General features: G+C 47.7%; 2 protein-coding genes across 3 annotated transcripts; both read left to right on the top strand.

The window, feature by feature from the left end:
- Positions 1 to 1,506: 1,506 nt before the first annotated feature.
- Grid2ip (Grid2 interacting protein) lies at positions 1,507 to 29,873 on the top strand. 2 transcript variants are annotated; one of them, XM_031338633.1, is made up of 21 exons: positions 1,507 to 1,568; positions 10,133 to 10,381; positions 10,572 to 10,657; positions 11,783 to 11,852; positions 12,600 to 12,694; positions 12,895 to 13,078; positions 14,877 to 15,031; positions 17,807 to 17,947; positions 18,657 to 18,754; positions 18,944 to 19,061; positions 20,207 to 20,562; positions 21,087 to 21,503; positions 24,388 to 24,475; positions 25,116 to 25,193; positions 25,705 to 25,901; positions 26,202 to 26,357; positions 26,502 to 26,588; positions 27,038 to 27,167; positions 27,262 to 27,380; positions 29,115 to 29,279; positions 29,472 to 29,873. In XM_031338633.1, the coding sequence occupies exons 1-21, from the start codon at positions 1,555 to 1,557 to the stop codon at positions 29,541 to 29,543; spliced, it is 3,075 nt and encodes a 1,024-aa protein (XP_031194493.1). In that variant the 5' UTR covers positions 1,507 to 1,554; the 3' UTR covers positions 29,544 to 29,873. The 2 variants fall into 2 exon arrangements, with proteins under 2 accessions (XP_031194493.1, XP_031194494.1); XM_031338634.1 differs by lacking the exons at positions 1,507 to 1,568; positions 10,133 to 10,381; positions 10,572 to 10,657; positions 11,783 to 11,852; positions 12,600 to 12,694 and having other exon boundaries at positions 12,716 to 13,078; positions 14,935 to 15,031; positions 29,472 to 29,854.
- A 12,316-nt stretch (positions 29,874 to 42,189) lies between these two features.
- On the top strand, positions 42,190 to 61,054 carry Kdelr2 (KDEL endoplasmic reticulum protein retention receptor 2). Its single transcript, XM_031338635.1, has 5 exons — positions 42,190 to 42,435; positions 51,411 to 51,511; positions 55,709 to 55,867; positions 56,980 to 57,232; positions 59,539 to 61,054. Exons 1-5 carry the CDS (start codon positions 42,345 to 42,347, stop codon positions 59,571 to 59,573), a joined length of 639 nt encoding a protein of 212 aa, XP_031194495.1. The 5' UTR covers positions 42,190 to 42,344; the 3' UTR covers positions 59,574 to 61,054.
- Positions 61,055 to 70,742: the final 9,688 nt, after the last annotated feature.

A 70,742-nucleotide genomic window follows, 5' to 3' on the forward strand; every position in this document is an offset into this window, starting at 1 on the left:
TTACCTGGGACCCTCTCCTTGCAGGTAGATGACATCTTGGGGAATCAGCCAACAGCCAAGGAGCAGGTGTTTACTGCACTGAAGCAGTTTGCTGCGGAGCAACGGGTGGATGAACTGGTGTGGACCCTCACTCTCGTACTGCCCAGCGAGGCTCAGGGGCCTGTCCTGGACAACCTCAGGTACCTTTGTGGATGGCAAGATGGGAAGACCCGGTGGGTTTCAGTCAAGGTGGAACATGGGGCCCTGCTCTTGAGCTGGTAAACAGAGGCAAGCCTGCCAGGGCAGTTGTGTGGTGATGGTGGAAGGGACAGCTAATGCTGGCCTGTGAATGACCACATCTTGAGGTAAAGCCACAGCTTCCTGACTCTGTCCCAAACCAAGATGGCAGGAGCCACTCAGAACATCAGGATAGTATCAGCTCCATACTGTGACTGAGCTCAGGGCACAATATGAAGGAGTCAGCTCTGTGTGGGTCCTGACATCCACACAATCCTACAGACAATGCCTGCTCTCTGCCTCTTGTTACCCCACTTCTTTCTTCCCTTCTCTCTCTTTCTCTCTCTCTCCCTCCCACCCTCCCTCCCTCCCTCCCTCTCTCTCTCTCTTTTGCATAGGGTTTCCTTATGTCTTTCAGGCTGACCTTGAACTCAAGATTCTCCTGTTCTAGCCTCCTGAATGATATAATTCAGGTGTGAACCACCATGTCACCAGGCTCTTTTTATTTTTAGTGTGTGTGTGCATGTGCGCGCGCGCGAGCGTGTGTGTGTGTGTGTGTGTGTGTGTGTGTGTGTGTGTGTGTGTACGGGATATTAACTGTTTAGCCCTGGATAGCCTGAACCTTGCTATATAATTCAGGCTGGTCTCCAATTCATGAAGATCTAACCTGACTCAGCCTCCTGAGTTCTGGAATTAAAGCTGTCTGACACTCTAACTGCTGAGCCATCTCCCCAGCCCCTATACTAGGGCTCTTAGATATCACTTTGATGATGATGATGATGATGGTGATGATGATGGTGGTGATGGTGATGATGGTGATGATGGTAACAGTGTGCCAAGGACTTCATTAGGTCCTTGAAGGACACTATGTCACCAAATTAACTCTATTCAGATAGTCAAGTGGAGGTACTGAGAGAATCACAGAGCAAATCGATGGCTATCACAGGCTCTTGGACCCAGTTAGCTGTGTATTTGAGGAAATTCCTGGTGGGTCGTGGCTTGGAGAGACTCCAGGTGAGCCTGGAATACCCCCATCCCTGGCCTCCTTCACTGAGGGCCTCCTCTGCACACAGCTTCGACCTGACAGCCTCTGGGATTTTTCATACTCTGCTTGTGGGTCTTGCTTGGCTTTCTCTCCAGGCTTTTGCCCAAACCCTCCCCCTTTCCGGGCTCAGTCTGCCCCCTCCCCTCGCTGCCATTCACCCCGCGGTCTGCCCCTCCCTCTGGGCCTGGCCAATGTCAGGGACTGGGCTGGCCAGCCCCCCCGCCCCCACCAGCCCGGGCTCAGCATCTCGACTCTGCAGCGAAACGCATAGGAGGCCACCGAAAGAGGCCACCATGAGCTGCTTGGGGTGAGTGAGGGGACTGACTCTTGCTGAGAAGAAAAAAAAAAAGCTTTGAATAGGGAAAAAAAAAAGTTATTTCTAGAGCGGAATTTGTCGCGGAGCTGATGCAGGGGGCTGAGGACTTCCTGGGGAGGTGACAGATAGGCAGAGCTCGGTTTCGCCCAGTTCCATGAGGGTTGGGCTTGTAGGGGGGACGCGGCTATCCCCGGGGAACTTGGTGCGTTTGTCTCCAGGCCAGACTCAGCGGGAGGATCGCTCAGATTTCCCGGTTTCATCTCGGTGCTGCGGGGCTTCTGTCTCCGCCCGCCACCTCTCTCGGGACAGCGGCGGCGTCTGCCTCTCTGCTTTTCGTCCCCAAGAGCCTGACAGGCCCCTGTCAGCTGAGGATCGGAACCGGAGGGGGTGGTCTAGATTTAGATCCGGAAAAAAGCGGGAACCCCTGGACACTCCCGGATGCCCCAGTGGCCCGCTGCTTCCCTGGGGCGCTGCTAGGAGGATGAATGGGAAGCCTGTGTCGCCAGCGGGTGTCAACTGCGACAGGAAAATTGGGGAGGTTGTTGGAGGAGGGGGCGGCGCCCAGCTGGGCTCCGAGGGGAGGGCAACATGGCAGCGGGACTTCAGGCAACGCCTCCCCATCACTAAGGTCCCTCCAACATTTCTGAATTTCCGAACACCTCCCTCCCTCCTCGGAGCTGACCTGTTCCCACTGTGTGCTGGGCTCTTGGAATGCCGAGGATTTGGGTGCAGAGCTTCTTAGAGAAGTCTCTGAAGGGACAAGAAAGCATCCCAGAGGCAGCAAGCGAATTCTGAGTTCCGAGTCCAAGTTCAGGGGCAAGCCACTTGCTAAGCCAGACTCCTGCATCCAGGGCAGCGACTCAGCAGGTGTCAGCACTATACCTCAGAAAATTGGGCCTCAGAGGGTTCCGGAAGTGTGCCCTGGAAACCGGAAGGTTAGTCCCTGGAGAAGAGTTCAGGGCCAAGCATCTGGGCTGGGGGCAGAAGGCAAGAACAGAGGGGCATCCTGGCCGGCCATTGAATAAAGGGAGAGTCACTGCCCTGACCCAGGGACTGCAAGGGCAGACAGACAAGGCTTAAATAAGAGGTTAAATAGACAAAGGGTGGTAGGCAATGATGATGATGATGATGATGATGATGATGATGATGATGATGTGTGTGTGTGTGTGTGTGTGTGTGTGTGCATAAAGCTTTCTTTAGAATCATGCCTAAAATCTCACCTCCTTGGGAGGTTACAGCTGGAGGATCACAAGTTCAAAGCCTGCCTGAGTAGTTTATCAAGACCCTGGCTATAAATAAATAATAAATAACTAATCTTCCCATGGAGGTTAGAATCCGCTCAGAACACACCAGCCCTTCGGAGGCAAGAAGGCTGCAAGTTCATGGCCAACTTGGGTCACAGAGCAAGGCCCTGGGCTCAGCTCTCAACATTGGTGTATGCCTGTCATCTCAGCATTAGGGAGGTGTAGGTAAAAGGCCCAGAAATTCAAGGTCATCCTAGGCAACATACCAAATTTAAGGCCAGCCTCAGCTACATGCCACAGTATCCGATGTATATGTCTATACACACATATATATGTCTATACAAACTATATATACACATAGACAAACTATATATATATACATATATATATATATATATACATATATATATATATATAGTTTGTCTGGCTTCCCTTACTCACCCTTTAAGTACTCAATATACATATACAGGGAGTAGCTACCATCTGGGACAATGCAGACCTTGAATGTGTCCGGATTTGTGGCCACAGTGCGCAAAGGCTCTGTGCTCCTTTACAAGAGCATTTCCTGCTGCCACTTGGAACCTAATTTGGGTCTGTCCCCCAAGGACTCTCAGTCTGATTAAGTGCTGAAATGGCTTTCTAATTAGGACAGGACAGGCAGTTTGGAAAGTGTGATGTGTCCAGGAGGGAAGAGAACGCACAGTGGGGGTCAGGGGTGGGGGCAGCGGTGGCTTGTCTTTCAGGAGAGGAAAGGGGGTAGGGAGAGAACACAGCCACTGGCATGGCTGAGGTGGTGGGCTGGCATGGCTGAGGTGGTGGGCTGGCATGGCTGAGGTGGTGGACTGGCATGGCTGAGGTGGTGGGCTGGCATGGGTGAGGTGGTGGGCTGGTATGGCTGAGGTGGTGGGCTGGCATGGCTGAGGTGGTGGGACTTGGAATTTCCAGCTGGAACCCTGTGGTCTCTTCGGTGACCGTACAACCTTGAGCAAGTCGTAGACTGTTTTATCCTATGCACTCCCAACAGGGGTCTGGGTAGGAAACCTTGTGTGTTGCACTGGAGGCAGGACCACGTGTACTCCTTCCAGTGTCCTTTCAGCCACACCATGATGTAGTTCTTGGAGCCAAAGGTGGGGGCACACACTTTTAGTAAACCCAGCACTCAGGCACTGGAGTTAGGATTGCAAGTTTGAGTCTATATGTGAGGTTCAGGGCCAGACTGAGCTACGTCAGGAGACCTTATCACAAAGAAACAAACAGACAAAATCAAGTGAGTGTGGTCACTCCTGTATCACCCACAAAAATTATTTACATGGCATAATAAGGTGGGAGAGAGAGAGCTTAATGGGCAAAATGCTTGCAATGAAAATGAGAAGACCTGAATTTGGCTCCCCAGCACCCGTGTAAAACAGGCACAGTGGCCCAGTGATCCCGGTGTTGAGGAGATAGAGACAGAATCCCTGGGGCTCACAGGTCATTCTGTCTAGTCTAACCAGTTCACTTCAGGTTCAGTGAGAGAGTCTGTCTGCAAGAATATAAGGCAGACAGCAACCAAGGAAGACCTGTAATGTTGACCTCTGACCTCCACATGCACACTCAGGCATGAGTACCACACACACACACACACAAACACACACATTCACTCTCTCTCTCTCCCCCCCCTCTCTCTATATATACATATATATCATATTATAATACAGTATATATCATATTATAATATATTATAGTAGTATAGTATATATAGTATAGTATAATAATATATAAAATAGTATACATTATATAGTAATTATAGTAATATTATATGTATGTATGTATGTACGTATGTATGTATGTATTAGACAGAGCCAGGCATGATGGAACATGCCTTTCATCCCAGCATTTGGCAAGCAGAGGCAGGCAGATCTACATAATGAATTACAGCCCAGCCAGAGCTACCTAGTGAGACCCTTTCTCAAATAAGTAAAATAAACACAAAAATACCCACGGATGATAACACACTCCTTTAATCCCAGGACTCAGGAGGCAGATGCAGGTGGTTCTCTGTGAGTTTGAGACCAGCCGTACACCTTGTCTCCAAAAATAAAAATATTTACATATGAGGGCTGGGGAAATGACTCGTTGGCTCCAGTGCTTTTGGTGTGAGCGTGAGGACCAGAGTTCAGATCCCCAGGTCTGTCCATTGCTAATCGTCCAGCTGTGATTTCAGCCTTGGCAAAGACATGGGTCCCCAGAGCAAGCTGGCTAGCAGCACTCACATGTATATGTACCCACATTCATGCAAGCATACATAAGGCACACATGCACAGCGTATACAAAACAACAAAAACCTGTGTATAATACAGCTATGGTGTGTGTGTGAGCTGACGTTGAGGAAGGGCCCAGCATTTCATGTGATCAGGTAGTGTTCATTTCCCATATGGAGAGTCTCTTTTTTCTCCAGGACAGCTTTGGGGTCCTTCCCTTTCTCTGTGTGGGAGCTACCCTGTGCACACGGGCTGCTTAGAAGCAGCATCCTTGGCCTCTCCCCACTAGATGCCAGCACCACACCCCTCTCCCAGCTGTCATTGTGTGGCAGCCAAAAAGACATCTTGAGATTGTGCCAAATGTCCCCAGGGTGTAGAGGTGGGCACAAAACTGCCTCTGCTTGAGAATGATTGCTCTTGAATGATCTTCAATAATGTTCTTTCATGGAGGCAGGCACGGTAGACAAGTCTACAAATCGCCTGTTCCCTGGCCTCTACTCGGTGCTGTCTTGAGTCATCTGGCCAAATGCCCTCGCCTCTGTTCCCACCCCCGTGTGGGGACTTCTCTATGCCTGAGGTGGCCTGGCCCTGAAGCAGTATGTCCAGACTGCAGCATGAGCATCCATCCAATGCTTTCCTCCTCTCTGTTGTCAGCACAGTGGACGGATTTTATAGCCTTTGGGCGTGGCTGGTTCTAGGGCACCGATGCTGGCAAGCAAGACCTCGAATGCCTCTGTCAACATGGGACAGTCATGGCCCTGCTGTCAGCTGTTCTCAGGATGAGAGATGTGCTCCCAGGCATAGGATAGAGTGGGGGGGGCAAGGTGTGAGTGGGCATGGCTGAGGCTGCTGCTGCTTCTGCCAGAGAGAAAGAGCTCTGAGAGATAACTACAGAGCAGCGGGGGCAAGGATGAAGGGAGGGGGCCTGGGGCACGTTCAAGCAGCATGCCCCCTTAGTATTTTTGTTTTGTCTTCAGAGCTAGGATGGAACGTAGTACTTTGTTCTTGCCAGGGAAGCCCCTTACCATGGGAATAGGCACTAGCCCCTCACTGGTAGATTCTAGTCCAAGGACTCTGGCCTGAGTCACATCCCCAGCCACTCACTGAGGAAATGTGTACATGTGCTCTACCACTGAACTACATCCTCAGCCCACTTCTGTATTTCAAAATGTAATCACTCAGCCAGTGTGGTGGAACAAGCCTATAATCCCATCTGCTCAAGAAGCTGAGGCAGGAATACCGGATCTTCAAGGTCTGGGTTGGGAGGGTTGGCAGTGCTGTATCAGTGCAGACAAGGCCTTGACTTTGATTCCCTTAATGGAATAAAACCCGGCCTGGAGGTACACGCTTGCAGCCCTGGTACCTAGGAGATGGAGGCAGGAGACTCACAAGGTTATCCTTGGTTGCATAGCAACTTTGGGACTATCCTGGGCTACATAAGACCTTATTGGAAGGCAGGAAGGAAAGAAAGAAGGAAGGAAGATGGCAGGAAGGGAGAGAGGGAAGGGGGAAGGAGGAGGGGGAAGACAAAGGGAGAGGAAAAGAGAATTCAAGGCCAGCCTGGATTAGAGTGAGTTCAAGACCAGCCTGGAGAACTTAATGGGATCCATTCTCAAAGTCAGAAGTAAAAAGGCATAGAGATGTATGTATCTCTGCAGTGGAGAGCATGGGCAGTACATGAGACACTTTTATTCAAGCCCCAGAACTGAAAAACAAACAAAACCCCCCTAGCCTCTCCTCATGTCCTGTGCTTTTTTCTGGGCTGGCTCCCAGCATCACCCCTCCCTTGGCTACCAAGACCTCAAAATCTCTGGGGTTCTTCCATCTCTCCTAGAATCCATAAACCCTAGCAAGGCCATCCACTTGCTCTGGAGTGCGGTCTCTGACCCTGCCCGCGGCTTTCAAAGGTTTCCTTCTTCCTTGCTTTCCCTGGATATGAAGGGAGGGCATTTTCAGCACTGGCCAGCTCCTGGGAAGTCCTGTGCAAAATGCCTTCCCAAGCACTGCAAAAGAGAGTTCTTCAAAAAGGTGTTGGCTGTAGCGAAGGGAGTGTTGCAGCCACTGTAAGGGGATCAGGGCGCTGGGCCAGAGAGATCCCAGACAAGACTCCTGGAGAGGAAATACACTGGAGAGCCAAAGGAAGGATCTTGACAGGCTTGAATCACTCGGGTCTTCACTCCTCCGGTTGCCCCAGCGAATTGAAGGGTCCCCGAGCAGGGAGAGAAGAGGCGGGGCGGGGCGGGGAGGAGCTACCAAGAATGGGCGGGCATGGGGCCACGGTGCGGGACTGGCCGGGAGGGGCCGCTCACGCTCGTCCAGCAAAGGCGCGTGGAATAGCAGGCGCCCTCTCTGTCATCGCGGGCTCCGCCACCCGCTGCCCGGTGCGCACCTGCCGCGCCGCCCTCGCGGATCCAGATGGGGAAGGACCAGGGCTTCTCTCGGCACTTTAGGTAGCTTCCCCATCGCGTTCTGCGCCCCTGGGAACCTCGCGCCCCGCATCCGGCCAGCTTGAGGTGGGGGAGGGAGCTGGGATATCAAGAGGGGTTCCCTGTTCTGGGTGGGCAACCTATTGAAACTGGGCGGAGCCCAGAAACTGGGGACAGTGGGAATAAACTGGTGGGTATGTGGGCGGTGAGGTTTCGATGTTGGGTACCCAGGACCTGCGCTGCCAGAGTCCTAGGATGAAGTGAAAGGTTAGGATAAAAAGTCACCTTCCTGCATTGGCTCATAAGATAGGACAAGGGACCAAGAACGAGGGTGTCTCGTGCTCTGAGTGAGAATCTAACGCATCGCATCGTGTTTTGAATTTGGAAGGCAGGATCTTTCTACTGTGAGGAACTGTAGGTTGCTGCCTCTGAGGATCCCATTCCTGTCTTTACCATTTCACTGGCTGGAAATCAAGGGCTAGGTGAAGAAAGCTGGGCTTGGGTAGAATACACACAGGCAAGGGAGGATCCTAGGAGAGGTTCCGGCAGCAGAAGTAACCCAATGGAAGGTTATAGACTTGTGACTCCCAGGAAGAATCCTTGGAACTTGGGAAGGCCTGTTGGTCTTTAGTAAGGGCATAAGAGCCTTGGAGACCTATTGCTGGTCTGTCACAGTCAAAAAGGCAATGATACGTCCCTATAATGAACTTACCCCTACTGCATCTGACTGTGCCAGCTTTAATTAACAGACAGCAGTGCCAGAACTGGGGTGTCTGGGCCAGACAGTGATGGAGCCGCAGGGAAGGCTCATGCCAGCCAGGAAGGGTGTCTGCCTCAGCAGGCAGTCTTGGCCTCAGGCCCAAGCTCCAGGATGCCAAGCAGAGAACTAGCCACCAGACTGTCCACCTCCCCAGTTTGTACCTCAGTCTGGTGCCCAACTGGCAAGTAGGACTTTGACTTCTTGGTGTTGGATGTCTAACTGTACTGGGCATCTGACCCCTGCCCAGGTTAGCATATAGGTCTGACGGTTTCGGTATAAGGTGGACAGTCTCAGTATCCTTTGCCTGGACATGAGGCAGGAGGATAAGGAGAGGCCCAAGACCAGGCAGGCAGATGGAAGTGTCAGGCTCAGGAGACCTCCTGGTTACCTGGAGTATCCAGTCTGAAGCCGAGCCCACCCTGGGGGATGGGGCTAATATGAGCCCTCTGGAAGGATCTGCATCCCTTCTGTCTCACCAGGGAGCTCATTCTGCTTCATAAGGCTTCATTAACCTTATCTGCGGATGCTGGGAGAGCTACAGATCTAGTTCAGGGGAGGATGTATTTCAGTTGCAAACCAAGCCTTCACTACCCTCCTCTTTTCTCTCCTGCTCCCCACCATGCCCTTGCCTCTGGCTACTGATATAAAGAACAGAGGAGGGAGCCTTGGAGCTACAACCAGGAAGCTCTTACTAGTGTCATGAGCCCTGATTCTAGCTGTCAGAGGCCAGCTGTGTCACCCTGGAAAGTTACAGGTTTCCCTGTGCCTTAGTATCTCCTTCAGTGGGTCAGTAAGCTTACAGGGGTGTTAGCTGAAGCTGTTATGCGGAGATGGGGTTGCATCACACACACACACACACTCGCGCGCGCACACACACGCGCAAACACACACACACACACTTTCTTCTCAAGGTGCCAAGTTACTTTCCATCACTGTGGCCCACAGCGTCACTACAAATTCTGGCTTTGGAGAGCTTGTAGACGCACAGGCACCCGGCACTCATCCCAGGCTACGGACCTTGCGTAGAGGCTAAGTCTCCTCCCACCACCTACAGGCTGACACCTTGGAGAGCACCACAGGCCCTCCATAGCTAAGCTCACTATCTAGCAGGGACAAGTGGTCAGAGGTTTACTGAACACATTCAGGGGACTAGGAACACATGCACACACTTACAAAAGTAATAAAAATTATTCTTTTAAAAAACATTAAAAGGGGAAAAATAAGAATGCATTAGGCAGAGTCATAAACTTGGAGGTGGTAATTGCCCTCACTTTTGTAAGGAAGCGGCTGTGGACCGGGCTGGCAGAGAAAGCAAGCAGGAGAACTGGAAGTATGAGGACCCTCGGAGGGAAGGCAGATGCCTCGCGGATGGCTGTGGTAGTTTTCTCTAGAAATCACCTGGAAATAAGAAGGGAGAGAGAAGGAGAGCATTAACTGGGGCTTGGCCTGGTACACACAAGAACATGAGAGGATGGAGACAAAGAACAGACAGATGAAAGACAGGCAGGTACTGGAACGCCTCTGTAGACTGCTTTGGGAGCAGGAAGGCCCTGCAAAGGCTAGGGTAAAGCAAACGGTCCATGCGGACTTCGCAAGGTAGGGCTAACAGGATGCCGCACCCATGGTGTAGTCTAGGATAGTCAATTCTCTTCTTCCATTATGTGGGTCCCGGAAAATCGAACTCAGGCCTTTAAGCTTGACAGCAAGTACTTCTACCTGCTGAGCCATCACGGGACCAGGTCTAGGAAAGCTGGGAATGCAAGCCTGTTCGCCGAAGGGGAGAATGAAAATGTCCCTGGTCACCCCTGGGAATGGGCAGACGAGCCACTAGGAGGTGCCTTTGGAATGCAGTCAGGGACGGCGCCTGAGTTGATGGTCCTTGCAGGATCTTCATCCCCAAGAAGCACCGGGCGCGCTTCGACGAGGTGGTGTCCCAGGGTCTGCTGGGCAAGCTGTGCCGCGCTCGGAGGGCGCAGGGCGCGCAGCGCTTGCGCCGGAGTCGCAGCGAGGAGCGTCCGGAGCGCCTCCTAGTGTCCACGCGCGCTAGCGCTGCACCCCGCCGTCCGGATGAGCCGCCCCCGCGGAAGGCGGCCTCGCTGCTGGGCGGCCGCACTGGCCCCGGGGGTCCTCGCAGGTACGCATGGCTTGCAGGTGACAGCTGGGGACATCCCCTGCTGTTGCCCAAGCTTGGGTGGGAGTCATGGGCAGTGAGTATTTGTGAGGACAAGGACACGAGACATGTCCATCCCATGAGTCCTGGTTCTCTGTTCTCTGAGACAGGGAAGCTCACCCACTTCCAATCCGTTCCATCTTCCCTCCCACAGGACTGTTCGAGTCTATAAAGGCAACAAGAGTTTCGGTTTCACTCTGCGCGGCCATGGACCGGTCTGGATCGAATCTGTCCTGCCTGGTGAGTCCCTAAGATTGGGAATGAGGTGACAAACCCTGATGAAGTCCTCTCTGGTAATGCTACCCATGTCTGCTAGTCACAGAGCATCCATTGTTAAGAAGCAGAGAGTAAGAAGCAGATTTCCCAATGGTTAGAGCCAGAGTTGAGTAGACATAAGGGCTGGACTTTGGATCCCTAGAACACATATAAAATGCTAGGTGGTATGCTAACTTCTGGTAATTCTAGCCTTGGAAGGAAGAGCTGGGACTCCCAGAGCAAGCTGGCTAGCAAGCTAGCTGTATGGGTGAACTCCAGGTTTGACTGAGAGACCCTGCCCCAGTGAACAAGGTAGAAGAGCGATGGAGGATGGTATCAGTCTCTGGCCTCTACATATGCAGCCGCTATGCACACACACACACACCTACACAAATGAAAACATCCATACACATACATGAATGTCACATGTACACACATGAAATGAAATAAAAATTTTTAAAGAAACAGAATGGTAAAGGCCAATACTTAGCCTGCCTTCACTCTTTTATGCAATCCTGCCTCAATCCAGGCTCCCTGTTCAGAGTGTGTCTATGCCCACATTTAAAATGGGTCTCCCCACGTCAGTTAACATGATGAGGACATTCCCTCACATCCTCAGAAGTTAACCTTAATTTAGATAACCCTTCATGGCTGTGCCTGGAGGCCTGCCTCCTAAGTGATTCTAGATCCTGTCCAGTTGACTATGTTAACCATCACAGCAATTTTAGATAAAATCAGAAGGGTAGGAAGAGATTGCCCCGGCTCTGTGGCTCCCTAGAGGAGATGTTCAGGGTGTGGGTAGTGGATCAGCTGGTTTGCATGTGAAATGCATGCTTACAACCTGAGTCCTTTCCCGTGCTTCTTTTAAAATTACACTTAATTATTTTGAGGAGGAAGAAGGGGACCACACATGTGGCAGCAGGGGTGTGTGTGTATGTGTGAAGGTAGGAGTCCGTTTTCTCTGCCACATAGTTCTCAGCATCAGTTCTCACCTGTAAAGCTGAAGAACGGTTATCTGGTTTGCATAGAGGAGTTGAGTTGGGGAGACTCCCACCCAAGTCCACCACATGGGAGTAGGCTGACCGCATACCCTCTGTTTCTCTTCTCCAGGCAGCCCGGCTGAAAATGCCTCCCTCAAGTCAGGTGACCGGATCCTCTTCCTCAATGGATTGGACATGAGGTCAGAACCCCCTGAGGTGTCTTGTGATCTTGGTGATGAGCCATCTCCCAAGACTTTTACCTCTTGGGACACTAACTGTGGCCCTGAACCCCTTCTGATCTATGTTCTATGACCTGTGCCTCCTGCATCTATCCCTCTTCCACTGAAATCTATTTTTTCCCTGTCATACTGGGAATCAAACACAAGGTGCTTGTGCTAGGCAAACCCAATCTTAGAGCTACATCCTCAGTATTTAATTTTGTTTTATTTTATTTTGAGACAGTGCCTCACTCTGTATTCCAGGCTGACTTGGAATTCACTACATAGCCCAGACTTGCCTTGAATTCATGACAATCCACCTGCATCCCCCAAGTGCTGGTTTGCAGTGTTAGTTACCATGCCTGGCTCCCAGCCCTGTTTAATCTTTTTGTTTTGAGACAAGGTCTTCATTAGTTGCCCAGGCAACTTGGACTTGCTATATAGTTCAGACTGACTTTAAATTCTGCAAATCCTCCTGTCTCGGCATCCCAAGTGCTGGGATTACCATTGTATGTTACCACAGGGTGACATAGGAATCATTCCTTCTATGCCCAGGAATGCCAATCCAAGGCATCTGCAGGCAAAGGCTTCCAAAACCTGGGGCTTCTACCACATAAGACCTTAACTTGTGTGAAAGTTGGGATTCTGGCTAGTCCTGATTTGCTGGGTGGCTTTTACATGAAGGGCAGAGCTCACTTGGCAGGCCCTCCTGGGCCATCTCCTTTTCAGGAACTGCTCCCACGACAAGGTGGTGTCCATGTTGCAGGGCAGTGGCGCTATGCCCACGCTGGTGGTAGAGGAAGGACCGGTCCCTTTCGCCAGTGGTGAGACTGTCAAGCCTTAGAGTTCCCAGGACTGTTTTGGTAGCTTCCCAAGGACGCCGCCAGGGGGTGCGATAGAGCCCAACGCGCAGCGTTCAATGCTGTTGAATGCATTGCCCGCCCCAGCTCAGAAGGCTGCTGACCCCAGCTGTCTGGGTGACTCCGGGTCACCCGTGCCTCCCCATGCCTGTGGTCCCCCGCAGATTCAGATTCTTTGGATTCCCCGACCCGGGCGTCAGCTCTCACCTCGCTGCAGTGGGTGGCGGACATCCTGCCTTCCAGTATCCGAGTCCAGGGGAGGACCTTCAGCCAGCAGCTGGACCACCTCCTCACTCCTCCCGAGCGCTATGGAGTCTGCCGGGCTCTCGAGAGCTTCTTCCAACACAGGTGCCCTGGGAAGAGCGGTGGTAGGGATCTAACCTGTTTGCGCCACACCCAAATTTCAGCTAAACTCTGGCAATCCTGTTCTCCCTGCTGGGAGCTCCTCAGCCTCCTTAGGTGGAGAGAGGGAAGACAACAGCTAGTATTGAAGGAGGAAAAATTGACAAGCCCTAGAACAAACTTCGACTTTTACATTTATTCCTTTATTTATTTTTAAGACCCAGTCTTGCTACATAGTACCGGCTGTGCTGGAACTCAGAGAGATCAGCCAACCTCTACCTCCACAGTGCTGAGATTAAAGGACAGAGCCACCATGACCAGCTAAATCCGAACTCTAACACCTTGGGCAATTACAGACGTATTTAAACTGCATTGAACGAATTGAGGCAGGAATGGAAAGTTTATGGGACATCAAGAACCCTCACTGGGCTCTTGGAATCTTAAAAATAAATAAATAAATAACATAGCTACAGCTATCATGGCTTGTGGCAAGCCTTCCTCTTTTCCATTCATGTAAGTTTGGATTAAATGATCTTGTTACAGTCTAATTCATATGCTGTACAATTCAGTCATTTATTTTTAACTTAAAAAAGTATATGTATGGATATTTTGCCTGCATGTAAGTGTACCACATGTGTGTAGTGTCCATGGTGGCCAGTAGAGGGCAGCACATCTCCTGGAACTAGAGATAAAGGTGTTTGTGAGCTGCAAGGTAGGTAGGTGCTGGAAAGTGAACATGGGTCCTCTGCAGGAGAAACACTAATGCTTTTAATCACGGAACCTTCCCTCTCTTGCCACAGTTCACACATTGACTTGTACAATTCAGAGGTTTTAGGGGTTGTGTATACTTGCAAATATATGTAACCATTCCTAGAGTGAATTTTGGAACTTTAAAAGGGATACCAACAATGTTCTATGACATGCTCCTTCATCTCCATCCTCTGACCTTTCTTTAAAAACATTTTTAAATTTATTGCATATGGGGGGGAGGGACAGTGTGCATGCCACAGTGCCTACACGAGTCAGTGAGTTTGACAGCAAACATCTTTACCTGCTGAGCCATCTTACCATCCCCTGATCTTGAGCAGGTCACATACAGCCTTATTCTGTACTTTTTGTATTTATTTGTGTGTAGATGTATGCTCATTGACCTGCTTGTGGAAGTCAGAGGTCAAGCTTTCAGTGTAGGTCCTCACCTTCCCACCTTGTTTGAGACAGGGTCTTATGGCTGTAAATGCCAGGCCAATTGGCCCAGGGGATGCTGGAGATTTTCCTGTGTCATCTTCCAGGGGTATTGTGGGATTAGAGTTGCTTGAACTGCTGTATGAGGCCTTTACAGGGGTTCTGGGGTTCGGAAGTCAGTTCTTCACACTTCCATGACAAGCATTTGACCCACTTTATATCTCCCAAGACCAGTATATGTTATTTTTATCTTTGGTTTTACAGTTCAGAAAAAGAAAAAAAAAAAAAAAGCTAAGTAGCTTGAGAGAGCTCAATTAATTGGTCAGTGGCCAGACCAGGATTTGACAATTACATTTTCTTGGTGGAGGTGCTGGGACTTGAACTCAGAACCTCAGGGAATGTTGGGTACATGTTCTGCCAATGTACTAACACCCTCAGCCCAGACTGCGATTTGAATCAGAGCAGACTGTCTCTGGAGAATGCTTTCCTGTCTCTCTGCTCTGTCTTTGAAGGGTGGGGGCCAAGTATGGGCTGAATTCTGGGGGGGGGGGTGGGCATGGAACCACCACCTCACCCACACCCCTGAGTGATGAGCTCCCCGCTCCTGCACCCCCGCCTGCAGGAACATCGACACCCTCATCGTGGATGTCTACCCTGTTCTGGACACACCTGCCAAGCAGGTGCTCTGGCAGTTCCTCTACCAGTTGTTGACCTATGAGGAGCAGGAGCTCTGTCAGGAGAAGATTGCCTGCTTCCTTGGCTACACAGCCATGACAGGTAAGCAGTGCCTGGGAGTGGCTGACAGATCGCCTGCCAGCCAGGTAGGTAACAAGAAGACACCTGTTCTTGTCTCCCAGAAGCCTGGAGGCCACTCTACGCTTCTCCCTCACATATGTATGTCTACTGTCAGGTGCCTGACAACACTTGGGTGCTTGGCTGGGAGAAGAACCCCCATCTGGTTCATCCTTCATACAGCAAACACAGCATAACAGGGAACTGCTCATTCATTTGTCCCTTTCTCTTCCTCTCTTTCATCTCTCCAACATGGTCTCATGCAGCCAAGCTGACCTCAGACTCTCAGGTAGCGTCTGGCCTTGAACTCCTGATCCTCCTGCCTCCATCTCCCAAGTGCTGGGATTATAAGTGTGTTGTCACCACAGCCCTGTTTTCATTTTCCATCGATGGGGATGGAGCCCAGGCCTCGCTTGTGCTAAGCAAGTGCTCCCTCACTGAGATATAGCTCCTGCCTTGTTTGGAGAATTCACAGCCAGGTAACTTGCCCTCAGCACTTGGGGAGGCTGGGACAGGAAGACTGTAAGTTTGGGGCCAGCCTTAGACTCACTATGTAGCCCATAGTGAGACTGGGTCTCAGAATGAAAACAAGCAGCAGCTGGGCAGTGGTGGTGCACGCCTTTAATCTCAGCACTTAGGAGGCAGAGCCAGGCGGATTTCTGAGTTCAAGGCCAGCCTGGTCTACAGAGTGAGTTCTAGGACAGCCACAGCTACACAGAGAAACCCTGTCTTGAAAAACCAAGAAAAAAAAGTGAAACAAGGGGCTGGGGATGGCTCCATAGATAAAGCATTTGTGGAGCAAGCAGGAGGTCTAGAGTTCAGATTCCCAGTTCCCAAGTAAATGCCAGGTGGGTGAGGCAGCCCACCTGTAAATCAGGAAGTTGGTCGGTGGGAACAAGGGACCTGTAGCGTGTAGTTTTTGCTACCCAGCTTTAAGGTCCGGGCAGATCATGCTACCAGCCCTGCCCAGGTTCCCTTGGATCTTCAGATGAAGCATGTGTGTGTGTGTGTGTGTGCGCACACACACACACACACACACACACACACACACACACAGTAGCTTATTATTTTCAACCTGTCTTATTGGCTCAATTTCGGGACTCTTTTAACCAGCTCAGCACCCTAAATCTGCCCTCAACTTTAGCTGCTCAGTTACCTTCTCTTTGTTCAGCAACCCAAAACTGCCCTCCGCTTAGTTGCATTTCTAATCTCCTGCCTTGGGAAGCAGCCTATGGTCACTCTGCCCTCTGCCCGATATCTCACTTGGCTAGTCAGTCACGTTTTCTCCCTCTGAAGCATGTTGACATCTCCCTTTCTCTTCCTGTGCCTCTTAGCTGGCCTTCGGGGACTAGGAAGTCCCGCCTTTTTCCTTCCACCCAGTGTTAACCATGGACATCTTTATTGATACATCAAGAACCAACTGGGGAACAGGACCTTAGCATCAGCACCACCCGCTACAGGAACCCTGAAGCAAACTGACTAGCTAGATTAGTAAACTGGATGGCACACTCTGGGCTTAAGTGAGAGACCCTTACTCAATATATAAGGTGGAAAGTGAAGATCAATTTCTGGCCTTCACATGCTTACACATGTGAGTGTGTGGGACATACACACATGCAAATATGCATATACATATACATGTACAAAGAAATTTTAGTTCATTTGCCCTATTCCTTGTTTACAAATTTGTCAGTACATGTTACCTGGGTCACAGAGCCATGGCCAGATCATCCTGGCTGGTGGGCTCCAGTGCACAAGCACACATGTGAGGGTCTGCTGGGCCATGCAATCTCATTTTTCCCCTGCCACCTACCCTATTAGAGTATGTCTCCCATGTGCCTAAAAACCCCTGCACTTGGGACTGGAGAGAAGAGTTAGTGGTTTAAGTACTTGCTGTGCAAGTGTGAGGATCAACCTAAGTTCGAGTCCCCAGAACCCATGTAAGTACTGGATGAGCATCGATCGCATCCTGTGACCTTAGCTGCTACAGACACTGCAGCTGCTATGACAGTCCCTGCAGATCTGCTAGTGCTAACCCATTATGCTTTTAATGTACCTACTCCCTACAGCTTGGCAGACTGAGCAGGGCTGAGCATTTATAACCTGAAGCTCAAGGTTCCCAAAAGGGTTGCATGTGCCCAGAACCTTTTCAGTTCACCCTAAGTTCTTCTGGGTATCAGTCAGCAGTCCAGAATAAGCACTGGGTGTGGGGACCCTACAAGCATTCTAAGAAGAAGCATATTGGGGACAGATCAGCCCCTACTATGTCTTCCAGCCTTCAGCTGCTTTTCTTGCTCTGGATACCTGGTTTCTGTTTGAGCACCACCCTAAAAGGCTGGGAGTACACTGCCTTTCAGTGGTAGAGTAACTGCTTAGAATCCTCCAATGAGGGGCTGAGATGTGGCTCAGTGGTAGAGCCCCTGCCTAGAATCCTCCAGTGAGGGGCTGGGGTGTGGCTCAGTGGTAGAGCTCCTGCCTAGAATCCTCCAGTGAGGGGCTGGAGGGTGTGGCTCAGTGGTAGAGCTCCTGCCTAGAATCCTCCAGTGAGGGGCTGGAGGGTGTGGCTCAGTGGTAGAGTAATTGACAGAGTACTGGGTTTTATCTTCAATGCTACCTAGGAAAAACTGTAGTGTTATCCAGGAATATGCCCATGGTCCAGAGGCCATATTTTGGTGGTGATGAGTTTTTTCCTCTCTTCCCTTGCTTGTGGAGGCTGACAGGACAAGGGCCTTGTGACAATTCTTGCCTGTTCCTTCACAGAACCTGAATCCTCACTGGACCTGGAGCCGGAGTCCACACCAGAGGCCACACCAGAGCCACAACCACGGAGTTCCCTGAGGGCCTCTTCCATGTGCCGTCGCAGCTTGCGCTCCCAGGGCCTGGAGGCCAGCCTCAGCTGTGGTAAGGCCCCACATGGAACGGCTGGAGCTGCTGTCCTCTCCTGTAAAATGGTCTTGGTGAAACAATGAGTGTGTTAGCCAGGGTTTTCTAGAGGGACAGAGCCTATAGAATGAATGTCAGTCCCAAAGAGGATTTCTTAGATTGGCTTCCATAAGGGTTGCACAGTCCCAACAATGGCCATCGGCATGCTGGAGAGGCTGGACCCCTAGTAGCTGCTCAGTCCTTGAGCTGGAGGCACCTGTAGTCCCAACTTAGTGCTGAAGTCCTGGAGGATTCCACAGAGCTGCTGATCCAGTCTACCCTGGGAGCCTGAAGAATCTGGGTTCTGATGGCTATAGCAGCAGCAGCAGCAGCAGCAGCAGCAGCAGCAGCAATAGAACAGATCCACTTGCCAGCAAGGAGGGAAGGCAGGCAGGCAAAGCACTGCTTTTCCATCATTTCTTTATATCTGAGCTCCAGCAGGAAGGTCCTTCCCATCCTGGGGTAGATGAGTCTTCCCTTCTCAGTTAATCCTCCCAGGCAGTGTGTTCACAGACCCACCCAGAAGTGTGACTCAGCTGGTTCTAGATCCAGCTGAGCTGACATCCAAGTCTAATCATCACATTGAGGAAATCAGCAGATAGCAAGGCTGAGTGGGGGCTGTGCAGGTCTGGACTGGGCCGTAGAGCTTAGATACATTAACGAGATTTCCACGGCGCCTTCCTGGCAGGTCCTGGTGACTGCCCTGAGATGCCCCTACCTCTGATCCCAGGCGAGCGTCAGGCTGGCGATGGCACATCCCTCCCGGAAACTCCCAACCCCAAAATGGTGAGGCCTTTCTGCCTTCCAGATGTCAATGAGCACAGGGGTGGGTGGCCAGTACATGGAGACCCCTGACCAAAGTGTCCTAGATGCGGATTCAGGCTGGGGCAGACTGTCCATGTGTGGTCTCTAAGGTTCTGTTGAGACCACCAGGGGACAGTAGGGGAAGGTTGGGCTCTTCTTGTTGCCCCCTAGATGTCAGCGGTCTACGCAGAGCTTGAGTCTCGACTGAACAGCAGCTTCAAAGGGAAGATGGGGACGGCATCCAAGTCCCGGGCCTCTCCACCAGTCCCCAGCCTGGTAGGCACATCAGGTATGGCCTCAGCCAACCTCTGGACCCGAGGGCCACTGGCTTCTATTCCCCTAGTTGCCTCTCTGTGTGTCATCCTTACTCTCAGGCCTATCCCTGAATGCTGTGTAGCTGAATCACAGGGAAACCCGGGAACCTCCATGCATATGCAGTAGGTCATCAAGGTTGGCTCGTCCCAACCCCCCTTTTGTCCCTGGTGGTCTTGCTCCAGCTGGTGACCTGGGAAAGCAGAGTGTGCCCTCAAACAAGTCCTTAAGTTTGCATATGGCTCTGGGGTACACTTTAAAGTGCACGCATTGCTTTGTGAATGGAATAAACTAGGAAGGTTGTTTCTCTGTAATCTAAGCAAGGCCGGCTGTGCCTATAACACAATCCTGTCATCTCAGCTACTCAGGGAACTGAGGCAGGAGGACCATAGTTCAATGAGTTCAGGGCCAGTCTGGGCAACTTATCAAGACCCTACCTCAAAACTTTAAGAACGTAGGCCTGAGGGTGCAGGTTGCAGAGTGCTTGCCTGGCATGCATGAGGCTCTGGGTTCTACCCCCAGCACCAGATAAAATGGGTGTGGTGGAGCACACTTGTGATGGAGCATCCAGGAAGTGGGAGCAGGAGGATTAGAAGTTCAAAGTTATCTTCAACCTATTAGGGAGTTCAAGGCCAGCCTGGGCTACATGAGACTCTGTTTAAAAAAAAAAAAAAATTTTTTTTAAGTGGGAAAGAGGTGGTGTGGAGATAGAGATAACCAAATGGCAGTTGCTTGGAATGTGCAAGACCCTAGCCTTAGTCTCCACTACTGGGGCGGGGAGGGGGCGGGAAGCACGGGGGTGGGGGTTAAGGACAGGGCTGACTGATAGAACACACTGATCCTCCTGAGCACTTGAGCCTTGCTGGGTAGGAATGGATCCTCAGGGCCCTTGTGAGAAGCCAACGGGAGGATCCCTTGTGGGTCTTGGTGAGACCTTTGAGGTATATTCCCAGAAGAACTAGGGTATGGTATGAATTGAAGCCAAGAGATACTTTCCGTTTCGCCCATGAGGCAATAGCCCAGAGACAGAAAAGCACGTCTTAGGACAGACAGCAAACGCATGGTTCCGCCCCCTGCTGTGCGTTGGCTGATAGACTCCCTCTCCTTCCACCACCAATCAAGGGCCCAGGACCCTGTCTGGAGTCTCCTGGCCCAGTGACCGGCTCCTGCCTTCCCCGTGCTATGATCCGCTGTGCTCTGGGGGTCTGGCCTCTCCCAGCAGCTCGGAGTCCCATCCCTACGCCAGCTTGGACAGCAGCAGGGCGCCCTCCCCACAGCCAGGCCTTGGATCCATCCACCCCGACAGCCCCCCAAGCCCAGACCCCATCCGGCCGCCCAGTCGCAGGAAGCTCTTCGCTTTCTCACGCCCGGTGCGGAGCCGAGACACAGATCGCTTCCTGGATGTGCTGAGCGAACAGCTGGGACCTCGCGTCACCATTGTGGATGACTTCCTGACACCCGAGAATGACTACGAGGAGGTGGGCATGCGAGTGGGCGCAGTTAGGGGTGGAGGTCTATAGAGCTACACGGTTCCCCAGAAAGTCTACAGGAGGCCTGTTTCACTGCAGTCGGCTTCAAACTGCTTCACAACCAGTCTGGGCTGGAATCTGTGCCCGGCTACCCCATTCCTTGTCTAGAGTTATCCCAAATTATTCTTTGTTCACATTTATTCCCCCTTTGCCTGAGGCTATCGTGCATATTTTATCACAGTTTCCCCCCTTCTTCATCCTAGGAAACCAGCCCACAGCCTCGCGCCAATCACTCTGTACCTTTTCCTGGGCTATCCCATCTTTTCTCTAAGGCTACCCCCATATACTTACTGTGTCTCAGGCGAGCCCATTCTCTGTCCCAATCTGTTCTCTGTGCACCTCAGACTATCCCACTCACAATGTCAGGCTGAGGTACTGTACTTGCTTCCAGGCCCCTGGCTTCTCTTGCTTCCCCTTGTTTCGCGCACTTGCCCTTTGCTCGCCTCACTTTCCACTTGCTCTCCCCTGGCCAGATGAGCTTCCATGATGACCAGGGCAGCTTTGTGACTAACGAGAGGAGCAGCGCTAGCGAGTGTGTCAGCAGCAGCGAGGAGGGCAGTTCTCTGACCTACTCCTCCATCTCCGACCACATCCCCCCACCCCCACTCAGCCCCCCGCCGCCACCACCCCTGCCTTTCCATGACCCTAAGCCCAGTTCCCGCACCTCCGATGGTCCCCGAGGTCCCCCTCAGTCATTGACCAAACCCCTTACCCAGATCAGCCATCCAGTCCCACCCCCACCCCCGCCCCCTCTACCCCCACCTGTGCCCTGTGCACCCCCCATGCTATCCCGAGGCGTGGGCCACCGCCGCAGTGAGACCAGCCACATGAGCGTCAAGCGCTTGCGCTGGGAACAGGTGGAGAACTCAGAAGGCACCATCTGGGGTCAGGTAGGTGCCCTGGGGATGGGTGGCTCTCTCAACTGCGTGAGTTGTCTAGACAGTAACATAGAAGACAAGATCCATCTTCCTGACCTTGTGCTCCTCCTCCTCCTCCTCCTCCTCCTCCTCCTCCTCCTCCTCGTCTTCCTCCTCCTCCTCTTCATCTATTACCACATCCTCTTTCACCTCCTCTTCCTCTTCCCTTTATCCTCCTCTTCTTTAGTTTTTTTAAATTATATTTATTAAATTGGGGGGGATATGGGTGTAGAGGTCAAAGGGTAACATTTAGGAGTCAGTTCTCTCTTTTTACCACATAAAACCTGGGGATTTAACCCAGGTCATCAAACTAGTGAAAGCAACTTTAGCTGCTGAGCCATCTCACCAGTTCCTGATCTCTTCTAACATCAACTAGAATATTTCTTGGTCCTTCTTACCCTGAGCAGAGAAGTTACAGCCTTACCCATGACAAAGGTATCCCCAAACCAAAAGCACAGTGGGGAGTTCTGGAAATGCCACCTTGCCCATTGCAAACCCATTGCTCTTGAGGCTGGACTACTTCTTTTAGACTCTGTTTTGTTGTTGTTGTTGTTGTTTTAACTCATGGCAATCCTCCTGCCTCAACACCCCCCAAAGTGCTGGAATTCTAGGAATGAGCCACTACACCAAGTTCAACTGCTCCTTTAAATATGACCCAGTGGGTAAGCTGGGTATAGTGGCTCATGCCCATAATTCCAGCACTTAGGAGGCTGAGGCAAGAGGATTGCTGTGAGTTCAACTTTGAGGCTAGCTTGGGCTATATAGCGAGATTCTACCTTAAAAAGAAAGTCCTGTGCCTCTCCTCAGGGGCTGGGACTAGGGGATGTAACTCAGCAGTACAGAGCTGGCTTCTGATGTTTAAGGTCCTGGATTCCATTCCCAGCACATAAATCAGGCATCATACCACACATCTGTAATTCCAGCATGTGAGAGGTGGAGGCAGGAGGATCAGGAGTCCAAGGCCATACAGAGAGTTTGGGGCCAGCCTGGCCTACATGTCTCAAACAGAAGGGAAACTTCTTATCTTGGGTTCCTGGAGACCATATTCCTATCATCCTGAGATGAGCCCACAAGCTTGTTCTTCAGTGCCATCTCCCTGGTCACCAAGGCTGAACACACCTGGCCACCCTTCTTGCCAGGCATCCTTGCCCAGCAGTCTCGTTCTGAGACTATTTCTCTACTTGTCTTTCTTCACTCAGCAACCACCCCCAACTTTATCCCTGGTCCAAGCGCCTTATGGTCATTGTAGGTGGTGACCTCCTGCATAAGCCACCCCAGCCCTTTGGTCCAGATTCCAGCCCCTGGCCTATCACAGCTTCAACTGCCCCAGCACCAACTCATCCTGCCTAAGGCAGTTCTGAGATGAGACCATTTTCTGCAAAGTAGAACCTCAAGCAGGTTGTGGAGGTACACACCGAACATCCAGCCTTCAGTAGGCTGTGGAAAGAGGATAAGGCCAGCTTGATGAGTTCAAGGCCAGCCTGGGTTACATAGCAAGTCCTTATCTGAAAATGGGGGTAGAAGGGTGCCAAGGGATTGATCAGTGGGCAGTGCCTGCCAAGCAAAGGTCAGGACCTAAGTGTGAACCCCAGCACCCCTGTGAAAGTCTAGACATGCTGGCGTTCATCAGTATCCTAGGTGACAGATCCCTGAAGCTCATTGGCCAGCTAACTTAACCAATTGGTTTAATGAAGAGATGATCTCAAAAAAAGAGGGTAAATGGACCTGAAGAGATAGCTCAGCAGGTAAGAGCATTTACTGGTTAAGCATGAGGACTTGAGTTCAAATCTCCAGCACCCATGCTATTAAAAACAAACAAACAAAAACACGGCACAGGACAAAGACATTTGATGTCTACCACTGTCCTCACACATGTGTACACATTGGCATATATGTGCACACAGACCAGACACACACCAAAAGAGACTTTAAAACAGGACAAACCCCTCAGGTCTCTCTTCAGCCCTCTTGGATGTCACCATCATCTTCCTTCTTCATGGATAGAGTTCCAAGAATGGCTGCCTTACTGACCAGAAGGGGCATCGGTTTCTTAGCTTATAACTTGGATTATGCAGCATTTCTTTAAAAAAAAAAATTATATGTGTGTGTGTGTGTGTGTACATGAGTGCAAGGGCCCTCTGAGGCCAGAAGAGGGTGTCAGATACCCTGGAGCTGGAGTTACCAGCAGTTGTGAACTGTTGGATATGGGTGTTGGGAACCACACTCAGGTCCTCTACAAGAGCAGCAAGTATTCTTTTTTTTTTTTAAGATTTATTTACTTATTTTATGTGTATGAGTACACTGTAGCTGTACAGATGGCCATGAGCCATCATGTGGCTGCTGGGAATTGAACTCAGGACGGCCCGGCTGACTCCAGTGTAATACACTGTAGCTGTCTTCAGACGCACCAGAAGAGGGCGTCAGATCTTATTACGGGTGGTTGTGAGCCACCATGTGGTTGTTGGGATCTGAACTCAGGACCTTTGGAAGAGCAGTCAGTGCTCTTACCCGCTGAGCCATCTCGCCAGCCCGCAACAAGTATTCTTAACTGCTGAGCCATCGCTCCAGCCCCAGTTTATAGAATTCTTTCCTTCCTCCCTTTCTATTTCTATTTTTTGAGTCAAGGTCTCACTGTGTGGACCAGGGTGGCCTGGAACTCACAGGGACCTCTGCCTCCTGAGTTCTGGGATTAAAGGGATGCACCACACATCCAGCTTCTATCTAGTGCTTCCTGCCTTGCCTTCCTCTTGGACCTCCTGGGCCCTATCTCTTTGTGGGTCTTCAGGATGGATCTCAGAGGCAGGCTAGTTGCCTGGGCTCTCCCTGCTCTGACCGTCTCACGATCGATTGCTTGCAGCTTGGAGAAGACTCTGACTATGACAAGCTGAGTGACATGGTGAAATACCTGGACCTGGAGCTTCACTTTGGCACCCAGAAACCTCCAAGTGAGTGACCGAGCCAAGCTGCCTGCTGCCTTCTAGCTTCCGGTTCCCAGAGCATACACTGCTAGATACTGTGTTTCCAAACTTTCAAACGCTTCTGCATGCATGATGAATCCCTTGATGGTTCTGCAAGCTAGATCCCGGAATCACTTTCACTTCTTAATGAGGAAGCATGGAAAGGCTAGGTAGTTTGCACCAAGACACAAAGCCATGGTAGGATGAGCAGAAGGCATCTTTTTCAGTCTTTCACCCCACCTCATCCTTTCTAGGTATTTCCTTGTAGTGCTCAAGTGTGACTCCAAGTAGTCAGCAGTCTGTTCTTGTATGCAGCACAAACTCAAGAAGTGGTTGGTTTTCATTGTTCAGCCTGAGGGGTGCAGGGAAGAGGGCCTGCGAGGAGACAGAAGTGTGGGGTCAGACAAGCCATGTGCTAAATACCTTAGGCTGGACCTGCGGGTCCACGACTGAAAGGCTGAGGAATGAGGGGGAGTTTGGATGCCTGGAGCTGATGTAGTTAAGGTGATGCATCCCCGGGAAAAGTTCCTTGACCGCTGGTTGTGACCACACCTCTCTCTTGGCCCTGCCACAACAGCCCTAGTCTAGCCCTTCATTCCCCATTAAACTGTACAGTTTTTCTTTCTAGAGCCAGTGCCCGGCCCCGAGCCCTTCAGGAAGAAGGAAGTGGTGGAGATCTTGTCCCACAAGAAGGCCTACAATACCTGTGAGAAGCCTTAAGGGCCCCGCCTTCAGGGCCACAAAAGCTGAGACCGGCAAAGGGGTGGGGAGATCGAAATTAAGATGTGGGGAACTGGGACCGGTCATGCTGCTAAAAGAAGGCGGGCTCTCAGGGTAGCAGGATCCCTAATCTGTACTCAGGTACAGACTCCTAGGCACCCTCTATTGGCCACGCTCACCGTAATGGGTTTCTTGGTTGGCCCTGCCTCCCCAGTCACATTATCGACTTCCTCCCTCCCTAGTTCCACACTCCGCCCACAGGTCTTACCCATCTACCAGGTATCTGTTTTGGGGGATCCCGCCCCTCTTCTGTCAGTCTCCAAGACCCCTAGTCTCTGGCTACTCCTATGCAACGCCCTTCTCCGCTAGGTACTTCTCTCAGGCCTCTCCTCACTGTGCTCCTCCCAGTAGCCTCGCTGAATTACGTCCCTGCTCTTCCCTGAGGCCCCGCCCCTCCAGGGCCCCGCCTCCGTCTCACCCTCGTGCCCCACCCGCAGCCATCCTCCTAGCACACCTGAAGTTGACCCCTGGCGAGTTGCGGCAAGTGCTCATGAGCATGGAGCCCCGGCGCCTGGAGCCTGCTCATCTGGCGCAGCTGCTGCTCTTCGCTCCGGATGCCGACGAGGAACAACGATACCAGGCTTTCCGCGAGGCTCCGGGTCGACTCAGTGAGCCGGACCAGTTCGTCCTGCAGGTGCTAAGACCGGCTCCGGCCCCCACACCATGGCTATGGCGCCTTCGCCTGGGCTCCCTCTACAGTCAGAAGTTGCCTTCTGTCCCAGGTCCCTTGAAGACTGCCCCTGGCTTCTGAATCCCAATTTAACTCCTTTGATTTCTCACTTGAGGTCAAGGCAGACGCGATGAGACTGTTCCCAGGGTCGTGCTAATTTTTCCTAAGGGGTACCTTGTTCATCTGTCAGAGGACTCACTCCCCAGGCTGGGCAAAAGGTCCCGGTTGGGAATGGATGAATCCTGGCCGCTGACTTTCCTGCAGATGCTGTCGGTTCCTGAATATAAGACCCGCCTGCGCAGTCTACACTTCCAGGCCACCTTGCAAGAGAAGACAGAGGAGATACGAGGCAGCCTCGAGTGCCTGCGACAGGCGTCTCTGGAGCTCAAAAACAGCCGGAAACTCGCCAAGATCCTGGAGGTCAAGCTGCTTCCCATCCCTGTTTATTTAATCTGATCTTTTGTTGTCTTATGGGGCTCCCAGCCATGAGACCAAAACCTACACATGGGGCGAGGGGTGCGGGATAAGCATCTGGACCGGATCACCCTACCTTTCTCCCCACAGTTTGTGTTGGCCATGGGCAACTATCTCAACGATGGACAGCCCAAGACCAACAAGACCACTGGCTTCAAGATTAACTTCCTGACAGAGGTGAGGGCCAGGCAGCCGCCTGCTCTAGCTACCAGACATGGAGGCTGAGCCAAGTGTGGTGGCATAGACCTATAATCTCATCATTTAGAAGGTCGAGGCAAGAGAATCAGGAGTTCTAGTCTAACACGGGATAAATAATATCCTGGCTCACACAACAACAACAAAAAATGTTCTAACTGGAGAAGAAAACATCACGTCACAAAGTTCTTCCCCTGGGTGGGGGCGGAACTGGCTGCACATAGGCCCAGATGTGACTTACCAAAGGGTAGAGGTTTACAAGGTTGCTTCTCCAGCCCAGCTCCAGGATCTAGAAAAGGAGAGTGAGGAGAGAATGTGGAAAGAGTATATCACAGGCTAAGAATTCTGGGAATACAGAAAAACCTGGTGTCATGAGACCAGAAGTCTGGTGGGGGGCTTTAAGAAGCTTATGTGCTGGGCATCCCTTGCAGCTAAACTCCACCAAGACAGTGGATGGGAAGTCCACCTTTCTGCACATCCTTGCCAAATCGCTAAGCCAGCACTTCCCTGAGCTCCTGGGCTTTGCCCAAGACCTGCCCACTGTGCCCCTGGCTGCCAAAGGTAGGCTGGGTGCACGGGTGAGGGAGGCAGATGCATGCTGCCCTGAGCTGGAGATGCAGCCCCCATAAGACTTTGCTTCTTTCCTTACATGCAGTGAACCAGCGAGCCCTGACTGGTGACCTGGCTGACCTCCACGACACCGTCAGTGAGATTCAGGTGGCCTGCCAGAGCATGGCCCCCTCCAGTGAGGACAGGTTTGCTGTGGTCATGGCTGTATCCTCTAATCAGCCTGTTCCAGCATGAGCCTGGACTCTGGGTAAAGCTGACTATGGCTCTGGTGGTCAGTGTAGATCCTTGCAGACACTCCAGGCAGAAGCTGTTGTGTGCCCAGGGATGCTGGGAGAGGTGCCATCCTACATTATTTAGAATCCAGGTGCTTGTGCAAAGCTGAGAACTGAGGATGGACTCTTTTCTGTGTGTATGATACTGGGGATTGAACTGTATAGGCACATGTTCTACTGCTGAGCCATGCTGCCAACCCATCACTGGAGGATTGTAGGATAGTAGCCATGCCTTGTCCTCAGCTCCTGTGGGTTCCTAGGTGAGAGCTCCGCCACTGAGATAGCTTCTCACTAGGTGATTCTAGGCAGACACTGAACTATACTCCCAGGACCTCACTGGGGATTCAAGGCTGAGGCTTTAACACTGAGCTACGTATGCCGATATATATATATATATATATATATATATATTCAGGGCAATGAACTTGCAAGGCAAGAACTCTGCCGCTGAGGTATACACCAAGTTCCTCCCCTCTCTAGGTTGCCCAGGCTGGCCCCAAACTCACTCTATAGCTCAGGCAGGTCTTGAAATGACAGTTCTCTGGCCTCATTCTCCCCAGCATCTAGGATGACAGGTCTCTGCTAACAGGCCCATCCATAGCTCCCAAAGTCACTGACATGTTGTCAAGTATCTGTCCTTAAGAATGATGGAGCCCAGATTTAAGTCACAAGACACAGGAGAAGCCTGGCTAGTCAGGCTCTGTAAGCTGAAAGCAAGGTGAGAGAGGTGTTAGGGAGACTGAATCTAGAGCCTTCTGCATGCTAAATAATTGCTCTCCACTTCTGTACACCTTGAATCAGGGCCACTGAATTTTTTTTCCCCAAGAGTTACTTACAGTGTGCCAGATACTGTCTTAAATCTTGGAGGTCCATAGAGAGGACAAGCTTACTCTTGGAGGTCAGAAACAATGAACATTTGAACTGTTTTAGTTAATAACAAAAAGGAGGTAATTAAGAAAAAGGAGCTGGGCAGTGGTGGCACACGCCTTTAATCCCAGCTCTTGGAGGCAGAGGCAGGCGGATTTCTGAGTTGGAAGCCGGCATGGTCTACAGAGTGAGCTCCAGGACAGCCAGGGCTATACAGAGAAACCCTGTCTCAAAAAACAAAAACAAAAAACAAACAAACAAAAAAGAAATCTTGTGTCAAACACATAAACCAAAGCGTCAGACAGACAGGGTCAGTTCAAGTGAATGGTCTGAGAAGTGGCCAGTGAGCCCCACAAGGCTGAGACCTTGCATCCCAGCACCCTGGATGCTGAGGCAAGAGGATCCGGAGTTAAAGGCCAGCCTGGGCTACATAATAAGGGTCAAGAAACTACTAAGCCGAATCCAAAGAGGAGAACATCCCCTTGTGGAGAGAGGATAGAAGTCTGAAGCTATTCAGAGTGTACATTAGTTATGCATGAAGTTAAGGACTGGTGTCCTGGAGCCTGTGACAGGAGTGGGGATGGGGCTGGAAAGATGTGGGATTAGGGGGTAGGGAGGTGGGGGAAAGGCAGGGAGGGGGGTTGGTGTGAGTGAGGGTTCTAGCATGGTTCCCTGCCTGCAGAAAGGAAGATTCCTTCATAGCAGAGAAGGAATGGAGAAGCTAGGGCTATCTGGGTTCACAGTCCAGCCAAGGAGGGTAAAGCACCCAGGGGCTATCTCCTTGACCAAGGTCCTGTAGTCCTTTCTGGAAACAGCGCAGCCAGCTCTGCGAGCCTTGGATGGTCTGCAACGAGAGGCCATGGAAGAGCTAGGGAAGGCACTGGCCTTCTTCGGAGAGGACTCCAAGGCCACTACCTCAGAGGCCTTCTTTGGCATCTTTTCAGAATTCATGAGCAAATTTGAGGTGAGCCAGGGTGGAGGCTGGAGAGGCCCCTGAAGGGAGGTGGGGCCCGGAAAGGATGCTAGTGGATGGCACATTTCCTGTCTCTGGTGGGATGCATCCAACCACCTCAGCACCAGCCATCTGGGTGCAAGGAATGGGCAGGAAGAGTTGCCAGCAATGCTGGGCCCACTAATCACCCCTTCCTATCTCCAGAGGGCCCTCAGCGACCTGCAGGCAGGGGATGGCCCACGCAGCTCAGGGATGGTGTCACCCCTGGCCTGGTGATAGCTGCCACCAAACATCTTCTGCAGCCTGAGCATGGAGACCAATGCTGGAGGCTGCACCCCAGAGGAACGTCACAGGGTCCAGGGTACTTGATCATGCATCTTGGCTGCAGGAAGGGCTTGGGTGTGATGGGGGCTGCAGCCATGTGTCTCCAGCTACCTCAGCTGCCGAGTTCCGCCTGGCCCTCTTTTGCCCATCCTCCTTGGTCTCCCAGAAGGCCTCCCTGACTTCCAGTGGCCACTCTCCCCTCTGCCTCAATGCTCACAATGGTGAATAAAATGCTGCTGTGTGTCAGGGAATGTCCCACCTGAGGGTGGACTGCAGAGTGGATGCTGGCTCAGTAGGAGCATGGGACAGGAGGGAGGACAGATTTCTATATGGAGAGGGACTGGAGGAGGAAGAGATGTTATCACACCACTGAATCTAGGTTTACTTTTCTTTTATGGTTTTATTCTATTTTTGAGTGACAGGGTCTCGTGTCGCTCAGGCTGGCCTCAAGCTCACTATGTCAAGGATAGCCTTGAACTTCTGATCTTCCTGTCTCTACCTCTCAAGTGTTAGGATTATAGGCATGGGGCCACCATGCTCCATGTACTCTTCTTCCTCTTCCTCCTCCCCCTCCTTTTCTTCCCCTCTTCTTCTTTCCCTCCTCCTGTTCCTCCTCTTCTTCTCTTCCCCCTCCTCTTCCTCTTCTCCCTGCTCCCCTTTCTTGTAAGGTTTCAGTATATAAAAGACTGTCCTTTCAGTTCACTATGTAGCCCAAGCTGGCCTCCAGCTCACCTCTATACTTCTGCCTAGGTCTCCCTAGTGTTGGCATTATGGTACTAAGGGAATGAACCAAGGGCCTTAAGCATACTAGGTAAGTACTCTGCCACTGAGCCACACTGACAGCCTCATGTATACCTTTTGAGACACGTCTTAGTTGTTCAGGGTGACCTTGAACTTACTCTGTAGCCCAGGTAGGCTTTGAACTTTTAAGTCTTCTTCTACCCTAGCCTCCATAATAGCTAGAATGCCAGGTTTGCACTTCTCAGCTCAGCCAAAATTGAGAGATTTTTGGTTTTTAATTTGTGTGGAGGTGGCAGGAGAGGGGTGTGCAGAGAGCATGTGGAGCTCAGAGGACAACTTACAGAGTTGGCACTCTCCTTCCACCACGTGGGTCCTGAATATTGAACTCAGGTCTTCAGGCTTGGCAGCAAGCATCCTTACCCACTGAACCATCATGGTGACCTTAACAATTGAGGTTTTAGTCGTAACAGCTCGGGATGTTGGAAGTAGAATGGGGATCCTGAAGGTTAGGGGGAAAGGGCTGGATGGGGGCAGTGACACCAGTTTGGTGACCCGATGCAGAGCTCCTCTCCTGGATAGTGATGACATTCCTTGGAACAGGTTATGTGAGCAGGGCAGGTTCGAGGCAGGTGACATGATCTGGAACATATGGGATCCCCAAGGGTGCATTGTGTAAGCGTGGGATAGAGATGCTAGTTTTCTGGAGCCTGCATGGCTGGGAAGGTGAGCAAAATTCCAGTACTTGTGTTCACTGCTCAGAGCCCCAGATTCCTGCAATAAGATGCAATAAGCGCACACACACACACACACATACACACACACACACACACACATGTACACCCCCCATAGACATATACACACATGCACACACACACACCCCTATTGTGTGTGCACAAGTGTGTGCTGCAGTGTGGAAGTTAGAAGACAATGTTTGGTCTTGGATACAAGTGCCTTTCTCTGAGGAGCCAGCCATCTTGCTGGCTGTTTTAAAATGTTTAAATTAAACCTATTTTATATTGATGACATTCACATCCCCAGCCCTGTGGTCGCTAGGTAAGTGTTCAACCGCTATGCTACACCTTTAGCCCTTGTTATCATCTTGAGGCAGTGTTTTCTGTAGCTTAGGCTGGCCTTGAACTCAGAATCCTCTTGCCTCTACCCCTAATCGCTGGGATTATAGCCATGTACCACAAAGCCCATTTTGACTTTTATTTTAATTTATATCATTATTTTATAGTGACAGGGTCTCTCTGTAGCTTAAGCTAGCCTCAAACTCATGGAAATCCTCCTGCTTCAGCCTCCTGCAGGCTGGGATTAGAAAGCATGAACTACTAATCCTAGCTCTTCATTTGACTTTTTCCTAGGAATAATATGAATGGGATTTTATTTTGTATCTTCAATTTTTTTCTTTTTGTATCTTGTATTTTAAAAAAAAATAGCTATATGTGTATATGTACATCCATGGGTGGGTTCATCCATATGAGTTTGGTGTCTTTGGAGGCCAGAAGAGAGACTCAAATGCCCTGGAATGGGAGTGACAGGTGCGTGTAAGCTAGGTACTCCTAACCACTGAGCCATCTCTCTGTACCCTCAGATTTGTTTTAAAAAGATTTATTTATTTTATGTGAGTACATCACTGTCTTTAGACACACCAGAAGAGGGCATCAGATCTCATTATGGATGGTTGTGAGCCACCATGTGGTTGCTGGGAATTGAACTCAGGACCTCTGGAAAAGCGGTCAGTGCTCTTAACCGCTGAGCCATCTCTCCAGCCCAGCCTTGGATTTTTTTTTTCTCCCATAAAAATCAAATAGTCATTGTTGTTGATGGACAAGACTTGGAACCCTTTGTTTCTTCTCTTTTCTTTTCCTCTCTTTTAGATTGAATCTTATGTAGACCAGGACACTCCTAGACTCTGTGTAAATGACCTTGAACTGATCCCCCTGCCTCCACCTCCTCTGTGCTGGGATTACAGGCATGCACCACTACAACTGATTTACACAGTGCTGGGGTGGGACCCAGGGCTTCATCCATGCTAGGCAAGCACTCTACCCACTGAGCACATCCCCAGCCCACACTTGGTATTCCAGAGTCTTCCACAGTCCTGGTCTTGGAGCAGGTGCTCTTCCCTTGTACCTTCCTTATGCCCATCCATCCCGTAAAAACATTCGAACCAAGATGTACGTGTCAAGGAGGAGCCTGCTTAGTCAGCTCCCGCTACTTCACAGCAGCCCAACGTGTACACAGTACCTGGTACATGCGTCCCAGGAGAAGAGTGTCACACAACTCCTGTTAGGGCGCGCTAGAGAGGGGCTCGGTTATTCAGAACACTGGCTACTCCTCCAGAGGACCAGAGTTCAATTCCCAGCACTCATATGGAGGCTCACAACTATGTCATCTCCAGTTTCAGGCACTATGATGCCCTCTTCTGGTCTCCACAGGCACTGCACACATGTGGTGCATAGGCATATAGGTAAAACACCCATATGCATGTAAAATCTTTTTTTTTTTTTTGTAAGAAATAATCCCTGTTTGGGGGTGGGGGGTGCTGGGGAAATGGTTCGGCTTAGAGTACTTGTTCTTGCGCAGAACTGGGTTTTCAATCTCACTACCACATGGTGGCTCACTAACTCAGGTTGGTGTTGTGTTTGGTGAGTATGGGGGAGCTTCTGATGCTATTTTCTGACTTCCACAGGCACCAAGCATGCACATACATTCATGCAGGTAAAACATTCACACACATGCAATTAAATAAATAAACCTGAATTTAAAAAAGGTTTGATCTATGTTGCAGGCCAGGAGAGATGGCTTATTGGGTAAAGGTGTTTGCCATTAAACTTGACCATTTGAGTTTGATCCCCAGTATGTACATGGGGCAGAGAGAAAGAACAAATTGTCCTCTGACCTCTTCACATGTATGCATAGGCATATATGCACAAATAAGTAAAGTATAATACATTTTTTAAAAATCTCTAGAGGTGGGATTAGAAATTACAGTGTATGTCAAGAATGGTGGCTTAGGCCTTTAATCCCAGCACTCAGGAGGCAGAGACAGGAGGAGCTCTGAGTGTGAGGCCAGCCTGGTTGACAGAGAGAGTTCCAGGACAGCCAGGGCTACACAGAGAAACTGTGTCTTGGAAGGAGGAGGAGGAGGAGGAGGGGAGGAAGAAGAGGGGGAGAAAGAAGAGGAGAAAGAGGAAGAGAAGAAGGAAGAGGAGGACAAAGAAGAAGAAGAAAGAAGTCACAGTTTATTCAGAAGGTGGAAGAAATTTCAAGGCCCACCTGAGTAACTTATTGAGATAAAATATCATTGAAATAAAAGCTAAGCAGGAGGAGAAAGAAGCTAGAGATGTAGTTAGCAGCGAAGTACTTAACTAGAATGCATGGGGCTCTAATATTCACTTGCCAGAACTGCAAAAAAAAAATTTTTTTTAAACAAAATAAAATCTCTGTGAGATCCACAGATTAAAGTCTCAACCAGGCAAGAACCCCTCCCCCTCCCCCCGCCCAGGTAGCACTCCATAGCATTCATCTGAAATTAGAAGCACGTGCCCCTTGCCCCACGATCCAGCCACTAGATGGCAGTTTGAAAAGCCAAGCACTAGCTAGGATTCCTTAACATGCTCTGTATCTGTTAGCAATTTACTAGAGCAGTGCTGTGTAACAAACTGAACTTTATTTAACCTTGTCTTCCCCTACATTACTGAGGACTGAGCCCAAGAAGTTGGACATGTTAGGCAGGTGCTCTGCTGCTGAGCTATGCCCTGCCCCCCCCCAGCCCCTCGCTAAGGGATTCTTTTTGGGAAAAAAAGTTTACACTTATTTATTTATTTATTTATTTGGTAGCATCTGCTATGGAGGAATGTGGAGGTCCAAGGGAAACTTTAGGAAATCAGTTCTCTTATTTCACCATGTGTATTCTGGGGGGTGGAACTGTCACTGTGAGTTCTAGGCAAGCACTCTACTGCTGGGCCAAGCCCCAGGCCTGTATTGGTGGATTCTAGGCAAGTGCTCTACATTGCCTGTATCCCTAGTCTTTTTGAATTTTTAAATTTGGAGACAGAGTCTTGCTAAGTTATCCAGGCTGGCTTTGAATTCATTCATTTACAGCCCATGCAGGCCTAGAGCCTGGGATGCTCCTGCCCCAGCTCCCAAGTAGTTGGGATGAAAGACCTTAACTCAAAATGGCTTAAAATGACAGCCACTTAATACTCAAGATTTGGGTGATCTGAGCCAGGTTCAGTGGACACCCTCATAGTGTGCAGTGGGTATGAGCCAGGTAAGTGGCTTGGCCAGTTTTACAGGGTTCTTCCCCATACCTGGAGTTTTGATAAGGAAAGCAGTGACTGCCTCAGGTGGTGGCTCGTTCTGTGGCCAAATGCTGGGATCATTTTCACAAGTGAGGTGAGAGCCCAAGGGAACAAATAACCAAGAGCACAGAAAGTCAAGGCTGGGGACATAGGTCAGTTGGTAGAGTGCTTGCCTAGCATGCTTGAAGCCCTGGGTTCGATTCCTTGCACTGCATAGATGGGATGTGGTGGTGCATGCCTGTAATCCCAGCACTGAGGAGGTGGAGGCAGAAGGATCAGGTCAAGGTCATTGGGATCAGACTGAGCTATATAACACCTTGTCTCAATCAATCAATCAATCAATCCACACAAGTTTCTGGAGGTTGGTGCAGAACTGACACTCTATCGCTTTGATCATAGTCATTGTCAATGCCAGTGACAAGGGCAGTCAGATTGGAGAGGAAGAGAAACAAAGGGCCTATTTTATTTTATATTGTGAGACAGTGTTGCTCGGCCAGCCAGGCAGATGCTGCAGTAGCCATATTGCATGTATGTGAACTTAGGGATGTGGTGGAAGTAGGAGTGTTAAAGTCATTCTTGGCTACATAATGAGTCTGAGGCTAACCTAGGCTACATACAAGACCCTATCTCAACACAACAGGGCCAGTGATGTGACTCAGTGGGTGAAGGTGCTTGCTGCTAAGCCTGAGGATCTGAGTTTGATCTCTGGGACTCATGAGGTAGAAGAAACTTGCCCTCTGAACTTTATAGGCACACCTTGGCACACCAGTGCACACACGCATACATACCACCTGTGTGTGTACACACAATAAACTAATTAATTATTGAAAGATGTTTACAGCAACAATGATAAAATTCTATATGATCCCAATCCAGCCTGGACCCAGCATTGCTCCAGAACGTCACCAGGTGACTTCCAGGTGGCATGTCTCTCTTATCTGGTCACCTGTGAGTTGTCTCTCTTGCACACACTCCAGTTGCCAGCAGTGAGCTGTGCCTGCCTAGCAACTGCTCACTCTTCTGTTGGAAAAAAGCCCCCTATATCCTTTAGAACATTATTCTCCCTTACTCCCAGACCATAGAGCTAGAGGTTACAGAAGTCTCACATCTGGCTGGATGGCTCAGAGACAGTTCCTGACTCAAGTCCGGACAGTTTGCAAAGGAAAGTCTCCTTCTCTCTGGATGTGGTGTATGCACAAAGGGTGGGAATCTGCAGGGAGTGCCTCAGTATCTGGCCAAAAGATAAGAGACGCTTGCTATGTGTATCTATCTCTTTGCCCTTGGATCCAACCAGGCCTGAAGAACACATCTGGATTTAACAGCTTCAAAGCCACCATGCTCCCCTTCTACTATAAAATGTCAATTTCTTGACCTAGGCTGGCTCTGGACAGACTTTCAGTGTTTCTAATGCGCTCTCTTCATAAATGTATCTGCCAATACTTTTGACAGGTGCCACATTGAATGCTGGGTAGAGACACCTCGTGGGTCAGTATCTCTGAGTTTTAATTTAATATCTTATAAGGGTTCTGCCCCAGAACCAGTGTGTAGTGCTGTGTGTGAGCCAGTGTGTGTCCCCTCCCCAGGTCCTCCCCAAATGACGAAGTGTGGCTGCAGGCACGTAAGCTCCAGGAATTAATTTACTCCTCAACAATAACAGTGACATCGCTTAGCCCAGTGTGGCTTTTCCCAATAGTGACCCTGGGTGACGTTTACTAAGTAGCGTGCTTCATGTGTTTACAGATTTCATTTTGGTTTCTTTTCACAACCCTCTGATTTTGTGATCTCCTTTTTACAAATAAAAGTCTGAAATTCTTGGAAATTGTTTGAACTTTCTGAATCCAAATCATATGTCTGTGGAAATCCAAAGCTTGTCCTCTTGAATGGAAATTTCTTTGTCTTCAAGATATTATTTTATTTATTTATTTAATTTCATATTTATTTAACCTATTATTAATACTATGCATTAATATTGATGGTATAATTATTATATTAATTTATTATTTATTTATTGGGGGAGGCTGTCCCAGCTTACTTACTTTTTTTTAAAGATTTATATATTTTATTTATATGAGTACACTGTAGCTGTCTTCATACACACCAGAAAAGAGCAGCGGATCCCATTATAGATGCTTGTGAGCCACCATGTGGTTGCTGGGATTTGAACTCAGGATCTCTGGAAGAGCAGTCAGTGCTCTTAACCACTGAGCCATCTCTGCAGCCCACCAGCTTACTTTCTTTCACTATGATAAAGATCATAATTAAAAGGAACTTGTGATGAAAAGGGTTCATCAGGCGTACACATCTTGATCACTGTCTGTCATGGAGGGAAGTCAGGCCAGGGACGCAGGGAGGGCAGGAACTAAAGCAGAAAGCATGGAGGAAGATCTTAAAACTGGCTCCCTCTTACAACTGGCTCCCTCTGGCTTGCTCAGCTACCTTTCTTATGCAAGTCGCTAACTTGAGAAATCCTTCTGCTTCTGCCTTTAATGGCATCTTTAAGGGCTTTGTCTCTAAATACATTCACAACCCAGTGAGTAGTGGTGAAGCTTGGAGTCTCAGCATCTGAATTTGAGGGGAACACAAGTCCATCACAGTGCCTTTATTAACTAGAATTGGGAGAATTTTCTCCTGTGTGGGGATACATGATGTCTACCCGACTTCTAAGGTCCCAATGGCAAACTAAAGTATGATTCCATCCAAGTTCCCCCTGGGGAACCAATGAGTTCACTGAGCTTACTTATAGTGCATAGATGAGGGGTCACTGGCAAGAGTATGGGAGACCCCAAAGCAGCCACACTGGAAAGTCTTCACCCAGCATGAATGATGCCCCCCACTTCCCAGCCTATATTCTAACACCCCCTGAAAGCCCCTCCCAAGGCCACTGTGCAGTTATGAAAAACTAACTAGGACTGCCTGGGAGGAGTGGCAGAACACTGGTGAGGGTTTATGGCCCTCCCTCTACTCTCCAGTGAGGGAATGTCAACAGTTAGCAAGGGCAGCTCTTTACAAACAGGCACAGCTGACCTCCCTAAGGGATAGGCCTTGTTTGGCTGAGGGGAGGGTGGCTACCAAGGAGATGATGAATAGTCTTAGCCTCAAGCAAGCCTCAAAAGGCTCTACACACACACACACACACACACACACACACACACACACACATACACACACACAGCATACCACACATATACACACATATACAGCAATACACACATGCATACACACACACACACATATACTCTTCTACAAATTTTTTTAAAAATTTATTTTATTTTATTTTATGTGTATGAGTACGCTGTAGCTGTACAGATGGCCGTAAGCTATCATGTGTATGGCTGCTGGGAATTGAACTCAGGACCTTCTGTTGGCCCTGCTCACTCTGGCCCTGCTCGCTCAGGTGTAATTCACTGTAGCTGTCTTCAGACACACCAGAAGAGGGCATCAGATCTCATTACAGGTGGTTTTGAGCCACCATGTGGTTGCTAGGATCCAAACTCAGGACCTTTGGAAGAGCAGTCAGTGCTCTTACCTGCTGAGCCATCTTGCCAGCCCCTCTTTTACTAATTTTTATGCACCTGCCTCATCTCCCTGATTCCTCCTCCTATTTTTAAAGGTCATTTATATTTATTCATTTGTGTGTGTCTGTGACCACCCACGTATCACATGTATGGATGTCAGAGGGCAACATGTAGGAATAGGCTCTCTCCTTTATCCATGAGGGTCCAGAGAACTGAACTCAGGTCATCAGTGGGAGGCGGGAAGGAGCAAGCATCTCTACCCTCTGAGCCATCTCGCTGTCCCCTCCTCTCTTAAAAATATTTTATGTACCAAAACAAAAAAAAAAATTATGTAAGTATGCATATATGCACTCGTGTGTGTGTGTGTGTGTGTGTGTGTGTGTGTGTGTGTGTGTGTGAAGGACAACCTGCAGGAGTCAGTTTTCTCTCCTCTTCGTGTGTAGGTCTTTGCGATCGATCTCAAGTTGTCAGGCTTGGTGGCAAGCATCTTTAACTGCTGAGCCATTTTCTGGCCCTACAAGCTAATTCTTCCCTTGTACCATGCACCTACCTTTCCAGGCTCCAGGGCTCTTGGTGCATCACTGACTGTAGATCACAATCTCCTGGATCGTTCTGCCACGTCTCTCTGTGTTGTCTCTAAGAACAGTTCTAGATCCTAGTGGCTGATGCCCTTTCCCCTCCCTCAGAGCCAGACTTTCCTGAAGTGATATCTCTACCTGTTTACCTGTGTCCGCCACTCACCTGCCACGCAGACTGGTTTCTCTGCTGCCAGTTCCCCAGGCTTACCACTTTCCCACATAGGAAGCCACGAGAACCTTTGACCTTTACGCTGGGCAGCTGTTTACGCTCCTTTGGTAAACCTGAACATGCCCAAGGTTCAGCTACCAGGTGTCTACCCAATGCAGATCTTGCCATCGGTTTGCTTCCTGCTCGTCACAGCTGTTTCCGGCCTCTTCATATAGCAGGCGTTCAGTAATTGCCTAGGCAACCAAACCAAAGGAGCAGGAAAGGAAACAACCAGGGGCCAGTAATGTAGCAAGCACAATTGGTAGAGTGTTAACCAGCATGCATAAAGCCCTGGACTCCATGCCCAGACACATAAGCCCGGTGTGGGGAAGCATGCCTATGATTCCAACATTCAAGGCATATTAAGTTTGATGCTGGCCTGGGTGACATGAGAACCTGTCTCAATTTTTTTTTTCTTGTCAAAGAAAGAGGAGGAGTAGGGAGAGGAGGAGGAGGAATCCCAGTGTGCCTAGGAGACAGAGGCAAGTGAATCTCTGTGAAGTTCAAGGCCAGCCAAGGGTACACAATGAGATCCTGTCTCAAAAACAAAACAAAAGGAAGGAAGGAGAGGAGAAGAGAAGGAATGAATGACCAGCTCTTTTCTATACAGCGGTTTGGTACAGTGCAGCCAAAGCAAAGCTTTGTTACTCATGTCCAACTTGCAGGCTGCATCTGCTGCAGAACGGCCTCTTACTGGCTTTAAACACAGTGAGGCAAACATTCATTCATGTAAAATATAAATAAACCTTAAAAAGAAAATGAAAGACCAGCCCAGAAACCAAGTCTCGCTAAGTAAACCCAACAGCCAGCTTAAGTAGCCAGGGAGGGGGAATTTCCACCAATCACAGCAAACCTGACATGCAAATGTTGCTAATATTTGCACCAATCACAGCACTGCCTCTTTAGCTCTACCAGCAGTTAGGTACTTTGGTAGGCTACTAGGGGAGTACCTCAGGCCTCAGTGGAAAGAACTGCAGGTCATCCAGAGGTCACATAAACTAGTGATAACAAGAGGTTCAGTACCTTTGAAACAATTTTTGCTGAGGCTTCACCATCAGGCATAGGAACAATCAACAGCCATCACTGGGCCAGTAAGATGGCTCAGTGGAGTAAGGGTGCTTGTTGCCAAGTGAAATGAGCCAGGGCCCACATCATGGGAGGAGAGGATAAAAGAATAGATTGGGGGCTGGTGAGAGGCTCAGCGGGTAAGAGCACTGGTTGCTCTTTCAAAGGTCCTGAATTCAAATCCCAGCAACCACATAGTGGCTCACAACCACCCATAATGAGATCTGATGCCCTCTTCTGGTGTGTCTGAAGACAGCTACAGTGTACTTATAATAAATAAATAATAAATAAATCTTTTTAAAAAAATAGATTGAAAATTGTCTTCTGCCCTTCATATGTGTATCATGGTAAATCTCTCTCTCTCTCTCTCTCTCTCTCACACACACACACACACATAACACACATAAATGTCTAATAGCCATCTCCCCACCCCATGCCCCAACCCTCTGTGATAGGGTTTCTCTTTGTAGCCCTGGCTATACTGGAACTCAGTCTATAAAACAGGCTGGCCTTGAACTCAGAGATCCACCTGACTCTGCCTTCTGAGTACAGGGATTAAAGACATGTGCCATCATGGCCCAGCATTATGTAGCTTCCTTAAGCTATCTGTGAACTTCTGGTGCTGGTGTAAGTGGAGCCTGTCTGTCTGTCTGTCTGATAGTTTTTTTCACTCAGGCAGCCAGGCCCATGAAGGCTCAAGTGCTGCCTATTCAGGATTCAAATTGTCCCAACCCCAACATCTTTGCTTATTTACAGGAAAAATAACCAGGAGTACTGACAATAACTTAAAATTTTATTCTTTGGCATTAATAGTAAGACTGGGGAGCTGGCTAATCTGGGGCTGGGGATCAAACTCCAGACCTCATGTATGTATAGTAAGCGCTTTATTAACTGAGCCATCTCCAAGATAACCTATGACGACGTGGGTTACCTCTTCAGCTCCAGCTCCCCAGCTCCATAATTTAAACCTTCAAGTTTCTCCTTAAATGGCAAACAAGAAACACTGTAAATCCAGAAAGATTGCTGACATAAATCTGTGAGAAACAGAGCCCAGATAAATGCTAGGCTGTGTTGTTGAAGCCTGGGAGGTAGAGGCAGGGGATCCCTTCAGCAAGCTGGCCTACTAGCCTAGCCAAATCAGCAAGATCTGGGTTCAAGTGTGATGCTTTGTTTCAATATATAAGGTGTAAAGAGATCTAGAAAGCTCTAGAAATAGCTGGCCTCACAGCCTACACGTGTGCACACACATGTGAACACACATATAAAAGCAAAATGAAAGAAGGGGAAGAGGAGGGAGAGGAAAGAAAAAGAAGTGGTGAGGTGGTTCAGCGGCTAAAGGGGCTTGTCTCCAAGCCTGGCAATTTGAGCCCAATCCCAAGAACCCACAAGATAGGAGAGAACTGTGCCTGATTGGATGTGTCCACACACGTCCACAAATAAATCTACTTTTAAAATTTTATTTTTATTGCTTCAGTTATGTGTATGTGTGTGTGTGTGTGTGTGCGCCCCCACATGAAGGTGCCCTCAGAGGTGAGAGATGTCAGATAGAGCTGGAGTTACAGGCTGCTGTGGGTCTGCAGTTGTGGGTGCTGGGACTCGAAATCAGATATACTGGAAGAACAGCAATTACTTTTATCCGCTGGACCAACTCTTCATCCCTAATACAAAGTTTTAATGTAGTTTTAAATAAAAAAATTAATAGATTTTGACAGATTTCTTAAGATTTATTTTTAGCATTTAAAATGTGTGTGTTAGTTTGTGTATGTGCATGTGAGTGTAGGTGCCCTCAAAGGCCAGAGGCATCGAATCCCCTGGAGCTGGTGTTAAAGGTGATGTAAGCTGCTGGGCATCGAACTTCGGTCCTCTACAAGAGAAGCTCGCGTTCTTAATCACAGAAATTTTAACATTGCTTTCTACTCTCACAATGCCTCTGAGATAGATATCCCTGCTATCTTAGTAGGGAATGGAAAAAAACAAGACAATACTCACAATGGAGTGTCATTTCAAAAACTTATAGAAGGAAATTGCTGGCACCTGGGCGGAAACCCTGGAGACGGAAATTGCGGAGACTCTGGGTCCTTAGTTGGCAGTCCACGCGGGATGTAGGGTCCGGTTGCTCACGATCGCGGGACCTTTAAGGGGCGTGACAGGGGCGTGGCCCCAGCGGTCGCCCGCTCTCCCAGGCTGCCCCGCGCGCGCGACGGCAGTTCGGCCACGTCCCTGGCCACGTCGCGCCCGCTCCCGCCATCTTTCGCCGCTTCCTCTCAGGGGCTGTCGCCGCGTCCTGAGTCGCTGCCGAGCTCCGGTGTCGCCGTGCCGCGCCGACCGCCGCCGCCATGAACATCTTCCGGCTGACTGGGGACCTGTCCCACCTAGCGGCCATCGTCATCCTACTGCTTAAGATCTGGAAGACGCGCTCCTGTGCTGGTGAGCGGCTGCCGGGGCGAGGCGCACGGGGCAGGAGCGCGCACATTCGGCCCATTCGACCGATCCATTCGGCTCTCGGTCGTTCGGAGGCTTGTGCGGGGCTTGCGATGGCCAGACACACCCACTTCGGCCTGCTCGGCGGGCAACGAACCCCCTCCGTGTGTGCACACGGGCTGGGGTGTCCGTCGCAGCTCTGGGCCCCGCGTTCTGCGCTTGGTCCGCTCGCGAACTTGATCCGTCCTGGCTCAGAGAGCGCTAGCGTAACTGCCCCCTTCCCCCCCCACCCCCCGCGTCCTGCTGCATCTGAAAAGTTTAGCAAGGGATCTGTGGGGTTCTAGTAGGCGTGTCGCTCTCTTCGAACTTTTGAGAGGCACCTCGGAGTCCCCAGGAATCAATGGGAGATTTGCTTGAGGAGCATGGATGGGACCGCGGGCTATCAGGGTCTGACGTGGCAGCCAAGCCACCCGCGAAGGTGGGGCTGGCTGGAGGAAGAGGGGCATCCTGCCATTCATCCCGTTCTCTTCAAGGACGAGCAGGGGATAGGATGGGGAGGCAGGGTGGTGTCAGGTCAGGCCCATGCTTACAATTGAAGGGGCTACACTCAAGTCTTGGGGTTCAGGAGTTCATGCGTCATAAAAAGAGATGTAGGTCTTAAGTGAGTTACTTGGCATAGTTTTCATGCTATCTGAGAAGCAAGCTAGTTTTTCAGTCTTGAGTGTGGCTGTCTAATAACTGGTTCTCTTAAACTGCCAGCGCAGGGTACCACTGAGGTCTCTGTTCTCGGCTAGTATGCTCGCTCCACGTCACCAGTGAGTTGGCACAGTACCTCCCTCAAACTGCTTTGCAAAGAGGCAGTAGGATGAACTTTCCTCACATAATAGCTGTGGATTTTTGCATTTTGTTAAATAATAGGAATCTTACAAGTTTTAGATAAGTTCTTGGTGGATGTGATGGTGCTTGCCTGTAATCACCACTTGAGAGGTGGTAAGGTTCAGGAATTCAAAATCAGCTTGGACTACATGCTGACCCTATCTCCCAAAACACCCCTTCCCCCCAAAAAAACCCCCACTAATTAATTGGTTATGTAATTAAATATATTCTTAAAATACTGTCCTTAAACTTAATGCTATGTCCCCCAATGAAATAACTTTGTAAACTCAAATTTAATTTTTTTCAGAGACAGCAGAAAATAGAAGTCCTAAAGGACCTGGGTGATGGAGATGCCACCTATCTGGTTTATTAATATACACCTCATCTAAAGTAACACCACCCCTTTGACTCTGCTCTCTGAAGGGCTCATCTCTCCCTGGAACATAGTTGAGATCCAGGAAGTGAGCACAACCCCAAAAGACCTTTGATCAATCAAAGTGGATGTTACAAAGTCCTTGTACTGAAACCAGGGTATCTGACTGGGAGGTAAACCGAGAGGCTCGATTGTGCGATTCCTAATGATAGTAAATTAATTGCTGCAGTTGCGATTGGTGTGCATTGGAGTAGTCATCTGAGTGTTTTATGTGGCTCATCTCAGGCAGTCCTTAAAATAACCATGTTGGTAGGTCCCCAAACTGGAGGAGGGAACCGAGTCTTAGGGAGGTTAGTGGGGTTTCAAGGAAGCCAGGATTGAAGCATAAGCAGTAATGAATTTGGGATTTCCAATTAACTTTTGCTTTGGCCTATGCAGTTTCAGGTTGCACATTTGGTGCAAGTGGTTCTGGCACTTTTGTTGTTGAGTTTAGATGTTACTTTTAGTCTTTAGCGGTCTCTCTTAATCTCTTCTTCTTTCTTATGTTCTTCTGCCAAGTAAAGATCTATTTTATTTTTAATTGTGTGAGTGCTGGTTCCTGTGGAGGCCAGAAGAAGACATCATATTCCTGTGGATCTGGAGTTACAGGCAGTTATGAGCTGCTTAATGTGCTTAGAACTGAACTTATGTCCTTTGCAAAAGCAGTAATCTTGAATGGCTGAACCCTCTCTCCAGCCCCAAGAAAAAGAAGGGGTTTTTTAATTGTTAATTTTTTGTGTGCCTGCATGAGTTTACTACAAGTGTGCAGAAACCCTTGGAGACCAGAAGAGGGGGTGGTCAGATCCTCTGGAACTGAAGTTACAGTTATAAGCCACCATGTTGTTGCTGGAAAGTGAACCCAGTTAGTCTCCAAGAGCAGCAAGTGTTCTTAACTGCTGAGCTGTCTCTCTAGCCCCACAACAGTAGAATTCTTAAGGGAACTTTGAGTAACCAGGAAAAAGGAAGCAGGTTGCTATTTAATATTCATTGTTTTCATGGGAGATTAGAGCATTGAGGAAAACACAGTATTTGAGCTGGTGTGCCAAGAATGGAGGTAAATGGGTGAGTTCAGTTTGTGACTCCCAAGTACGCCTTGGATGTTAGTAAGTCGTCCTCACTCTTGGACTTAAGATCCTCTTTATTCTGCTATGTGCAAGTTTCTGACGTTTCAAAAATGAAAATCACCAAGATCAGTTATTTTGAATTAAACACTGACTTTTTTTAGATGCTCTGTTTTTCCATGCTAAGTTTAAAAGTTGTTTAGAGGCTTTTGAAAGAAGAGGAACTTGATCAGAGTTTCTCAAATATCTGGAACCTAAGCTGCATTCGTCCAGGTGGTGGTTTTCAGTTTGAAAATCGGAGCTCATTTTAGGGTTTCAGCACCAGCTTTAACCTAAACCACGGGGCATTTTTCCCTAAGGGGAAGATGAGGCAGGCTAGTAAGGAAGCTGGACATTACATTTTTGAGTACTCAGTGTTGCCTCAAACCTGGACTCCTCCTGCGTCAGCTTCCCAAGAGCTAGGATTGCTGATATGCTTCTCCATCCAGGCTTTAAGAACCTGTTTTATAGTTGGGGCAGTGAGCTGATTGTGCTTGAATGTAAATTCTGTGATTGTGTCTGTTGTCACTGTAGAGGGAAACTTGGATAAGAATGTCTTGTGTTCCTGAACTGCCAGGCAGCTTGATGGTCAAGTTGTCTCTTTTAGGATGTCACTTTTTTTTACCTTAATCCCTTATCTAGAGTATGCTGGAATAAGCAGCTATAATATTTACTTATTTATGGTGCTGGAGTTTGAATCCAGGGTCTCACTGAAGTCAAGCAAATACTCTACCAGTGGAGTCAAATCCATATCCCAAAGCTGTGTCTTTAGGTGAAGTGCTTTCTATCTAACTTTTCCTATAGTCACTGTCAGTGTTGTGCCTGAGTTTAAATGACTAGTGAGTCCTGCAATGATGACCTCCAGCCTCCTCCTTTATTTACTCTTTTCCTCCTAGCCATTATATAGGTTGTAAACCTTTCAACCTATTAAACTTGGAGGGAGCACATGTCCCTGTATGTCAGGGACTGAATGGTTTTTATATTTGAAGCAAATAGAAAACTTTTCTTTCTTCCTTTCTTTTTTTTCTGGTATTGGGGCTTGAATCTCGGACCTCATGACATTGTACATACTGGCCAAGCTCTTCCATAGCTCTCTACTCCCAATGGTAATACTTGTCTTGTCTTCCTTAGTATTTGAAGCTTTTGCATCACATTCCCAGATTCCTCCTGGAGCTGTTTTCTCTGATCCTTTGAAGGCTAGCTAATCTCTTACTAATCATTGTCGTGCACCTTGACCACCCTCTGTGTGCCCAGCCCCGAGAGCACTCAGCAGCCGATAGATAGCGTTCTGCGAGTGGACATAGGAGGACCAGAAGTTCAGAGCCATCTCTGGAAGAAGCTGGAGAGTAAGAAAGAAGCTGCAGTGGGAGAATGCTGCTTGTCTAGAACGTTTGAGGCCTGGGTTTGAGCCTTTGTATTACACAAAGAAAGATAAAGGTCAGGTGAGGGGGTAAATCATGTATGGCTGTCACACTATGAGGACAGTGACTTCTGTGAAGTGGAGGGAGGGACCCAAGGACACCTCCTATGACTTCCCAACAAAAAGTTTAAAGATTGCTGAAGAAAAAAGTGTTCATGTAGCCAAAGATAACCTTGAACTTCTTACCCTCCTGCTTCCACTTAGAGTGCTGAGATCACAGGTGTATGCTGTCCTGCCCAGTTTCTGGAGTGCTGGGTACTCTGTCACTGAGCCATATCTCCAGCCACAAAGCACTGTCTATAGATAAGAAATGTTTGTGTAGAATTTGTAACAAAAATGTAAACAGGCTGGAGAGATGGCTTCAAGGTGAAGTTTATTGCTGCTGCTCAGAAGATCAGCATCCACATTGGGAGGCTCAAACTCCAGTTCCACGGGCACTGATGCCCTCTTCTACTCTCCATGTTCTCTCTCTCTCTCTCTCTCTCTCTCTCTCTCTCTCTCTCTCTCACACACACACACACACACACACACACACACACACACACACACACACACACGGCAGACACACAAATAAAATCTAGAAAATACAAAAGTCTACAAAAATATGTATTAATCTAAGTGGGAAATTATAAATAATTCAAATGGCCAGTGGTCTCATAATTTTTGTTATATCCACACTGGAATAGGATAGAACAAGAAAATGTGTGTCATAACAGGGAAAGATGATTCCAAGACATGAATTCAAACATAGGCTGTAAAGAATGAGGTTTCTTTAAAGGGTAAAAATGTATATGGGTACACATACAAATACAGTGGAAAGGGGACATTAAGTGGCTGGAGAGGTGGCTCAGCAGTTAAGATCACCTGTGGACTTGGGTTCACTTCCCAGCACCTACATGGTGGCTAACAATGATCTGTAGCTCCAGTTCCAGGGGCCCTGACTGCTTCTGGCCTTCATAGGCACCAGGCACATGTGGTACATACACATACATGTGGCCAGACATACACATAAGACAATCTTTTAAAAACAGGAGCATTAAAGCAGCTCATACTTAAATACGAGACTAGGACTAGAGAGATGGCTGTCATAGAGGGCTCAGGTTTAGGTCTGATCCCGTCCTCTTGTCTCTGAGGGCACCTGTACTCATGTGCCCCTAACCTACAGACAAAGTCATGTATAATTAAAAGTAATAAAGATAAATCTTTTTAAAAAGAAGGCATCATACTCTCTGTATATTTTAGCCCATTTGAACATTTTTAAGAATGATTGGCATGGTTTTTTTAAAATAAGAAAACAAACAGCAAAATAGTATTTAGTAAGACTGTCATTTCTCAAGTATTCCCAGCAGCATGTATACTATAAAGCACTCTCTTATCTTTTCAGCATTCCCAACAAGTTAGTGCAATCTGTCTCTGTGTGACAAATGCAGAAAGTAGAACTAGGGTGCTATGTAATAGGATTAGCCTTACCCTGCACCTCAACCAAGCTTGAACCTAGACTCTCTGGCTCCCAAACAACCCCCCTTCCTACTGAGAATCTAACCCAGACTCTTGAGCATGCTAGATAAACACTCTACAAGTGAGCTTCATTCCCTACCCTTAGTGGTGTTTTTGAGACAGAAGATACTGACAGGTATCTCCAGCTAGCTTTGAACTCTGATCTTCTCTCAGCTTCATGATTACAGATAGGCTGGGATTGCAGGCTTGTTCTGCCATGCCTGGCTGTGAGATTGGTCTTAAGTATTGAATTGTGGAGTCCAGCGAAAGGTCAGGAGTTTTAAAAGAATGTCCAAACTGGGTGTGGCGGTGCACACCTGTAATCCCAACACTTGGAGAGGTGGAGACAGGAGGATGAAAAGTTCAAGCCTGACTTGATAGCAGATTCAAGGTCAGCCTGGGCTATTTGACCCCACCAATACAAGTTTTTTGTTTTTGTTTTTAAGATGTATTTATTTTATGTATGTGAGTACACTGTCACTGTCTTCAGACACACCAGAAAAGAGAATTAGATCTCATTACAGATGGTTGCGAGCCACCATGTGGCTGCTGGAAATTGAACTCAGGACCTCTGGAAGAGCAGATGGTGCTCTTAACCGCTGAGCCAACTCTCTAGCCCTTCTCTCAAGAAGACATTTTTTAAAAAATTAGAATATCCAGATGCTTTGAGGGAACCTTAGGAGTATGGCCTTTCTGTGGCCTGACCCACAGTGCTTGGTGGTATCCCTGCTGTTACTACAATCTCCTTTGTTTGGATAAGGCACCTATTGTACAAACCAGTAGGAATGTCAAAAACCCAGCTTTGAGCCTTAGCTATAATTTAAAGTCCTGTGGTCTCAAGTGTGGAGACGTGTGCTTTCATAAACCTTACTGAGCTTTTGGGGAAAGATAAGCAGGAGCGATACTCACCTGACAAGCTTTGCTCTTGAATGTATGTAGCTGTCAGATGCATTTGGTACCAGGATGTCACTGAAGTGCTCATAATGGTGCCCTGTGAGTGCTTGTTACGTGGAACAAACATTGGAACTTTTTGAGCTCAGTAATAAGGTACTTGCCTAACATGAGGCTCTAGGTTTGATCCTCAGGATTGCAGGTAGACAGACAAAATGACTGATGCCCAGCACTGCAGACCCATCAACAGACAGATAAGGTAGCAGCTATTCCATTCCACCTCTACCTCCCAGGAGATTCCTGCTACCCCCACCCCCATCTTTAACTTGAGATTGCTGCCTTCTATGAAGATGGGACACCTTTTCAGTGGTAAAGGGAAAAGCAGTTACTTGCTAGAGAGAATGGTTGCTGCATCCTGTAATCATCCCAGAGTCTCAGATGCTAGTTAAGGTGTGGATTCCCATCACTCATACTGCCTGTCTTCTCCTTTGTCTAGTGCTCACTCAGGGAGACTCTCACTCTCCAGCTGGTAGTTAAGTTAGGGCCCAGGGCCAAGCCCCAAGCATGTTATTTGTTTATAGTCCTAGGGACACAGTAGGATTCAGATTCTCTGAAAGTTTCATCCAGAATAGCATACTATGAGACTACCCATGACATGAAGATAAAATGAATTCCATTTTCTTTTTTTTTTTAAAGATTTACTTATTTTATTTATATGAGTACACACTTTAGCTGTACAGATGGTTGTGAGCCTTCATCTGGATGTTGGGAATTGACTTTTTAGAACCTCTGTTTGTTCCTGTCAACCCCGCTCGCTCCGATAGACCCTGCTTGCTCAGTCCCTGCTCATTCTGGCCCAAAGATCTATTTATTATTATAAATAAGTACACTGTAGCTGTCTTTAGACGCATCAAAAGAGGACGTCAGATCTCATTAGAGGTGGTTGTAAGCCACCATGTGGTTGCTGGGATTTGAACTCAGGACCTTTGGAAGAGCAGTCGGCACTCTTATCCACTGAACCATCTCACCAGACCCCAAATTCCATTTTCTTTGGAGTATGTGTTTCTCTGGATCCTGCTATGTGTCAGGTGTAGTGGGCAGCAAGGGAAATGGAACAAGTCACAATTTCCACAAGAGATTCTGAGTTTTACAGAGGACAAGAACCAGAGTTGTGTGGGAGGCCAGAGGACCATCTCAGGTGTCCCTGCTTTCCACTTCATTTGAGACTGTTCTCCACTGCATAAGTCAGGCCATCTGGCCCATGAGCTTTCAGGGATTCTCCTGTCTCCACCCCTACCCCAGTCCTGTCCCTCAGTGCAAGTGCTGGGATCACAAATGCCTGCTATTGTGCCCGGCTTTACATAGGTTCTGGAGATCTTCTCACTTGCATGACAAGTGTTTCATCTGCTGAGCCAGCTCCATGGTGTGTCTTATAAAGTCTGTGAAGAAGTCAGGGCTGCAGCTGGCGTGAAATGCCTGTTGGGTGAATCAGCAGCACCAAGACAGGGTGTCTCCATCTCCCAGAGGAGGTGATGGTTGTCTAGGTAGTTCTCAGAGGACAGGGATGAGCTACCACCCTGGCTTTTAGTGTAGGAATGCTGAAGGTGATATAGATGTCCCTGGTGCCAAAGCCCCATTGGAATAAATTGCCTGCCTATATCCTGTCTTATTGGAAATACTGAAAAGAACCACATAGCAAATGAACTGGAAAATTATCAGGGCTCTACCAAACATCCTGTAGGACCTGTCTGCTGCTCCTGTCTTTCTCCAGTCTGTTCTCACTCCAGGGTTTAGTATCTGCTTCACCATTTCTCCTCTAGAACATTAATCTCTGATAGAAAAAAGTTCCCATTTCCAAGCAAAGCAGTCACCAGCAGATTGGCTGCTTGGCTCTGCCCTAGGCCCTTGTGTGGAAGCAGGTCAACTTTTCTCCTTTATAGTCAGTTGTTTTTATGAAAGACCTTGTTCCTCATTCTGAGAAAGTGCTCATATCCAGGCTTGTAGTCTATAAGCTGTAAATGACCTGAGACTGTCAGAGAAATATGCATGTTCCACAGGGGTGAAACAAGCAGGGTGAGATGAGTTTTCTGCTGGGTCCATGTCTGGTGCCGTAGTGTGGACCACAGCTGAAATGGTCAGACTCTGATACCAGTCACTTTCCATTTGTCATAAATTGCTCAGTCTGCAACATGTTGAAATTCACACATCCATGTGGGCAGATGTAGGTGTCTGAAAGGTCAGCTGTACACTGTGTTGTGGTCTCCCCCATGTGAGCTGTGGCTGCCCTACTCTGCAGGTGAAAACATGGTATCAGGGTGTATCAGTTTTTAATTTGTATTATTTTGAGACAGGGTCTCCCTGTGTAGCTCAGGGAGGCCTGGAACTCAGTCTTCCTGCTTCCCAAGTGTTGGGATTTCAGGCACATGCCAGCCCAGCCAGCCTCTGGTGTTAGGCATATACTGGGCATGTGAAGGCACAGATGGTAAGGAAGGTAAAGGTAGGAGGCTGGAGTAAAGCAGTGAGCTGTTGGAGCTCAGGCCTTGTGGGTGCCTATTTTGGTATATTGGCCATAGTTTAATGAAGCCACTTTCCTCTAGTCATCCACCATAGCAGAACACATTAGGAGAGCCTAAAAAGAGGGTTATAAGGAAGAAATACTTTCCTCTGGCCTAATCAGTTGTTCCCAGAGCTTTCCCCTGTCTGCTGGCTGCCCAGGGCGATTCCATGACCTCAGGACCCAAAGTTCTTCCCAGGCTGCCCTAACTCTTGCATTTTGTTTCTTCAGGTATTTCTGGGAAAAGCCAGCTCCTGTTTGCACTGGTCTTTACAACTCGTTACCTGGATCTTTTTACTTCATTCATTTCATTATATAATACATCTATGAAGGTATGGTATGATCTCAGCTTCAGTGCATTTAACCACCATGTGCACACCTCAGGGAAATATATTAGCTTTTTTTTTTTTCTATATAAAATCTTTCAAGAGTGATAGCTAGGTATGCTGGTTTTTTTTTAATTTTTTTTTTCAATTTCAGTATGTATATATGTAAATGCAGGCTTGTACATACTATAGTGTCCATGTGGAGGCCAGAGGATACTTTTGGGAATAAATTCTCTTCTTTCTCCTAACTCAGATTGTCAGGTTCAATTGGCAAGGGCTTTTACCTACTCAGCCATCTTGCGGGTGTGTGTGTGTATGTGTTTCTACCTGTAGGTCCTTCTATCTCTCTACTCTCCCAACCTTCCCCCTTACTATCTGCTCTCATGCCTTTTTCCTTTATTTATTTATTTATTTTATAGTGCTGGGAATGGATTCAGGACCTCATTCTGCAAGCAATTTATAGCACTATTTAAGAACTTGGTTTGAGACTCCTTCTACCCAACACTTTATGTTTGAAAGCATCTTGATAAGTATAGATTAAAGTGGGCATTGCAGTATTTGGGTTTATGATCTTTGCTAAAAACAAAAAAAAAAACAAAAAACAAAAATTTGAGGGCCAGTGAGGTGGCTCAGTGGGAAAGCGGGTTTGCCACCAATTCTGACAACTTGAGTTCAATCCTGGGGACTCACTTTGGTGGAAGTAGAGAACCAGGTCCCATAAGCTATCCCAAGCTGCCACATACACATACACAAACATATACCAAATAATGTTTAAAAATTTAAGGGGAAAAAAAAAGCAAGTTTGAGTCACCTGTAATCATTCTGTTCTAGACTCTAGTAAGCAGGAAATAATTAGCTGCTTTAAAAATGGCTAGGCTGGGCTGGGGGCAGCTCAGTCTGTAAAATGCTCTTCATGTAGGCCTGAAGGCCTCAGTTTGATTCCCAGCACCCATAAAAGTTGGGCATGGTGGCACCCACTTGTAGTCACTAGAGAGGTAGAGACAGGAGGATCCTGAGGGCTCAGTGTCCTGCTGGCCTAGCCTGATTGCTGAGCCCTGTGTCTCAGAGCACCTTAGCTGGAGAGATGACTCAGCAGTTAGGAGCACATACTTTCTGCAGAATGGCTAGTTTCTGCTTGTTGTCTGAGTGAGGTACTGGAGATGGGAGTCAGAATCTTCTCTTTTCCAACCGAGGTCCAGCTATAGACAGGTAGGGCCCTGGAAAACTCATGACTGTAGCAAGTCTGGACTGGTATGGTTCAGAAGGTCTCAGTGTGGGTGCACATAATGTGTGTGTGCTTTGTTGATTATACATGCACAGGATTGAAAGCAACAGTTTTAATACTGTGCTGACTATAAATATAAGTGCATAACGAGGGTCTGGGAACTGTTTAGTGTCATTGTGGGTTTTTAAAGCATTTGAGGGCTTGGTGATTACCCTCACTTTCCCATTAAGTCATTTGCCCCAATGTTTTCCTAATTAAGTTTCTCAAGTTGTGTTTCCTAGGGAGGAGTAGCTAGACAGTGTGGTATCCCAGCCCTCTGTATTCATGATTGAAATCTGCTGCTTGATTCTTAGGCCTGAGTGTCTGCAGTTTACAAATTGATATAATTTCAGAATATCAGGCTTTTTCTTAGGGCCGGGTGACCTTTTGAAAATGAAAGAACACAGGACTCAATTGTGAGTTCTTGAACAGCTCTGTTGCTGTGTATACAAAATTGCTGTCTTAGAGGCAGAAATGTTTCACAAACTAGCTTTCAGGGGTCTGGGAAGTGGCTCTTAGACAGGACAGGAGTTCAGTAAGCAGCACCCACAGCTGCTTTGATTCCAGCTCCAGGACTTCTGACTTCCTTTTCTGGCCTTTGCAGGCATACAAACATTTGCATATATATACACATATAAATAAAAAATAAAATAAATTTGTAGCTGGAGAGATGCCTCATCAATTAAAATGTTAAAGTTCATACTGCCTTTAAAAAACACTTTTTAAGACTTATTTATTGGGGCTGGAGAGATGGCTCAGTGGTTAAGAGCACCAACTGCTCTTCTAAAGGTCCTGAGTTCAAATCCCAGCAACTATATGGTGGCTCACAACTATCCATAATGAGATCTGACGCCCTCTTCTGGAGTGTCCAAAGACAGCTACAGTGTACTTACGTATAATAAATAAATAAATCTTTTTTTAAAAAAAGACATTTATATGTATGTGTGCTTTGCCTGAATTTATATAAGTATACCACATGTGTACCTAGTGCCTGTGAGGTCAGAAGAGGGCATTGGATCCTATGGGACTGAAGTTATAGACAGTGGTAAGCTACCTTGTGGATGCTGGGAATTGGACCCAGATTCTCTGAAGGAGCTCTCTTAACCAGCTCCTCTTTTTGTGCGGATCTTGCAATGGACACCAGTTGAGTTCTCAGCCCCCACGTCATGTCACCTGTAACTCCACTTCCAGGGAATCTAATACCTCCGGGTCTGCAGGTGCACTAACCCATAGTCAGACACAAACACATAATAACGAAAAAGAACATCTTTTTTAAAACAGTAGTAAGGAGAGATGGCTCAGTAGATTACATCATTTGTTGCCCTTGCAGAGGACCTAACACCTGTAACTCCAGTTCCATGGACATCAATCCCTTCAGCCCTTGGAGGGCACCAGACAGGCATGTGGTATATAAATATGCAGGCAAACATTCACAAAATATAAAAATCTAAAAAGATAAACAAATAGTCTTCAAATAAGTAAACAAAAGTAACTCTTGGTTTTTCTTTGTTATAATACCAAGTTGAATTTCATAGCAACCATCCAAATATTTATTGTTTAAGTAACAACGTTTTAAAATTTTTATATGTTCACTTATTTTGTTTATGTCTGAGTGTACATCTGTGAATGCACACAGAACACTGATCAAGTGTGGGTTTAGGACACCTCTAAGACATTGTTTGTCCTTTCAGCATATCTGTCCCAAAGATTGGACTCCGGTCGCTGGGCTTGGCCCCAAGTGCCTTTACCTACTGAGCCATATTTCTGGCCATAAACAAAGCAGTGCAGTTTGAGTAAAAGCCACGGTGGCAGAATTTAACCTGGATTATGGCCTTTACCTTTACAGAACAGCTAGCCAAGGAGTCTTGGACAGAAGTCCTCTGTCCAGAAGTGTACGAACTTTGCATTCATTCTTTCCCCTCTAAAGCTGCTGTGTCATTATGGCTCAAGAGGAGATTAGAAGGCTGGAGAGATGGCTCAGAGGTTAAGAGCACTGACTGCTCTTCCAGAGGCCCTGAGTTCAAATCCCAGCAACCACATGGTGGCTTACAACCATCTGTAATGGGATCTGATGCTCTCTTCTGGTGTGTCAAAAGATAGTGCTGTACTCACATAAAATAAATAAATTAAATAAATAAATAAATCTTTAAAAAAGAGAGAGAGATTAGAAGCCTGTTTCTTTGAAAGTTTCTTATAGTTTTAAAATGTATGCTTAACATTTGATCCAGCCAACCCGCTCCTAGGTATAAATGCAAGGAAAATGAAACTTACGTTCACACAAAGGCTGTAACATGTTCATAGCAGCTACTTACCACCTACTAACAGGAAATAGGACACCTCTCTTTAACTGGTGAGTGAATAAACAGATTGTGATATACCTGTGCATTAGCCCTCTGCTCTGCACAGAAGAGGAAATGGGTCAGAGATTAGGCTCAGTGGATGAGTGCTTGTTGATCAATCATGGGGCCTGGAGTTCAAATCCAAGCACCTACACTTGGCAGTTTACAACAGGTTGTAACTCCAGTTTCAGGGGATCTAATACCCACTTCTGGTCTCCATGGGTACGTATGCACATGTATACATACATAAATAGAAATTCATTTTTGAACTCTAAAAAAGGGGAAATTACTAACATATATACTGACATCTTGTTCCACTTCATTATGTGGCTCTCTAGAAAAGGCAAAATTAGAACCTTGAGGGCTTAACTATAGAGGCAGTGGGGTAGGATGCAGGGTAATAGTGTCCTAAGGATGCCTGTGTCCTAAGTGTGGCTTTCTGACTCCACAGAGGAGTATACTGCAGCCAAAAGTGAGTGTGTGTGTGTGTGTGTGTGTGTGTGTGTGTGTGTGTGTTTAAAGCAGACTCTGTAGGTGGTAACAATAGTGTTTAGGCACAATTGCACTGTGCTCCTAACCCGGTGTCTCTCCTTTGTCTAGCTTATCTACATTGCCTGCTCCTATGCCACGGTGTACCTGATCTACATGAAATTTAAGGCCACCTATGATGGAAATCATGATACCTTCCGAGTGGAGTTTCTTGTGGTTCCTGTGGGAGGCCTGTCATTTCTCGTCAATCATGACTTCTCTCCTCTTGAGGTTGGTTAAGGGTTATTTAGTGGTCACATCTGGCTCCCTGTGTAAAAAAGACCTATTGACAGAAGTGGACTCTTGTTGGCCTGTTTTCATTTTGGTTTTGCTGTTCTACAGACTTCTGGTACAACGTACACTGTTGTAAATAGATCGGTAGATTGGAATTAAACCACCCAGGTCCTTGGGTGTCTGCTGTAAGTTTACCGCTGGATGTTTCTCCAGATTAAGCCCGGTGTTGTGATACATGCCTGTCATCTCAACACTCGGGAAGTAGAGGCAAAAGGATCAGGAATTCAAGGTTATTGTCAGCTACATAGAGAGTTTGAGGCCAATGTGTGCTACTAAGATCTTGTCTCAGTAAAAGAAAGTGGAGGGTGAGAAGGCTCGGGAGATACCTGTTAGCAAAGTGTTGAACACCTGAGTTCTCTCTCCAGAGCTCACATGAATGGACATGCAGGGGCGCACATAATCCAAGTGTTGGGGAGGCAGAGATGGTGGTCACTGGGGCTCACTAGAGAGCTCATGGCTAATAAGACCTATTTTAAAAAAACAGGTGGATGGCTCCTAAGAAATGATACCTGAAGTTATTCTCCATCATGAGCACATGTACATACACGCACACACACACCCCACACTCACAGACACCACAGACACCACACAGAAACACAATGCAGATGCTCCTTGACTTCTGACATGGGTGTGTCCATTTATTGATAAACTTTGTTAGTTGAAAAAAAGTTTAATATAGCTAGCTTACCAACCCAGCACATTGAAGACTGTTGTTTCCCAGTGGTGCAGGCACTGTATTGTGGGTGACTGGGCTCTGCAGCTCATCACTGCTGCCCAGCATCGTAGTATATCCCACTAGCCCAGATGGGAAAATTTAAGTATGCTTTCTAGTGAGTGTGCATTGATTTCATATTGTCAGAAAGTTGAAGAGTTTTAAGGCAGAGCCATCTATAGTGGAAAATGCAGTCACCTGGTGGAGAATCAGTAGGAAGTAGAATGGGTTGGGGACTCTGGATCTGGGCAAGCCCACTCCAGAACATCTTTCATGTGGATTCATGGTAGACAAGATCATGCCCGTTCCCAGCTGAAGCCAGCCTCCTGTTTTTCAGATCTTGTGGACGTTCTCCATCTACCTGGAGTCCGTGGCCATCCTTCCACAGCTCTTTATGATCAGCAAGACTGGCGAGGCTGAGACCATCACCACCCACTACCTCTTCTTCCTGGGCCTCTACCGTGCTCTGTATCTAGTCAACTGGATCTGGCGCTTCTACTTTGAGGGTTTCTTTGATCTCATCGCTGTGGTGGCTGGTGTCGTCCAGACCATTCTTTACTGCGACTTTTTCTACTTGTACATTACAAAAGGTATGTCAGCTCTAGCCTGCACTTCATAGCTGCAGATTCTGTCAAGGGCCTGCTTACCCTGCTCCCTTCTTGGTGCTGTGTTAAACCACAAGATCACTTTGCCTTAGTATAGCTTTAATGCTCTCAGCGGTACATTTTCATTGTAAAGATTCTGCTCAGGCTGGTAGCTTAGTTGGTAGCATGTTTATCTGGTGTGCTACATACCCTGAGTTTAATCCTCAGCACTACAGAAAACCAGGCATGGTGATTCCAGCACTGGGAGGTGGAGACAGGAAATTAAGGTCATTCTAAGGTACATTTCCACTTTGAGGCTAATGAGTACCCCCTGCATGAGTCCTTTTTTCCAAACAAAATGAACAGAAAACCCCAAGGTTCAGTCAGGGCTAAAATTTCTGACAGCCATCAAAGATCTTACCACCCAGTTGCAGTAAGTGCCTGGGTAAACAGTTTGAGGTATCTGTGCTCAGAGATCTGTGGGGGACTGCATGAGTGTGTAGCCTGCCCCTCCCCTTCATGTCAGTAAATAGAACCCACACAGCTTGCCAATCCTACCTTTACTTTCCCAGACTCTGTTGGTATTCAGGGTTTCTAGTTGCTGCTATGAAAATCCAGTGGTTAGCTCAACATCCTTATATATGTATATTTTTGTATAAATATAGGACATACAGATTTCTAGCTGTCTTATGAAAACTATTTGTGGTCCTTGTTCAGAAAAGAAAGATGCAGGCAGATTGCTGCAGAGCTGAGAGCTCAGACCTAGCCGTGGACCCTTTGCCACATAGCCAGGTTCCTAGTGGTGGGCCTGCTCTGTGCCAGGACATAATATCTTAGGTTTGTGTTTTGTTTTGTTTTGTTTTGTTTTGTTTTTGTTTTTTCTTGAGACAGAGTCTCATTATGTAGCACAGGCTAGTCTAAGTTTTGTACTGTTGCTGCTCAGCCTCCTGAGTGCTGATATACTATCTTACGTGCTTCAATGTCTAAAAATTTCAAGACATTCTTCCATAAACTGTAGGTGTACTAGGGAGCATCATAACAATAGCTTTGATTGGACGGGTTGGCATGTGTACATGTGATCACAGTAATCAAGAGGTGGGTGTAGAAGGATTTTGAATTTGAGGCCAGCCTGGGTTACATAGCAAGACTGTTTCAAAAACAAAAAAGCAAGAACAGTATTGGTGCCGTGGCTCAGTGCGGAGAGTATTTGCTGTGCAAGTGTGTGAATCTGAGTGGGAATCCTTGACAGTCAGGCACAGCAGTGATGGGAGGGTGCCTGTGGCAAGACAGCAGCTGGAGACAGGAGAGTCCCAGCAGCTAGCCTGGCATGCCCAGCAGTGAGCACCAAGGAAAGAGAGCTGGCTTCCCACAAGGTGCAAGACTAGGACCAGCATCCTAAACTATCCTGACTTGAACACACAAGCTGAGGCACATGCGCAACTACTATGTTCTCCCTCGCCCTCACGTTCTCCCCCCCCCCCCAAAAACAGCAAATGAGAGCAGCTATGAATTTAGTTGTTATCTTAAGGTTTTACTGCTGTGAACAGACACCATGAGCAAGGCAGTTCTTATAAGGACACCATGATTTAATTGGGGCTGGGTTACAGGTTCAGAAGTTCAATCCATTATCATCAAGGCATGGCAGCATCCAGGTGGAAAGAGCTGAGAGGTCTACATCTTCATCTGAAGGCGGCTAAGAAGACTGACTTCCAGGCAGCTAGGATGAGGGTCTTAAAGCCCATGCCCACAGTGACATTCCTACTCCAACAGGGCCACACCTCCCAATAGTGCCACTCCCTGGGCCAAGCATATTCAAATGACAGTTGTGCTTTTTTTTTTTTTTTGGTTTTTTTTTCTTTGGTTTTTTCAAGACAAGGTTTTTCTGTGTAGCCCTAGCTGTCCTGGAACTCACTCTGTAGACCAGGCTGGCCTTGAACGACAGTTGTGCTTTTGCTTGGCTTTATTGTTTGTTTTCCTGTTCAGGTTTTGGTTTTGGGGTTTTGTTTTGTTTGGGGTGAGGGGGGAGTTGGGTTTGGTGGGGGTGGCTTAAGACAGGATTTCTCTGTATAGCCCTGGTTGACCTGGAACTTACTCTATAAACCAGGCTGGCCTCAAACTCAAAGATCCTCCTGCCTCTGCCTCCTGAGTGCCAGGACTAAAGGTGTGCGTATGTGCCACCATCAACTAGTCTGACTGTGCTTTTCTGTTATTTCCTTGTACTTGAGGATATGTATGAGGCAAGGACCAGAGAAAAGGTGAGTGAGCTTGCCTACGTGCTAACCTCTTGTTTCTTCTTTTCTGTCAAATCTTAGTTCTCAAGGGAAAGAAGCTCAGCCTGCCAGCGTAAGTGCCAAAGACCATCAGCAGCCTCTGCCCTTCAGAGTGCTCGGACAGGGTCTCACCATGGCGAAGGCTCGGGATGCTCAGTGCGGAGAAGCAGAGAAGGCTTCTTCCGTGGCGGCCACTCACTGGTGGCTCTTCGAGGATGCAGAGGAAGAGACCAGGAGGCTTCTGTCTACTGCATCCTGCCTTATCTTTTTTATTACTATGTACAAAGATTTTTTTACACAAAGAAACTTAATGCTGTGTTAATAAATTCAGTATGTAGATGAATTGGGGCAGTTTCCAAAAGTGATGTTTTTGTGCAGAATAAGTACAAGCCTTTTTTTATTTTTTGAAAATTTGTTGAGGTGGTCAATTCTTTGTGTCTACAATGAAATTATACTCCTTGACACTTGGTAGATTATCCAAACATCTGTCAAATTTCCATGCTATTTATTTTCTTTCTTTCTTTTTTTTTTTTTGCCAAAAGATGAGTTGTGTTGCTTGAAATCCGAGACACTGTGTTCCATTGGTGTTTCTGTCCAAAAGAGTCCTCGTTGTCCTGGAAACCCTTTCCCAGATGTCACACTACATGTCAGATTCGGGAGGATGACTCGCAAGTCCTACAGGTTTCATTACCAAAACTTCAAGGCTCCCAGTGGAAACTGTCAGCTGATGCTCACCAAATGCTCACCCTTCACCCTGCCGAAGTGTGGCAGCTTAAGGTTATCCGAGGGTGCTGACAGCCACCACACCCAGAGGTTCTGAGCCTCCTCCCTCTGACCATGGAGAGGCTGTGGGTGATAGAGGACTCTGCTCCTCTGAGGAATGGAACACAAATAGCCACCTGTCACTGTCAGTCACAAATCCGAAGGATCACTACAACCATGTCAGACTCAAATGTTTTTCTCATAGCACTTTTGGTGATAAAATGATTGACAGTCTTTTTAATTGGCAACACCAGTTATCATTCCTTATATTCTTTTAAGTATTTTTTTTAAAATGGGGCTCTTGCATGACCTATATTGTGTTAACATCCTAAATAAACATTTTATTAAACAGAATGTATGGTCTTTTCTATGAATTAGGCTTTGAATATGTAGTGTTAAGATGTGTTAAGATGCTCTATAGGGCTGCATACATTTAAGGTTCACATAAGGGGCTGGGGAGATGGCTTGATGGTTAGGCACTTGCTGTCTGTCCTTTGAGTTCAGTTCCCAGTATCCATGTGGTGGCTTACCACCTAAAACTCCTGTTCTAGGGGCTCTAACATCCTTTGCTGGGCTCTGAGGACATAAACAAGCATGTATACATCATTATACACACAAAAATAATCTGGATGACGTCCTGTTTATGGAAAAATGAGGATGACGTCCTGTTTATGGAAAAATGAGGGTTTTTCATCATATTGTGACTGATTCACTGTAAATACTAGAAGTGTTGAATACTTGTAGTGTGCTGACCACAAAAACTGGTTTTGCTTCCTGCAATTAAAGTGAAGGAAGAGCGCTAAGAGGGTTGTCTTTATTTACCCTGGGGTCTCTACAGCAAAGTTGTCAGTACAACTGAAGGCTTGCCTCTTCCTGCCCTGTTGGGCTTTGCTCCTGTGCCTTGTGGCTTTGTCTGACACATGAGTGTTCTTTCCCCCTGCGTCTGAGTCTTTACTTTCTTGGACCTGCTTTCCTCAAATAATCCTGAATGGGGGCTGAGTGGGAAGTCAAGTCTGTCTGCCTGCATTTGGTGTGTGTGGGGAGGTGGGGGCACTGGCTGGGGTTAGGCACATTTCACAGAACAAGGATCTGAAGCCTTAGGTTTCCAGCACCTGTTCTCATGCTCCCCAAGTAGGATAAAATTGCCTATGGTACTGCCTACCACCTAGCATGACATCTCAAAGAGACTGGCCTCATGAAGCATGGCTGTGTGTGGCATACTTTTGAAGCGTGGTTTCATAGTTAACTGCTTCCTGAACATAGGTTGTCAAGTAACCTTTTCTCATTGAGGTTTATGGAGGTTTTGTTGAGACCCTTGATATGTAGACCAGGCTGACTTTGAACTCAGAGACCTGCCTGCCTCTGCCTTTGAAGTCCTAGGATTAAAGATGTGCCACCATGCCCAGCCAGATATGAAAGCTTGGGGGTTCTGACAGTATTTGATATAATATAATGCATTTTGGACTCCGTCTGGCGTGGAGTCTTGCATCTCAGGGCATGGGATTACTATGAATTTCAGTCTTGTAGAGAAACTCCAAGTGCAAGGTTCAAGAAGTTTAAGCCCTTGGGCCAGCAGGAGTGGGCTCAGTGGATTAAGGTGCTTGCAGCCAAGCCTGATTACCTGAGTTCCATCTCTGAAGACTACCACACAGGGAAGCTTTTTCCTCTGGTTTCCACACATGTGCCATAGTGTGTGCATGCCTCTCCACCCTGCAAAAATATTTAAAAGGTCCCCTCTTAGTGAAGCTTCCAGTGTAGAACTTGCTATTCTTAAGAAATGATGTATACAACTCCTCCCTTTACCCTTCACTCTCTAGGGAGAGCTAGCTCCCCTGAAAAGCTTCTTGGAAATTGGTATTGCTAGGAGCCTCTCTGGCACAGAGAGCACTGGCTAGTTGTGTTAGACGTTTCAGAGTCCTTGTTAGAAACATAGGGTGTGTGAGATGGCTCAGTGGGTAGAGGTGCTTGCTGCTTAAACCTGGTGGCTGGAGTTCAATACCTGTGTGGAAGGAAAAAACCAACCCCACAGATTATCCTCTGATTCCACGTACCTGTTGTGATGTATGCTCACATGTCAGTACACCCTAACAGTAAGAATAAAAATAAGATATTTAAAATCATGTGTATAGGTGTGTGGATATGTGTGGGTCTCTGCAGAGGCCAGAGGCATCAAAGCATTTTTGGAACTGGAGTTCCAGGGGATTGTGAGTTGACTGATGTGGGTGTTGGGAATTGAATTCAGGTTTTCTTCAAGATTGGTAGCGCTCTCAATTGCTAAGCCATCTCTCCATCCCCAAACAAAGTTTTGAAAAGGAGTAGATATGTAGAAATTGACTTTTCAGGACCTTAGCAACTATCTCTCAGGTTTGATGAATATGGGTAAGTATGGAACTCCATATAGGGTTTGGTTTGGTTTTTCCACCCTCTAGTGGTCAGTTTTGGGATTCCTGTGTAGCCTGAGCTGTGAATCCTCCTTTGCAGTCCCTACAAAGGTTAATTAACCTTTGTAGTATAGAATGTTGTTTCTCCTGTATAATCCCCACCCCTTTTTCTTTTGTTTTGAAACAGGATCTTCGTGTATCTGTAGATGGCCTGGAACTCCCTATGTAGACCAAACTGGCCTAGAATTTGTAGAAATCTCTCTGTCTCTGTCTCCAGAGCACTGCAATCAAAATCCTGGTTTATAATTCCTATTCCTTATCCCTACTATTTAAAATCCTGGTGAATCTGGGTATGTGGTACAGGACTGTCATCCTAGTTACTCCAGAGGCTGAGGCAGGAGGATCATAAATTCAAAGTTGCCTTGGAAATCTCCTAAGATCCTATCTAAAATGTGAGGTTGGGGAGATGGGAACAAGAACCTCAACTTTGTTTTTGTTTGTTTGTTTGTTTTTCAAGACAGGGTTCCTCTGTGTAGCCCTGACTGTCCTGGAACTCACTCTGTAGACCAAGCTGGCCTCAAACTCAGAGGCCTCTGCCTCCCCAGTGCTGGGATTAAAGGCGTGCACCACCACACTGGTTAAGAACCTGAATTTGAACCCTTAGCTCCTACCTAAAAGCTGAATGTGCACCTGTAACTCTATTATTGAGGGGATTCATTTGGAAACTTGCTAGCAAGCCAGACCAGCTGAAAAATTGAGCTGAGTCATAGAACTTATGAAATGTCTCTATGTGTTAAGGGAATTTATTGTAGTGGCTTACAGTCTGCATTCCAACTAACCCAACAGGCAGCTGTGAATGGGAAGTCCAAGAATCCAGTAGTTGCTCAGTCCCACAAGGGTAGGTGTTTCAGCTCATCTCTGTATAAGCTGGAATCCTGAAGGCGTGGGTTCCAATAGATGTGCTGGCAAGTAGGTGCAAGCAGGCAGAGAAGAGGAAAGCCTTCTTTCTTCCATTGTCCTTATGTAGGCCTCCAGTAGAAGGCATGGCCCAGATTAAAGGTGTGTACCACTGGGCCTGAGTTTGGAACTTGCTTTTTCCCAGGTTGGACTTGAACTGAAGAGATCTGCTTGCCTCTGTCTCCTGGGATTAAAAGTTTGTACTACCTTGCCTGGGCCTAAGCTTTTCATGGCCATTATGCCTCAAGATCTGGATCAAGTCTTTGTCACCCCATGTCAAGATCCAGATCAGAAGCTTATGTCTTCCAGCCTCAAGATCTGGATCAAAAGTGTGCCCTCCATTTCTGGGTTGTAGTTCATTCCAAATGTAGTCAAGTTGACAACCAGGAATAGCCAACAGAGAGACCATGTCTCAAAGGTAAGAGGGAGTGCTGGAGAGATGGCTTAGTGGTTAAGAACCCTGGCTTCTCTTCCAGAGGACTCAGCTTCAATTCCCAGTAGCCACATGGTGGCTCACAATTACCACTATCTGTAACTCCAGCCCTAAGAGATCCAATACTTTCTTCTGGCCTCCAAGGGCATAAAGCCCACATGTAGGACACAGATAAAACACCTGTATACATAAAATAAATAATTTTTAAGATTAAAGTGGTCAAGTGTTGTGTCTCATGCCTTTAACCCCAGCACTCAGGAGGCACAGGCACTCTTGAGTTCGAGGCCAGCCTGATCTACAGAGGGAGTTCCAGGACAGCCAGGGCTACAGAGAGAAACCTTGTCTCAAAAAAAAAAAAAAAAAAAAAAAGAATAAATAAAGTAATGTGAACTGAGAGAGACTTAGAGGTAGCCTCTAGATTCCTCACACTGACTAGGAAGGCAGCTCAATGGTGGATCACTTGCCTAGTATGCGCAAAGTCCTGAGGTCTAGCTGCAATGTTGGAAGTGGAAGAGAAAGGGACAAAGGCATGGCCAGGGAGTAGAGGAGAAGAAAAGCGAGCTGCAGCACAACACAGCATGAATCCTTTAAAACATCCCATGCATACAAACCCATCCAACACAGGCAGCTATAACAAAACTTACATGCAAAGACTGGTAAGGTCTGACACCTTACACTATTTTGTTCCATGCCCACCGGCTATTTCATATCATTGCTGTGAGATGCCTGCCAGTCACTGACACAGAAAAATAACTCAGAGCAGAGTCATACTGACCACATGCACTGTTATGTTCTGTATGTTCTGAGGTTTGCTAAATTCCACAAAGCATTGTGGAGACCTCATCAAATTAAAGGTCAATATGAACTGTCGTGTCTAAAATGGCTTTAGTCAGAGCTGACCACCAGGTAGAACCTGCACCTATGTATAATCTCATTATGACTTTTATGGTTTTTTCCTTTATAAGCCGGCCCTGAGAAATGTTTGCCACCATAACCTCGGTGATGATCCTGACAGATCAGTTTCAGGGTGTGCGTTCAATAAATCATCGCTGTCTGACTGAGATCGGTGTTCATGTAGTTTGTGGAGCAACTCGTGGACCCCAACAAAGATACTAATTTTATCCACAATATAGATTTTATTTGAATCAAAGAAAGTTAAGCCCCAAGTAGAGAAATACAGGAAGGGAATCAATCAATTTGAGGGAATGACAGATATAAAAGGTCTTTCTGCTTAGTAAGATGTCTCAGTGATTGAATGCTTGCTGCACAAGCCGTGAGGATCTGAGTTTGGACCCCCAGAACCCACATAAAGATCTGGCATGGTGGTGTCTTCCTGTAACCCCAGCAATGTGGAGGCTGAGACAGGTGGACTCTAGGACTCACTGTCCAGCCAGTGTGGCCAAAACAGGGAGCTCCCAGTTCAGTGAGACCGTGTCTCAGAAACTGAGGTGGAGGGGAAAAAGGGAAGACACCTAAAGTCAGTCCGTGCCTTCCATGTGCACAGAGCCAAGTGCATCTGCACGCATGCATACACACTCCAGGAGGGATGAGTGTTCTATGTATGTGAACACACACACACACACACACACACACAAACAATGTTTCTCCATGATAATACCAAGGTGTGATAAGTTGCCAAGGTCTCAGAAGAAAACTTCCTGTGACTTTACAGGTGAGTATGGGGGCCAAAGGCAAACCCAAACAGAGGAACAGGGAAAGAACTCATCTTTTTCCAAAGTCCGTTATGAAACAAGCAACTGTTTTGTGGATAAATCTGCATCACAGATCCTTAAGTGCCAGGCACCTTCTCTGTGTATAACATGTTTCTATTATCATTTTTTAAAAAAGCCAAGTGATGGTGGTGCATTCCTTTAACCCCAGCATTCCAGAGACAAGTGAGTTAGTTCAGGGGTAGCCTGGTCTATACAGCAAGTTCCAGGGCAGCCAGGGCCACACAGAGAAACCCTGTCCCAAAACAAACAAACAAACAAACAAAAGTCAATGTCTGGGTATGGTGACACAGGTGGGGGTCCCAGGAAACTGAGGCAGGAAGATCTTGAGAAAGGCCAAATCTCAAAACAACAACAACAACAAAATCCAGAATTTCCTGATTTTGAAGTGTGAACAGGGGCATGGCACAGGCAGAGAGAAAAGTTGGGAACTTGAGGAGTAAACTTAGGACAACTTTGTTTTTTGTTGTTTTTCTTAAAAGTCCACTAATGTGTGTTTCAGTCCCATCCTTACTGTGATTAAATACCCCAATAAAAGTGATTTAAGAGAGAAATAATTGATTTTATTTTAGCTTTCAGTTCTGGGTAAGATCATTGAAGGGAAATCACAGCAGCAGGAGCTGAAGACAGCATGCTGGTCACATTGTATCCACTGTCAAGAAGCTACCGCTGCCTGCTGCCTAGGGAATGGTGCTGCCCAGAGTTGGGCAGCTCTTCCCATGCCAAATAGGACAATCAAGGGAATCATCCACAGACATGGCCACCTTATCTAGACTTCTGTTTGAAACACTTCCCTGCAACATCTAGTAGTTCTAGATTTTTCTCAAGTTGACAATTAAAACCAACTATTAAAAAAATAACAGGTATTAAAATAGCAATCCATTCACTTTATTTTTTTAAATTTAGATTTACTTACTTTGTGAATGTTTTACGTGTATGTGTGTGTGTGTGTGTATGTGTGTGTGTGTGTGTACCTCATGCCCATGAAGGCCAGAGGAGGGTATTGAATCCTCTGAGACTGAGTCACAGATAGTGTGAGTCACCATTTAGGTGTGGGGAATTGAATCTGGGTCTTCTGTAAGAACAGCCAGTGCTCTTAACCTCTAGACATTATTCCCATCCGTAAGTTTTTCTTTTAAAACAGGATCTCATTATGAAGATGTCCTGGAACTCACTATGTAGACCAGACTTAACTGTAACTCATAAGAGATCCTCCAGCATCTGCTTCCCAGATTAAAGGTGTACACCACTGCACCTCACTCACTTCTGAGTACCCTTGACATTTGTTTAAACAATGTTATTCATTCCTTAGATAGTTAGGAAAAGCCTGCAAAGTGTTCTGCTGTGTGGATACGGCTGAAGAAGATGGGTAGAAGCTACAGAGATGACTCAGTCGTTACAAGCATGCAGTACTCCTGCAGAGACCTCAGGTCTGCTCCATGCACCCTCATCCAGCAGCTCACAACCACCTGGAACCAGCTGTAGAGGATCAAATGCCCTCTCCTCTCCTCACTTTTGCAGGCACCTGCACATATGTGGAGGATGTGGAGTTAAACTTGGTGGAGGAAGAAATGAAAGGACTGCATAAACCCCATTTGTCTCCATTTTAGGAGCAGGCTTGACTTCAAAAAGAAAGCCACCAGTCCCAGAAACTAGGCCATAAGTCACCAGCTACAGGAACAGATCATAAATTCCAGGAACAAGGTCATAAAGCCCCCCTCCCTTTCACAAAACAGCCTGAAGAGGACCACAGGAATGGGAAACATATCTCAGGATAGGCCGTCCATGCTGGGCAGCCCTATCTCATCCTGTGGTTAAATGTTCATGACATAGGAATGCAGACCACTGATCACCTGGCACAAGCTGGTCAGAAGCCAACCCCTGTGACATCCCCAGAGGTGAGGAAAAATCAATCTGCAATCAACTTGGCATTCGTCAACCAGGCGGTGCCAGACATCTGCTGAATACTCCAGCACCTGAAAGGATTCAAAGGAAAGCACATGACTTGACTGAGCTCCTGGCTAGAGCCAAAAAAGTCTTTAACAACAGGGAAGTAGCCTTCAATTTTTTGTTTATTTGTTTTTTGGTTTTGTTGTTGTTGTTGTTGTTTTGAGACAGGGTTTCTCTGTAGCCCTAGCTGTCCTAGAACTCACTCTGTAGACCAGGCTGGCCTCGAACTCAGAAATCTGCCTGCCTCTGCCTCCTAAGTGCTGGGATTAAAGGTGTGCACCACCACCGCCCGGTAGTCTTTGATTTTTCTTAACCCTGATTTTAATAATGGTTTTTAAATGTGTTAACCTCCCTTCTAGGCCACCACCCACCAGAGGTGGTGATAAAGAAAGGTTATTAGGATCCGGGGGTGGGGGTGCAGTGGAACTGTTAAGAAATGGTTCTTTGGAGCAAATCCTATCTGTGTTGTCAGGAAATCAACAGTTCAGCTCACAGGAATCATCAGTTGTAGCTCAATCCATTTGCAAACACTTCACAAATACACCAGCAGTCCAGTTCACTAGTACTGGGATAGCAAACACAAATCAGCAATGGTGGCATGACCTAGCAGAGACAGCCAGACCTCAGCTGGGGGAACCAGGACCACCAGGGATGCCAGGAGACATTCTCAGCAGTGCCTCTCTCGACAAAGCAAAGATCAGTGAGGCCAAGAAACCAAGAAGTGTTGTAAATCTAGCTATGCAAGCCCGCCACCACTGTCCATTGAGTCCTATTTATACTCCCTCCAAACACAATGTGTCCACCACTGCCTCGCCTCAGCACGTGAGTCTGTAACAGCTGACATCACTCTGCCATTGGCCCAAGTCCTCAGAAATGGCAAGAAGCCACAGGAACCTCTCGAGAAGTTTTCTGGTGCATTTCTCTCCATGGAGTCCTGACAAATGGAGCTCAACAACGCATGTAAGGGTGTAATCAATATGTGTGGGTCATTAGTGAAGAATTCCTTATTCATGTATCCTTTCACGTGTTTGCTTTAGTAAAACATCCTTTACCTGTGTCTGCTTCAGCAAAATGTTCCTTCACAAGTCCGCCTTAATGAATCATGCCTTCACCCATGTCCACTTCAGGAAAACCCTTCTTCACGAGTTTGCCACAGCAAAACACCATCCAACACAAATGACTTTCCAAAGAATCCAGAAGTTTCCACTTCACAGGGAGGTTCTGGAAGATCCAGACTAGGGGACTCACTAAGGTGTTTCTGGTGGCTACTGGAAAAGAGAGAGCTGATAGATACCAAAAAGTTGCAGAATACAGCAAATGGAAAAGGAGCAGGAAGCAGGCCCTTCCTTAAAAGAAAAGGCGATCTCATCAGGAGGGGAGGCCCTGTCTCCAGAAAGGATCTATGTGCATACTGTATTGAAACAGGCCAAATGGAAGAACAAATATCCCAAGAGACAGAAGAGGGAATCAAAAGTGTTGGAAATAGAAGATCTGAGTGACTGAGGGTGTAGGGGCTCGAACCCCCTCCATGAGCCCTAGGTAAGCCTAAAGGGGAAGGGGAAGCCAATAGATTTCCTGGTAGATACTAGGGCACAAAGTTCAATCTTGAAACAACCCATGGGGCCCCTATCAAAAAAAAAATGGATCCAAGAGGCTACTGGGACTGATCAATATTCATGAACTATCCAAAGAAAAGTGAATATTAGGAATGGGATGAGAATATTTTTGGTCACTCCAGGGTGCCTATATCCACTCCTAGGCTGAGACCGCCTAACCAAAATGGGAGCACAGATCCACTTTGGCCCAGAGGGAGTACAGGTCCTAAACAGAAATGGACCTAACATGTACTGACTGTGGCATTAGAAGAATATAACCTCTATATTACACCTCCTCTAAATATTAATAAGGACCCATACACAGAGAGGATACGGGGGAAAATCCCAGGGGTATGGACTGAGAAAAATCCCACAGGGTGGCCAGACATTGTGCCCCAATCCTGTTGTAGCTAAACGTCAATGCCAGCCTGGTCAGAGTCTGCCAATACCCCATGCCTAGAGAAGCAGGATAGGGAACAGTGTCACACATAGCTGGACTCCTGGAGCAGTGGATAGTGGTCCCTTGTCAATCACCTGGAACGCACCCCATCTGCCAGTAAGAAAACCCCACTCCAATGACTATCAGATCATACAAGGCTTACGGGAAGTCAACAGAAGAGTAGAAGACATTCACCCCATGGTTCCCAACCCTCACACCCTGCCGAGCAGTCTGCCTCCCAAATTAGATATTATCTTAGTTAGGGTTTCATTGCTGTGAACATATACCATGACCAAGGCAACTCTTATAAGAACAACATTCAATTGGGGCTGGTTCACAGGTTCAGAGGTTCAGTCTGTTATCATCAAGGTGGGATCACGGCCAAGTCTGGGCAGGCATGGTGCAGGAGGAGCTGAGAGTTCTGCATCTTCATCTGAAGGCTGCTAGCAGAATACTGACTTCTAGGCAGCTAGAATGAGAGACTTATAACCCACACCCATAGTGACACACCTACTCCAACAGGGACACACCTTCTACTCTTTGGGATGAGTACATACAAACCATGACAGATATCTATACCATACTGGATCTTAAGGATACCTTCATTAGTTTGCTACTAGCCCTAGCTAGTTAACCTTTGTTCACTCTCCCAATGGAATGATTGGGAGAGTGGATTCAATGGGCAGCTAACATGGACCAGGCTGCCACAAGAATTCAAGAACTTGCCTATCATCTTTAATGAGGCATTGCATTAAGACCTGGGTAAGTAGAGGCAGGCCTACCCCCAAATAACTCTCTTGCAGTACATTGATGACTTGCTCGTAGCTGCCCCAGATGAAGGCACCTGCATTTGGCAACTGATGCCTTGCTCAGAGAGCTAGACTGGATGGGCTATCAGGTGAAGTGGAAACTTAAGGGTTCTCTGAAAGTCAATTGGATGGTGTTTTGCTGGGGCAAACATGTGAAGGAATGTTTCACTGAGGCAGACACAAGAAAGAG

Source organism: Mastomys coucha, unplaced genomic scaffold (genome assembly GCF_008632895.1).
Source record: "Mastomys coucha isolate ucsf_1 unplaced genomic scaffold, UCSF_Mcou_1 pScaffold22, whole genome shotgun sequence".
Taxonomy (NCBI): Eukaryota; Metazoa; Chordata; class Mammalia; order Rodentia; family Muridae; genus Mastomys; species Mastomys coucha.

Excerpts from the sequence above, each read along its gene's own strand:
- Grid2ip (XM_031338633.1), top strand. Across the intron at positions 10,658-11,782 it reads GATCGAATCTGTCCTGCCTG|GCAGCCCGGCTGAAAATGCC; the intron begins GTGAGTCCCTAA and ends TCTCTTCTCCAG. Across the intron at positions 29,280-29,471 it reads AATTCATGAGCAAATTTGAG|AGGGCCCTCAGCGACCTGCA; the intron begins GTGAGCCAGGGT and ends TCCTATCTCCAG.
- Kdelr2 (XM_031338635.1), top strand. The coding sequence starts at position 42,345 with ATGAACATCTTCCGGCTGACTGGGGACCTGTCCCACCTAGCGGCCATC. Across the intron at positions 55,868-56,979 it reads ATGACTTCTCTCCTCTTGAG|ATCTTGTGGACGTTCTCCAT; the intron begins GTTGGTTAAGGG and ends CCTGTTTTTCAG. Across the intron at positions 57,233-59,538 it reads CTACTTGTACATTACAAAAG|TTCTCAAGGGAAAGAAGCTC; the intron begins GTATGTCAGCTC and ends GTCAAATCTTAG.